Below are 72,089 nucleotides of genomic sequence, written 5' to 3' on the forward strand. Positions count from 1 at the left end.
AATAGGCTTGTTTAGCTTGCTTTTAAATGTGAAACGGGAGGAGTGGAAAGAACTGTAGAGGGACAGACCAGAGTGGTCAGATGATGGTGAGGCCGGCGAGACAGAAGCTAGCGGGGAAATGCGTCGTGGAACAGGACCTCCCCTTCCTCTAACACCCCCACGAGTGCCTGAACTACTACCCCTCCGGGAAATTCCTCGACGTCGGGCCATAGCATCAATGATTGATAAACTGAGAGAACAAAAGGGTTGAAGGAGGAAGAAGAACGACCCACCCCAATTTGAAATAAACAGAGGATAACAGTACTCAGAGTAGAGAGCGCCCAGGGAAAGCACCGCACAGATAGAAATCAGAACCCCTAAATAAATTCCAGAATTGTCTGAATGAGTCCCACACCCTGCCCAAGCAGCTTCAACAGACACCGTAACACGACCTATTACAGTTATATACCAAAAGAAAAAACATTGACCATACCAGATGCGAGCCAGAAGAACCGTAATTAAATGCTTGAGGCTGGCCAGATGCGGGCTTCTATGGAGCCATGATGGCTTCCAAATGCTCAGCTCTGCACCTAACTCCTGTGAACCAATTCGACCGGGAATGTCTCTGCTAGAATGAGCCAGAGAGAATGTCGAGCTCTGGGCAATTGAAATGAATTGTATGCTCATCATCCTGAAGAACTTACTCCGCATGCTGTACATCCAATTCCTCATTAATGGGATTTAATGCGCTGCCATAAATCGCCTACTTGCTCCACGATGATGCCCGATGCCGGCGTCGCTCGTATGGGCATTAACGGCTCATTAAATCACCCGCATCCGGGTGTGAGTTCTCCTGCAGCTGCATATCACTAGTAACTATAGTCTTGAAGATGGAGAGTTGATTCTCTGAAACCATGCTGGAGATTGAGCCTTCAAAGAATTCCTTTCCACTTTCCACTCCTATGTTTGCAAGAAAGTCAGCCAATTTATTCCCTTCCCTTCTAATGTGTTTAAAGGAAATTGCTTGGTGATTGGTAAGCCATTGTTTGAGAAGCTCTAGTCTAGTGGCCAATCTCCAACTGCTACTAACCTTATATACCTGAGATCCCTGCATAAGCTTTGAGGCCATGTTGATAATAATTTGAGAGTCCCCTTCCACTATAAGAGGAAAGAGTCTCCGTTCCTGTGCCAAATTTAATCCTCTCCATAGACCCTCCAATTCTGCCGCATTGTTGGTATTCCAACCAATTGAGCCAACATAGGTTATTAGGGGGGTTCCCTGGTAGTTTCTGATGCTTCCTCCGAATCCTGTTTTTCCTGGATTCCCTTTCGAGGCTCCATCGAAGTTAAGCTGGTATACATTATTTGGTGGTGGTGTCCAACTTGATGGAGATTCTAGATGCTTTGAAGAGTTATCCTTTGTTGTTAACGGATGTTGTAATTGAATCTGCCAGTTGTCCCATATGGCTTGTTCCTGCGGGAGAGATGGGAAGTCCTCTTTAGACCATCCTTTAATAGACAGAGTTTCTTTAATGTTCTGGTGCAATCCATGCCAAATTTGTTCAATTGGTTGTGCTTGATCTTTAAATATTCTTCTATTTCTTTCCTTCCAAATATTCCACATAAGTAATCCCGGTATGAGCTGCCAGAGTGTGTTTAAGAGTTTGCTTTTATACGGCTCTTGGGGCCAGGTGCGGAGAGTCCCTTTGATGTCTCCAGTCACTCTTCCATCCTTCTGACAGCGGAAGGTAATTTTTTCCCAGAGTTTCCTTCCCATTGGACAGGATTGCATAAGATGTAATGTTGATTCCTCTTCCTGTTTGCAGTTTGGGCAAATGGAAGGTCCAGCAAAATTCCTTTTCCTGAGATTGTCCCATGTGAGAATTCTGTTGTGAGAGATAAGCCATAGAAAAGTTGAGACCTTCGGCCATATGGATGGGTTCCATATCCTATCCCATAATTGATCTTTAATTATCTTTTCTTTGATAATTATTTTATAAGCTTCCCTGGTTGTGAAAGTGCCTTTTTCCTCATATCCCCATCTGAGGGTGTCCAAGCCTGCCGAAGTGAGTATTTTCCTTTTTTGAAGCTCAGTGGAGAGGGAGAGTTGAGCTTGCTCCGGGCTATGTGGTATTATGTGCCTGGCCTCTTTCCATTTTCTATGTTCTTGAGCGTTGTGTGAGTCCCAAAAACGACTCACCTTCTCATGATGTTGTATGTCTTGATCAGCAATACCCGGAATTGTGTCTCTGAGGTTAGGGAGCTGCTGCCATGAGTCTTCCCAAAATCTAGCCGTGTGGCCATCCTTCACCTCCCAAAAGCTGTGTTTCTGAATTATATCCCTGTGTTGAATGGCTGAGTTCCATATCACGGATCCTTTGCTAGTTTCTGACATTCTAAGTCTCTCCTCCATGGATTTGTTGCTTGCATATTTCGCTGTCCAAAGGTAGGCCCAAGGTGTTGTGGGATTGGATAGCCATTTCCACCAGATTTTGGCCCCCATAACCATATTACTATGTTCTGGGTCTCTTAATCCAATTCCCCCTGCCTTTTTGGGAAGACATGCTTTCTCCCATTTTACTAATGCCCATTTTCGATTTGGCCCCGATTTACCCCAAAGGAAGTTTCGCTGAAGCTGTTTGATAGCTTTAAGGACCCATTTGGGCACTGCCAATATGGAGAAAAGGTAAAGAGGCATGGTTTGAAGAACTGCTTTGATTAGTACTAGCCTACTTGCCATATTGAGCGCTCTATGCATCCACAGGGATAATCTAGCTTCCAGCTTCTCTAAAAGATTGTTCCATGAGGCATGCTTGAGAGCCGTGGCAAATAAAGGAGCCCCCAAATACTTAGACGGAAGGGAAGCAATGGAGAAGCCAAGGATATGGGCAATAGGTCTTTGGATGGATGGCGAAGTGTTGAAGAAGAAGATCTGGGATTTGACTTTGTTAATGAGGGCTCCAGAGGCCTCCGAGAAGTCTGCAAGAATAGATTTAAGGGCTCGAGCTTCTTGAACAGACGGATGACCAAAAAGCAGGTTGTCATCGACGAATTGCTGGTGCGAAAAAGCAGGGGCTTGGTGGAAGGCTAGACCTTTGAGGTGATGAGAACGGAGGGCTTCTTTAATGCTACGTCCTAAACCTTCAGCCAAAATGACAAACAGGAAGGGCGAGATAGGGTCCCCTTGGCGAATGCCTCTAGAAGGACGAAAAGTGGGTGAGGGGATTCCATTGATGAGAATAGAGAAGAACGAAGAGGAAATGAGACTACTGATCCATCTAATCCAAGAGGGGGCAAAACCAAAGGCTTGAAGGATTTTTTGCAGATATTCCCAACTGATACTATCAAAAGCCTTAGATAAATCGAGTTTGAGCAACATACCTGGTTTTTTTGTGTGCTTGAGAGAGTGGATTATCTCATGGGTTAGAATTATCCCATCCGTAATCTGCCTTCCTTCAACATAACCAGTTTGTTCTGGAGAGATGATAAGTGGAAGCAGGGGCTTCAATCTGGAAGCTATCACTTTGGAAACAATCTTGTATATGATGTTGCATAAAGCAATCGGTCTGAATTTATCCGGAGTGGAGGATTCCTCTTCTTTAGGGATTAAAGCTATGAATGTTGCGTTCAGTCCTGGATACATCCATCTGAGGGTACGCGATTCTTCCACCACCTGCCACACCTCCCATTTGACCAGATCCCAAAAGTGATGGAAAAAATTTGAAGTAAAGCCATCGGGTCCCGGAGCTTTTCCTGCTTTGAGTTGATGGACAGCATCATCAACTTCCTGGAGGCTTATGGGTTTGAGAAGGAGAGTGTTATGATCTTCCGTGATTAATTTGGGAATATTGCTGATGATTTTCCCGATAGCTTCTGTTCTGTTTATATCCGGCTCTTGATTCATCTTCTTGAAGTAGTTGAGGAACACCTGTTCTATTCCTTCATGTGTTTCGATTTTTCCTCCTTGTTCATTGGTGACCCGGGAAATTTGATTAATCATTCTTCTTTGCACTGTAGATTTGTGAAAGAATTTTGTATTCTTCTCACCCTCCTTCAACCATCTAACTCTCGATTTTTGTCTCCAGAGAGTTTCCTCCTGTGACTCTCGCTCGAGGAGTAGATTCTCTAAGGACTGCTCTTTCTTGCTTAGTTCTTCCGAGCGTCCTTCAGTTATCATTCTTTGCTGAACCACTTTCATTTCTTGATTGAGGATTTCCTTAGCCTTAAAAATGTTGCCAAAGACAGAGTGATTCCATTTTTTAATTTCCCCTTTGAGATATTTCAGCTTCCTTTGGAATGAAGCCATTTTTGTACCATCCGTCAAATTGCATTTTACCCAGGTTGCTCTAACAAATTCGTTGAAGTCCGGGTGAGACATCCAAAAAGCCTCAAATCTAAAGGGACGTCTAATATGGCAGCCAGGACGATTCCACTGGAGGGCTATCGGCCAATGATCGGAACCGGAGTAAGGGAGAATAGAAGCTGTGAATTCTCCACCTACATGAACTGCATTGTCAGAGATTAAAAAACGATCCAGACGCGATGCTATTTGCATTGGACCTGTCCTTTTGTTGTTCCAGGTGTAGAGGCCATTATTAGTAGGAATATCTATAAGCCAGTTATTCTGTATGAAATCCTTTAATAGAGATCCGTCCCTGTTTGTTCTGCATCTGCCTCCCTTTTTTTCCTCCACCGAAGCGATCATATTATAGTCTCCTCCAGCGATCCATAACGGGTATTGCCTATCGGTGCTGAGATTTGTTAAAGCCTCCAATATTTCATTCTTGTGCTGGGTTTCTTGAGGAAAGTACACATTAGTGATGTGCCCATAGATGTTGGTTCCTATTATATGGAATATTGCTTGGATGAAATTTTTATTTGCATGTATGTTGGTCATTTGAATCTTTCTTGCATCCCAAAGCACTGCAAGTCCTCCAGAAGCGCCCTGAGCATCAACAGCTGCTACTATCCCCCCTGGCCAGGCCTTGGCTGCTATTTTTTCCAAAACTGTCGAATTGCATTTTGTTTCCTGTAGAAAAAGAACTGCTGGTTTTTCTTCCATTAACATGTTTTTTAAGAGTTTTCCTTTCCTTGGGCAATTAAGCCCTCTGATATTCCATGAGATCAACTTCATTGGGAAGGCTTGGGATTGATGTTGAAATACTTGGTTAGCTTGGCATATCTGCCTGATTCTACCAGCACTTCTCCAATCTTGATGGTTCTTTCTAAGGTAGTTTTCCTTCCCCTTTTTTTGCTGTCTTTGGTAATGAATTTTCCGTCCCATTGGCTGCCAATTTGAACCCCTAGAGAATATTTTTTCTGGGCTTTATTGAGGACTGCCACTAGGTTGTCCACTTGTCTGTCAGGTATTTTGTCGAAGTTCCCTGTTTTACATGCCTGTTCTAATCCCAAGATATCTAGCTCACCAATGTCTATTGATTCCGTATCCTCCTCCATGATTTGTGGTTCCTGAGAGTGACCATCGCCTTCCTTCTCATTTTCTATGCTGGGATTTGTGCCATCTATATCCATTTCAGGAAGGCTCCAGTCTTTGGAGGCTGTCTTGGGCTGATTACCTTCTAGATCTATCTCCTTTTCTTTTTCTTTCGATTGGGATCTATCCATTTTTTCCTTTTCCTGAGTAGGTCCTCTTTTATTATAGGTTGAGTTGTCTGGATCTTGCAAATCCTCATTATCTAATACTGCAAAGCTATTACTAGTAGATGGCTTTGATTGATTCCCTGGAGGTGTCTTTATAGTAACTGCTGGTTTTTTATTCCCTCTTCTGCGATTTGTCACTTTGGTGAAACCATCTACCGATGGGTTTTCCTGTTCAGTTTGAATCGTAGGTTTGCTATTTAATGGGCAGTCTCTGAAGAGGTGACCTAGGTCATGACATTTCCTACATCTGAAGGGAACATGTTCATAATCGATTAACTGGATACATTCCACATCTTCATGAAAGAGACTTACCGTATCGGGCAGAGGTTGTTTCAGGTCCATGTAGACGCAGATCCGTGCATACGAGGTATATCTCTGTGTCTTTGTATCTTCAGCTATTCTGACGAAGTCGCCCAGAACCTTACCAATGGCTTTGAGGGACTCCTCTTCCCAGTATTCCAATGGTAGAGAGTACAGCCTAATCCACACCGGCGCCCAACTTAGGTCCTCTTTATCCGGGTTGAACCGTTCAATCCATTCTCTGAGAAATAACCCAGCAGAGTTAAAGAAATAAGGCCCTCCTTCAAAAACTCTATTCCTATCCTCCAAACAGTTAAAAACTGCAGTGAAGAAACCCTTCGGCCCTAGATGCAAGGGTATGTGCCCCTTTGGATGCGATTTGACATTTATCCATGCTCTCAACGCTTTCTCGTTTGGCCATATTCCGATAAATTTGCCTATGAGAGCATGATCTCTCATGTATTGAATTCTGGCATTGATACGGTGACTGGGTAGCTCCACTTTTGGTCTGTGTGCGGCTACTGGCTTGCATGTGGACGAGCTGACTTTCGGTTTATCTTGCTATGCCTGTTTAGTCTGTTGCTGCTGACTTTTTCCTATGCTTCCATCATTATGTTCTTGTTCTTTGTCTGAACCCTCAGGATTCCCTTGCTGGTTGCCGTTTGAGGGAGGCGTCCCTCCTTCCCCCGGATGGGGGTTCATTGTAACCGCCGGTCAAAACCCCCAGTCGTTTGTTATCTGCGCTGTCGCGATCTGATTCTGGAGTCCTCTGTTCTGCAGACCTGCCATTGCAAGTGAGTACAGGAACCCTAATCCGCTTCTCAGAGCTCACTCCTCTCGCCCATGGATTATGAAATATCTATGTTATAGGTAAATAGAATTTTATATTTTTATTTTGGTAATAATTAGTAAATTGAGATGTGAAGTGGATAGATTATTTCTGAACATAAATTTTGAGGAATAGTTACCATGAGTAAACTTACACATTTACAATTTTATTTATACATAAACGTTAAAGAGAACGTAAACAACGGTAGGAAGTAACTGCCATTAATTATACTTATTTACATCTTACTTCGAGTATACTACAATTATTATAAGGCGTTAAATTTGTGGTTCAATTAAATGTTTGAATAACAGTGTTTTAAATAAAATTGAAAAATAAATATTTATTTTTCAAAATTAAATATTATAAATTGCATTAATCAATACTAAACCAATAGTGATTAACAGATAAATCAATTATTGAAAATATAATTTCTCAATACATTCTATCATAAGTATGTTAAAATATAACTCAAAAAAATAAAATAAATAAATAAATAAAATAAAATAAAAATCTTAAACTAATTTTTTAATTTAATTTTTATTCATATAAATCATTGTAATTTTGAATTAATTGACCATAAAAAAACATTTTTCCTTATAATATTAAAATTGTTAAAATTAATACGGTTAGAATAATAACATCCTCCACCGTAAATCTTTTACTTTTCTTAATATAAATTCCATTTTTCCATATTGAATATGTGATTAGCTTTGAAACAAGTCAAATATTTTGATAAGATTATATTATATTAATAGCTCACCATTTATATTGCTTCCTAAATTTTGTTTAGAAAAGTTTGACATTTTTCTCGTAAAAATCTATTAAACTTAAATTTGGTACTTGAATTCATTTGTAATTACATGATAACTTTTCCCATTTTATATCTTATTTTTAAATAAATAATTAAACTAATTTGTTTAAACATAATTTATGTGCCATTCAAATATCAATAAACTAATTTTTTCTTCATTCAAAAGATTATTTAAAAATTTGCCTTTATATTCCTTTAAGATTTTTATATTTCTACCAAAATAAAAAATCGTTAGCTAAACACACCATGTAACGTAATACAAACCATTACAAAGATAACATGTGAATTATAAATTAAAGCTGATACGTAAATAAAAACACCGACTAACATAGAGGCACAAGAAGACGCAAGTACAACATGGTCCAATCTCAGAGGCTCCTTTATTGCCTTAAGGTAGGCAATATTTATGTGGACATTTAATGCATCTTATTAATATAAATATAAATATTCACCATTTCTTAGGGGCAACTTCTTAATAAAAATAAAAATTTCAACATTTACCATTAATAATAAAAATAAAAATATTAACCGTTTTTTAAGTAAATTTGGTTAAAAATAAAAACCAAAAATTGCAAAATAATCTATTGACCAGTGTAAATTCCGTTTCATAAAAATAAAAAATTGCAAAAGAATCCCTGAAATTATTTAATATGTGAAGTCTTTTATTGACTAGTGTAAAGTCGGTTTCATAACACACTGCATTTCTAGACTAGGGTTTAAAGCTAGCTTTGAATTATTTACACGAAACGTTTACAAATTGTATTAAGCCAATCCTTTGGAGGAAAACATAGAAGAACGTTAAATTTTATTACGTCGCTAGCTTTGTTTACTTTAGAAGATAGCTTTTAGAATTAAAAATGTAGGGATAGTTTTAATTTTCTAAGTAAAAACGAATGGATAACTTAGATTTACTAATATGGGACTGACAATTAAAAATGTATGTATAATTTAGGTTCACTAATTTGATAGTACTTTTTTAGTATGGTAATAATGAATCAAATAATGGTTTTCAAATAATTTTGTAAAGTTTACTTTGTGATTTATATAAATTCAGAATTTGATATAAATTAAATGATTTTTAATAATAAATTAACTCAGATATAAATATTTTAATGATTATTAAGCTTTATCAGTCATGTAACATAATTTATAGGTCTTCCCTCACAAGAAAACAAAAATATTTACATATTATTTTTCAATATAATCGCATTAACATTATCATGTTATTCACATCTTTTTAATATTTTTAATATGCATAATATAAATAATATTAGTGATTTCCCCGAAAGTTTCTTTTATATTTCTTTTTATATATGGTTATTTGTTTTTATATATATGGTTATTTTATTTTTATATTTATTGATAATTAAAAATTGAATATCTTAATTAGTAATATTTTCTAAATTTACAAAATTAATTTAAAATTTACAAAATGATCCAAACCAAAAATTATAATTGTAAAGATTTTAGCAATTAATTTCTTTGACCACAAATAGTTTAGTGTTGACGATGGCAATTTCTAATGTTTAGCTTTATAAGTCATTAAAATATTTTATTTTAATTAAAAAACAATATATTACTTGCGTTAAAAGTTTGTGTATAAATTATTAAAGCATTTTTATTTTAATTAAAAAACAATATGTTACTCACTTAAAAGGTGTTTCTCATTTTTTTTAATTTTCATGGGATGGTTGGCATTTATAATCAAAATAAAACTAAGCCTAAAATTAAACATATATTTAAATAAATTATAATCAATTTTTTTCCATTTATTAAAACAAAATTTATAATATTTTACTTTATAATTTTTTTTTGTTGATGATGATGATGATGATAGTTAACGTCCGCTGAAACCAAACAATGATCTATCGGACCTAAATAAACAAATTATTTATTTTGATTTAAGATTTTATTCCTATGCTCAAAAAGCTTGGAGAGAAGTCTCCCGAGCTCACTATAATTTTGACATTGTAAAAGACTAGGAAGGTCAGTATTGTAACAAAGATTGTGAAATTGAGATCTAATGTGGTTGTATGCAGGGCACTCTAAGAGGAAGTGGTTTTCATCCTCGATGCCCCTATTCTCACAATATGGCAGATCCTTTCCGTCCATGGCGTTTTAGGAACTGCCCAACGACCTGTTTCACTATGGAGCTCATGAGAATTCGTTATAATCTTTGCTATATTAATTTTCTTCTTTGAGCTAGTTAAAATAGAGAGATACTTTTGATCTTCAAGGGTGGGGTTGATGACCTTCTTATAATAACTTAATTTTCTTTTAGACGCTAAATCTTTCTCACACCACCCTTGTTATACACTAATTTATTTCAATTGAAGTAGTCTTTAAATTTATTAATATAATATCGTTGGACTAGATGTTCTTGAATAATTAAATATTATTAATTTTTATATTGATATTACATGAAGAATATTGTTCTAATTCCTTAATTACTAGAATATTAGAAGAATTAATTCTTAATTCTTATATTGAAAATAATTATAATTTTTTACCTAAATAGATTGTATTTCCATGTTGGTATATTTTTTAGTTTTAGAACTAATGAGTCATAGTTTTAGAAAATATATGGATAATTGATATTTTGTCCATAAGGAAAAAACAAATCTACCTTAAAAAACATGAGAGATTCATGGATGATTTATTGATTTATTTTAGATTTTAGAAAAATATTCTTTATGGGGTGATTTATGGAATGCTTTTAGGATTTAGAAAAACTATTGTTTTTTCTTAATATTTTGTCTATAAGGCAGAAAGAAATCTACCTTGAAAAAACATGAAATATTTATGGATGATATATTGGGTGATTTTAGAATTTAGAAAAATATGATTTATGGAGTGATTTATGGAACGCTTTTAGGATTTAAAAGAACTATTTCTTTTTCTTAATTCTACTTATGATAATCTGTAGGAAAATATGAGAACTAATGATAAAATACATGAGGAATCAAACCAAGAGAGAGGAAGGATAGATTCCAAGCATGCATTAAAAGATAAATAATTGTGCTCTTTGAAATTTATTAGTGTGTTTGTATATGATGCATGATGAAATAATAATCGAATTTATTTGCTTGAAAAATTCCATATGATAAATTGTCAAGATTATTTTCTTGGTAAAACCTCCATGGAATTTCATGCATAAAGGAATAAGTGTTTTTTTCATTCAATTATTAAAAGATTTTCATAGCTAAATAATTATGTGAATTGCATGAGATAATGGAAGATAGGGTTCAAATATGCCTTCACCTCTCTGAATCTGTGATATATGTGTAAAAAATGAAAAAAATATTTTTAATTGGGTTAGTTCTCTCAAAACGCCTCTTCCATAGTTGAAAAATTTGTTTTCAATTTCTAAAAAACATGTCCAAAGTTGATGACTAAAAATGAAAATTATTTAATATTTAAATCTAGAACAATTGACTGTAAATATTCATTTGAATTTTTAAAACCATGATGCCTATGTAAAAATAGAAAGAGGCTTTTGTAAATGAACTCGTTCTTACCAAACTCTTCTTCCAAAGAGGAAGAAAACATTTTAAACTTCTGGTTCTTACCAAACTCTTCTTCCAAAGATTAAAAATTCATTTGAAACTTCTCAAAAACCGTGTCCAAAGGTGATGGCTAAAAGAGAAAATTATTTAATATTTAAATCTAGAAAAATGTGTTGCAAAGATAAATTTGAATCTTCCAAACCATGACATGTGTATAAAAAAATAAGTTTTTTTTTTAATGAGCTAGTTCCCAACAAAAAAAACTCTTTTATTTCTCAAATAATAATTTACAATGTTTGGCGGCTGCCTCCAAAGTTTATGACTAAAACAAGAAAAATAGAGTGAAACAAAGTGTTTCTATTTGATATTTCAGTTGAATTAGAAAATTTGTTTATTTACATATAGAGATAATTATTGTGTTAATATACTTGAAAAGAAATAAATTAATTTCATGCATAAACAAATAACTATTATGTTTGATATTTCTTGAAAAGAAATAAGTTATTCACATACACAAAAATAGAACAATCATATTGATATTTCTCGAAAAGAAATAATTTATTGGCATGCATAAAAAATAGAACAATTATGTTGATAATTCTTGAAAAGGAATTAAGTTATTTAATTTAAAAATTACCAAGGATGTTTTCATGATGTATATACATTAAAGTTTTAAAGAGAAATATTGAACTCTTAAAGAAAATACATGTGTTTATGTGCATAGGAATAATATCTAGTATATTGGATCGACTAGAAATGAATATGTGACTTTACATGCATGGCAAGCTTGAGTTGTGCAAAAATTCATAAGTAACTTTTTAAGAAAGACTTCACATAAAACCGTTGCATGAAAGTCGATTAGTTGTGTTATTTGGGAAGGATTTCTTATTCATGATATTTCTTGAGGAAATATTACAAATTTGTCTAATGTGTTAAATGATAATGCATAATACCCATTAAGCTAACTAACGTTTGGAAAAATAATAATTAGTGTATTAGATTCCTTGGTATCTCTCTCTCTCTCTCTCTCTCTCTCTCTCTCTCTCTATATATATATATATATATATATATATATAGATATAGTGCTAGAACTCTTCAAAAATAAGAGAAGAGAAAAACATGTCCTTGAAATGCATTATTGAGTTAGATAACTGGTAATCACATGTTTTACTGTGTTAAGATTCCTTTGGAAGATTCTTTAGAGAAACATATGCACTTGGATGCATGGAAAAGTATAGTTTTGGTATTAAATTTTTCGAGAAAAGAAAGGTGTAATAAAATAATATTGATTGTGTTAGCCTTCTTTTGGGAAAAATAATATGCACTTGCACACCTAAAGAGATTAGCTATGGTATTAAATTTCTTTTGGAAGAATATTATGTAGAGTTATTGGACTAGATATTTTGGTAAGAATAAAATGTCTCGTTGCATGCATGAAATAATAAATGTTGTTCATTTTATCCCTTGGAAAAGAAATGTTTTTTTTTTTTTTTTTCCATTCAAGATTTAGTTAGTTTCCTTTGGAAATAAATATATGTTTCACATGCAAGAAGAAAATGATATCTTGTCATTTTTTGTTGGAGAGAACAAGTAGTTACATGCAAGAAATTATAACTATTATGTTAACTTCGTTTGAAATAGAGCTTGAATTTTTATTAATAGCCATTTTGAATAGGTCTCCCATGGAAAATATGTTTTTGGAAAAGAGTGTGCATTCACATGCATAAGTATATAATTCTATTGTGTCAATCCCTTTGGAATAGAAAACATAATAGGATAAATAAAGACAATTTCTTGTTGAGATAGTTTTATTCAATACTTGTTATTAATTTGTATCCATTGGAATAATATCTAGTATCTTAGCTTTCCTTTGGAATGAATATGAAAGTGCATGCAATATTGTGATGGCGTGTTGTTGGAAATATGATGCTTGATAGTGATTTCCTTGTAACTAATGCATGTGCAATGATGTTAAAGAATTCATTTCCTAAATTTTTATTTATGTTTTATACATGCACACAAATAGATGATGAAGCATCACTAATAAGGATTGATTATTAGTTTATTAATAATTTATCTAATCATGATATCAAGTCTGTTGAAAAAAACAATAGCAGGAAAGACGGTTACTTGTGAAAATGATAGTTTATGTTTAACATTGTGGCAAATAAAGATTTGTTAGTCCATGTAGATTGAGGAATTCCAATTGCAGGATGACCCACTGATGGAAACAATGACCAAAAAACCATAGAGATTGAGGATTCATAGGTAAATGACAACATGATGATTGCAATATCTCATAGCAAGTTATGTTGCATCTAAGATAATTTTTCTATGTAATATTTTATGTCAATGGTCAAGGGATGAACTATATTATAACTTGTTAGTGAGAAGTGAACACTCTCATGAACATTTAATAATAAAATTAAATGTTTGTTGGTTTTCAACCTATGTGGTTTCCAAAGTATATCAGTGTATAATGATGTGATAGTTCGTTGCACCATTTTTATCATGTTAATTTGTTTGGTGATGTGTTATTTATATTATCAGTTATTTGATTTACTAATTGATTTAAAAGAATCATGGAATTTGTGCATAGTTATAGCAGGAAATTTAAGTTAATACGCTACAAAAAAGATAGTTAATGGTTCTGTAACTCACTATGAATTTACTAAATATTTATCTATGTATTGGTGATGGTTATTCTAATAATCATTGAAGGAATATAGAAAGTAATTTAGAAAGTTAAACATTGGTAAATTCCAAAAAAAATTCTAACTCCATGCATTTTCTTGAAAGGTTACCAGGGATGTTACAGTTAATATAGTTATTTTTACATACTAAAAAAAATTAATAACCCACCAAAAACATAACAATATATATATATATATATATATATATGATAACATAACATAACTTGGAGGAATACAAATAATGTTATATATATAACATAACATAACATAACTTGGAGGAAGTGTATTCTTACAAGTACCTAGGAATTGATATTCATCATAAGCTCAACTGGAACCATAGCATTGAGAAAAGGATTAATGGGGGGTGGAAAGCTTATTTTGGTCTTGAAAATAATTGTAAAATAGCAAACCTAGTAAAGTGGGATAAAAATAAGTTCCTCTTCAAAACTTTAGTCACTCTTGTTATCTTATATGGCTGTGAGGTTTGGGGTTGCAACATCTCTAGAGAATCATGGAGAAATATTGAGCAAATCCAGAAGCGTTTTATAACGTATAACCTGAAAATTAAAAGTAATACACCCTATCCTATTCTCCTTATAGAAGCAGGTCTTTCCCCTATTAAGAGCCTAGCTATGAATAGGTTTCTGTTGTACAAGCACAAACTCAATAACATAGGTGATCATAGACTTCCTAAGCTAGCATTAAATTCCAGCCAAAACCACCTAAGGCTCAAACGGGGGCGGCATAAAGACACAAGGGCCTGGTTAAATTATTGGGAGATCAACGAGAATGATGCATTGCAAAACATTAATAACACTAAAGATATTGTTACTTCTAAGTTCAAAGAAAAAATGTGGTGTGAGAAAGATTTAGCAGCTAAAAGAAAATTAAGTTATTATAAGAAGGTCATCAACCCAGCCCTAAAAGATAAAAATTATCTCTCTATTTTAACTAGCTCAAAGAAGAAAATTAATAGAGCAAAGATTAGAATGAATTATCATGAGCTCCATAGTGAAACAGGTTGTTGGGCAGTTCCTAAAACACCATGGATGGAAAGGACCTGCCATATATGTGTAATGCCCCAGGAAAAAATGTAAATATTTAATTTACTGTGGTAAATATAAATTGAACCTAATATTATTATCTTTTTGAAATTTAATAATATTTGTTTATTATGGGAAATAAGAAATGTTTCTTTTTAAAAGTTGGTAACTTCTGAAGGAGGAAGTTTTCCTCTTGGGGAAAAGACAGTTTCTGTGAGTGCAACCCTAACTACCTCCCCTAACTACCTCCCCTAACTAGACGATTTTCCAGAAAAAAGGAGGGGAGGTGAGGAAAAATTTGTGCTATAGGGATAGGCAGAAAAAAAGGAGAAAGGAGGCTAAGTCTAGTGATGATCAAATAGCCCTACACATTGTGCAAGTAACTTGAGGAAGACTATTGTCTAGAAATTAAGCAAGGGGGGAGATTCTGGTCTTGAAAGACGAATCTCATGGTCGGGCAGTTGAGAGGCAGCAGAAGTCCCAGGCTCGGGTGAACATTCAAGGAGATCTTTACTAGCCAAAGAACCAGGTAAGTAAAGAAACCTCTGAGGGAAACTGTTGTGTGAACTTTATCATGTATCATACTTCTGTTAAAAGAGGTGCGGAAGGCTTTCTCTACAATGAATAGTAGAGGAATTCGAGAGGAGAGATGGGTGTCCTCTTCTATATATCTTTACAAATATATGAGTTAGTAGTCTGTGTAAGAGTTTTCTTTTTATTTATGAACTGGAAATAACTGCAAGAGAAGTCTGTAGATAACTAACCATAAACTATTTGTAGAGAGTTCAAAGAATATAGCAGACTCAGGTTTAGCAAGAGACTGTCCTCGTAGAAGACAAGAATCCATATAGTTAATTAACAGAATGACCGTATAAGAGCTCTTTCTTTAATTATGCCAAAACACAAAGAAATGCAGGAAAAATCTAGAGGGTAGATTCAAACCCTCGGAGCACAATCAGCGGAGAGACAACTATGAAAGATTTTAAAGAATATGCAGGAGGCAAAATAGATTCCACATGCATAACGAATCCAAAACCAAAACCGTTTCTTTCCCTATATGCATGCAGCTATTTTAATATATGACATCAACGAAAAACATGTAGCTATAGTTAACATTTGATAGCTGGGAAAAACATGTAGCTATATGAACATTGACAGCAGAATGAATCTTGTAGCTATATAAACATGCGAAAGCGAAGCATTCATGATAAAGTTAGAAAACAACATAACCAGAGCTCTAAGGAGCAGATTAAAGAATAAGGGAAAACGTGAATGTTGTATGCTCAAAAAGATTAGCAGTACCATAGGGTTAGACTTGAAAGCAAATACCAAAATTCATTAAGACCTGCCAAACTTAAACCATCATTAACCATGCTGGAGATTGCGTACCCAAAATCTCATAAAACACGCAGAACATATAGCGTTCCATGGAATCAAAAAAAAACTGAGCATTTAAACACTCAGTAAAAACCATAGGAATTTTTATAACTCAAGGAATCTTTAAGGGGTTAAAACATTAAAGCATAAAGAGAAACCGCAACGCTCAGGCAAATTTGGCATGCATTTTAAAACTTAACATATACTTAGGTCTCAAGGACCCTAATAGAAAACTAGAAAATAATATACGAAATTGTGCTCAGTGAAAAGATAAACTGGAGTAAGGTACAGCGGGATTCAACCCAGGATTTATATCTAGAACTGTTCTTTTTTTTTAAATGCATGAAATATACAGTGTATCAATAAATTAAAGAGCAAGCCCGAGGCCATATCAAATCCGACAATGCGGCTACGGTTCTGAGAAATAATTCCGGGAAACAAATTCCATTATCCCTGAAAAGAGCAGAGTAAACCCTCACTGGCCTATAGAATTTGCCACCAATCTGATACAGTAAAAGAAGTAGGAGTCATAAAGACTTGGGCCAGAGGGCCTTTAAAACAAACAAATTGGAAGAACCCCTTCCTTTCAACAACCTAGAATGGGCAACTTTCAGTAGATCTAAAAATTGAAAACCTTCAGGAGAAGAATTCCATGAAACTGACCCGTTAGCCAGCACGGAAGAGGTAGAACCTGGGAAACCTAGCGAGCATCGTTCAGAACGTCCGGTGATTTCTGGAGGCTGGAAACATGACCCCTCAACCATAGAACAAAGGCAAGCAAAGAAACTATTAGAGATTTGGACAGAAAATATAAGGAATAACCTGGAAAGAGAAAAAAATTGAAGAATTTAAGAACTTGCATGGATAAACTCTTACCAGAAGATGACTGCTGCAAAAACCAGGTCGATTACCGTCTGGAGCTCAATGGTGTCCATAGACCATCTGGATTCATTCGGTGCGAAGGAGTTCTGGACAATTCAGCACCAAGGAGAAGAGACGGAGCGGAAACAAACCTTATGCAAATGGTTTTGGAAACTCCACGTTATTGAATAAACAAGGGTGGAGTACATCGAACCACCAGAGCCCTCGGATGGGCTTACATGCATTCACACCATCGATGAGGGGAGAAGCCCGAGGGGCGCGAAGTCAGAGTGTACTCTGGCCATACCCCATCACACGACAGAACCGGTGGCAAATAAATTCCCAAGCCAGATGTTAAGAGTAGACAGCGCCATCATTAAAGTCGTCATCAACAAAACTTCTACCAGAAAGTTTTTTCGACAACTCAAAAAAAAACTCTTGATATTTTCAAAATGGCGTATGTGATATTTGAAAGTTTTGTAAGGTCAATATGTAAATAAAAAATTATTAGGGTAAGTTTATATCATGAAGGTGGGTACATTACAAGTGGTATAAGAGCCAAGTGTCAAAAACTGTGGCCTCTAGGAAATAAAATAGATAAAACAAATAAAGTGCATACAATTTATTTTCATCTCTATTGAGTAGTTAAAGAAAAACAGTTAATGCGTTGACCCTTCTTCCCTTACTTATCTTACGTTAAGTACAGGAAAACAGAAGATCATCAATAGGAGAAGAGCAGATAGTGTGTCACATAGGTTTGTGGTGGGTCAGGAACTTGCAACCGGTCCTGAAAATAACCCAAAATTTATGGGTACAACTTGGAGAGGAGGCTTGCAATATGAATCTTGCAATATTAGAGACAGTACAGGAGTTGAAAAATGAAATGGCCTAATTGCAGGAGGATAACGCGAGGTTAACCATGGAATAGGAAAGGATCATAAAGAGCTTTTCTGACAAGCAGAACCAGCAACCGCTGAATCCCAGCGCTAAGCAGCAAAGGGTGTCAAAGGAGCAGAATCACCACACAGAACTAGAAGAGTCAGAAGGAAGGGAGGAGGAACGATTTGATAATGCTTCCGAGCAACAGACATCAAAAAGGCAATGGATAGAGTTGCAAGGGGAGTTCCGTAAGATCAAACTGCCACACTTTGATGGAGAACAGGAGGAAGCAGCTGAGGCATGGTTGATTAATATGAACAAATACTTCCAACTATATGAATATGATCACAACCTCAAGGCACGGTTGGTAATTTTCTAATTAGAGGGAAAAGCCACCCTATGGTGGGAAGTAGTTAAGATGGTAAGAGGAGTAAGTCAACAAAATATAACTTGGGAAAAATTTCAAAAATACTTTAAGGAAAGATACCTGACCGAATGTTTCTATGACGAAAAAGCAAGAGAATTCCATGACCTGCGATTGGAACAATAAACTATGGATGAATTTATCACTCGTTTTACTTCATTGCTTCGTTATGTGCCTTATATCCGAGAGGAAAAGGCTAAAGTACAATGGTTCGTCAGTAGTTTACCTTTGAACATGAGTGATGAGCCCCAAATTTGGTAACATTTTGGGCTCATTTGGCCTAACTACCCTTGCTCAACCCTTCATTTTTCATAACTTATGCATCATTTTTTATTATATTTATGTCATTTGTACAAATAAGGGCAGTCACTATTCCTAGGTGGCTAACACGTGCTTATTTCAGGTTTTTTGACGTTTAATGGAGCAAAACCACGCAGATGAGGGTTAGGAGACAGCCAAGATGGGGTTGAGGATTCATAGGAGGGTTGTCCACAACATTAAATGGCCTTCCTCGGGATTTTCACCCCCAACTCCGAGCTCTGACAGCCACCACAACTGGATCTAGAAGGCAGCCAAACGGATTTTGAGGAAGCAGTTGTTCACTCTTAGTCTGGTTAGCCAAGCCCCACTGATTTAGGAGGCTAGCTTGGGGCCTCATGATGTATAAATGATAGGGCTTTAGCCTTTGAAAAGGACTTTTGAAACCTTGTTGCACATTCTGGACTACGAGCTGCTAGCTCTGTTTTATTCTTTTGTAGCCATTATTGGCATGTTATTTGACTTATGATTATTCTCTTTTAATGGAAAGCAGGCAGATTTGAGTTCAGTTCTGAGTTCTTAAAGGAGCCATAGCTCTCGGGGTTGGGCCCAACCCAAGAGCCTAAGGTCTCCTTCTTCTGTATTGTTATATTTTCTTTCAGCATTATGTTTTTTTTCCTTTACATGCATTCAGAACGCAGTTTGCTGAGTTAGATTTCTTGGTGTGGTTAAGTAGGTCATTTTCATAAGACAAAATTGCTTCAGCTGTTTAGAGTAGAGTGAAGAGATTGGAGTTGATAAAAGTTCTAAAAAAAGGGGTTGCCTGCACACTCATTTTCACCTCTTTCTAGGGGTTGGAATTGCAGACTGTGCTGCCCACCAAAAACATTGGTTTACGTGTTCATGCAATCTTTGATGCAATATTGTTGTTTGTAGAAGTGTCCATGCGTTCAGATCTCTTGGAATATTTCCTTGTTTCAGTACTATACATGGTTTTCCTTAAGAATAACGTTGATGTTCATTGGTTTTATTAAACAGTTAGAATAGGTTAATAATATTTCAGTTATGTGCAGGACATGGATGATTTATTTCGTTTGCACTGTGCAGCGCTACTCCCTCACTCTCTTGTCCTTCTAAGCCTTGCTCAGGCCAACTACTCATCTCCCAACTAGACCTCTTGTCTTTCAGCTACTCTACTACCCACATTATCCTACCTTCCCGGCCTTCCATTCCCTCTACCCTCCTTTAGACAAACCAGCTTAGCACACCCCCTCATCATCTCATCTCTCTGTCGCTGAGTCATTACAAACTCCCCTCCTACCTCCCTATCCATCCATGCAGCCTCTTCCACTCACCCATCACCCAAAAATCCGATTGTAGAACATCCTGTAGGAATTACTGAACTTCCTGTAGAAATTCTGAACATCCTGTAGAACCCCTGCAGACTTCCTGTAGAAGCTCATAAACACGGTTGCTTGGCATCCAAACTTTGTGAAACTCTCTGAAAGGATGTTAGGGACTCCTTAGACCCTCTCTGAGCCTTCCTGACCTCTTCCAAGCATTTCCCTCCTTGATCCACCTCTGCACAGTAAAAAGCTAGTTAAAAGCACATGCATGATAATTCTAATAATTGGAACAAAAATATAAAAAGTGCTCTCTTCAGATAAAAGTAGTCTAGACACATGCATCTCACCTTCCTAGAAGTAATGGCATCTCTTTCAGTAGTTTGCATTCCCACCTTTGCATCAGTAGGACTAGCTGGTAGAATTAGGGTTTGCTAGGGTTTGCGTTTCTTGTTGGCTTTCAGTTCCCTTTTGTAGATAGATTAGATTCCTTTGAGTTAGCTTTCGTCCATCAGTTAAACAGCTTCTTCTGAGATCTCATAGAAGTTGGCTTGAGCCCCTAGCGGACTTGTGCCAGCTGACCAAGTGACAGCTGCGACAAGAGCTAGTACTTGTGCATACAGCACCATCGCTTCCAAGTTTGTTACGAACTATCGGGTTGATAAAATTAAAGAAGGAAGCTCCAGGAGTTGTAGCATTATTGCTACAGTACTGGAGCCCACCATATTTTTGGCGCCGTTGCCAGGGAAGCGTCAGAGTATTGGTGATTGTTGCTTTTCTTCTACTTTCCTACTCTCGCCTTTTGCTAAGTAGTATTTCATTTCCATTCTGCAATTTCCTTTCTGCAAAAGTAGCATAGACATTTCATGTTTTCATAGATTAACATTTCAATTCCACAATTTCATTCCTGCAAGCGTAGATTAGCCTTTCAATTCTGCAAAGCATAGCTTAGCATTTCATTCCTGCAATTTCATTTGAGCAAAATAGAGTAGTTCTTTCATGCTTCTATTTAAATTCCGCATTTCCATTTCAGCAAGATAGTTAGTTGCAGTTCAATCTATTTTAGTTTTGCAGGTACCAGAAAAACAAAAGCAATCAGAAGTCTTTTCATTTCATGCCTCGTAGAAATCGAGATAAAACAGGCAAATTCTTACCTAACACCCCCACCACATCACTAAGTCACCCTTCTCTCTTCTTTGGTGACAGTGATCCAGAAGAACCTATAGGTGAACCTCCTGAGATATACGAAGATCCTATAGCAGAAGAAGAGTTAGAGACCACTCCATCTGAAGCTATGGCTGACAATAGGGGAGAAGATGAGAGAATTGAAGGTGCCTTCCCCATCCGAGAGACCAATGGGGACATGAAAATGAAGAACATCAGCCCCTCCGCTTTACCTCACTTCCATGGACTGACTACTGAAGACCCTGATACCTTCCTATTTGAGTTTTCCGTCCTGTGCCGAACCTATGACTATACCGAAGATGAGCAAAAATTGAAACTCTTCCCCTCTACCCTTAAGGATGCAGCCCTACGCTGGTTCATGGGCTTACCTGGGAACAATATCACCACTTCGGCCCAGATGCAGCAAGCTTTCAATACCAAGTACCAGGACTACTGTAGGTCCAAGGAAACCAAGGGAGAAATCTTTCGGATGACCATGGGGAATGATGAGTCTTTAGAAGATTACGAGGAAAGGTTCCAACTTAGCTATAAAGGGCCAGGTGCACACTTGACCCTGAATCCCTCAAGTTGGTCCTGCTCCGAGGAGTCCCTGAAGACCTCTTAGATACCCTTCACATGCTAGCTAGAGGAGATATTTACCAACTGCCTTATGAGGACATAAAGACTGTGTTTAGAAACCACTCTAGGGCAGCCCGGAAAAGAGGTAGAGGAAACCCCCTCTCAGATGGTATTCCTTTCTCCAAACATGAGTTTGAAAATCAATTAGAGGATCTCAAGAGTGAGGTGAGACAGACCATCGCCATGCAACTTGATACATTCCGAATCCAGTAGAAGAAAGAGGAAGCTGAGAGGGCTTTGGCTATCTTCTGCCCTAGGTGTACAAGGAAACACCCTAAGAATGAGTGCCCATTACATTCGGTTGAGGTATGCTTTGTCTGTGAGGAGGACCACCCCACAAATCAATGCCCAACCTTACCTGGGCTTAAAGCCATGTATCAAGGGACAGAAGCGCCCACTGAACCTCTCTATTTCCTCAACCAAAGGAGGCCACATGGACCTAGACCTTACCAACAGGGGATGCAAGGGACATCCCAAACCTATTACAGCCCCAACCAATATACTCCTATGCCTTCCTGGGGACCCCCTGTTCATCCTTCCTGTTCTATACCTCCTCCATGGTCTTACCCACCTCAGTACCATACTCAGCCCACTACTCCTTCATTTCACTTACATGCCCAGCCACAGCCTCAGTGGAATGCACCTCAACCGGGGTGGAGGCCCCAGTACAATACTCCTCCCGCCATTTTGCCTCCACCACCGGCTCAACCACAACCATTACCTCCTGCTCCTCCAAGGCAACCCCAAATGCCTGCTCAACCGAACCCGAACCCCAACAACAGACAGGCCCAACAGGTATATACTGGGGAAACATCATGCCCTACCTATGCTGTGGAGATCCAGGAGATCAATCTGCGATCTGGAAAGACTCTTCCGGATCTCCAACCTCCTCCCCCAAAGGACGAGGAAGATAAACAGGAAAGTGAACCAAACACCATTCCACCCTTTCCTGAGAGACTAACAGCCACCACACAACCCAACCTAGAGGAGGATGAGCTTCTCGGAGAGCTCAAACAGTTGTGTGTGAAAATACCACTTCTCCAAGCCATCAAAGATGTACCGATATACAACAAACTGGTTAAGGAAAAGTGTTTTAGACACCCAGGCAGGCGAAGGAGAGATGCTTCAACCATCAATGTCATAGGACAACTGTCTGATCTTATGTTGGGGCAGGCTATCTGCCCAAAGTGTCTGGATCCTGGGAGTCCTGTAGTGGATGTACACATCAATGGCACCATCATACCTCACACATTGATTGATCTGGGGGCTTCCATTAATGTGATGACCAGAGATACCATGCTCAAACTCAACCTTCAGGGTTCCTTGATAAAGACCTCAACAGTCCTACAACTAGCAGATCGCTCCACCGTGACTCCCGAAGGGATTGTAGAGGATGTCTTGGTCTCTGTTGACTCTTGGGAGTACCCTGCAGACTTCTTGGTTCTGCAACCAAAGGCAAAGCTTACCGGATACCCTCTTATTTTGGAAGGACTTGGTTAGCCACTGCAGATGCTTACATATGCTGCCGTGCAGGAAACATGACCATAAAAAATGGTCCTATGTCCAAGCCAGTCCTGTACCCTCCTGCCCAACCCTCATTAGAGCATGACTTACCACTTTGGTTGGAGGAAGGAGAAGAGGATGAGGTGTACTCAACACCTTTGTGCACCCTAGACACCACTAGGGGAGGCCTCCCAACCGAGGATGATTTGATTGAGACCTTGATCTAGACTCCACCTCCCAGTGCATTGCCCTTAGAAGAATTAGTGGAGGACACCCAAGCCAGCACCTTAGTGGACCTTTGTGTGACCGACCCTGTCACTCCCAGAGTAAAAAATGTGGAGTTCGGTCCTGAGAGAACATTAAAGATCAGCTCCTCCCTATCTCCTTCCCAGGAAAAGGAGTTGTGTAGTCTGTTGGCCAGTCATCTAGATGCTTTTGCTTGGAACTATAAGGAGATGAAAGGATTTCATCCTTCGGTCTATACCCATCACATCTACATCAAAGAAGACTGTAAACCTGTTAGGCAACCCCAAAGGAGAATGAATCCAGCTCTTAAGGACATCGTTAAGGAGGAATTACAAAAACTGTTAGATGTAGGATTCATTTACCCTATCTCGGATAGCGAATGGGTGTCCCCTTTGGTGTTGGTTCCCAAGAAAAATGGGAAGTGGAGAATCTGTGTGGACTATCGAGAACTGAACAAAGCTACCAAGAAAGACCATTTTCCTCTACCTTTCATAGATCAAGTGTTGGATGGACTGGCAGGAAAGAAGTTTTTCTCTTTCCTGGATGGGTTTAGCGGGTATAACCAGATCCAAATCAGCCCGGAAGACCAAGATAAGACCACCTTCACTTGTCCTTGGGGTACCTTCGCTTACCGAGTTCTTCCCTTTGGACTATGCAATGCTCCTGCCACCTTCCAGAGAGCCGTCTTGAGCATCTTTTCTGAGCTGGTCCATGATTCGGTGGAAATCTATATGGATGACTTCACTCCTTATGGGTCCAACTTCCAGGAAGCGTTGTCCAATCTGGGAAAAGTCCTAACCAAGTGCATTGAGATGAACCTGTCCCTTAGTCCTGAAAAGTGTGAATTCATGATGATTGAAGGGACCGTGCTAGGCCATACCATTTCTTGCCAAGGGTTACAAGTGGATCCTAACAAAATTGCTCTCATAAAAAAGGTTCCACCCCCTCAGAAGGTCAGAGATGTTCGAAGTTTCTTAGGATTAGCAGGGTATTATAGGAGATTCATTAAAGACTTCAGCAAGCTAGCCTCGCCATTGTTTAGCCTCTTGGCAAAGGATGTTGAGTTTAAATGGACTGACGATTGTCAGAAGGCTCTGAATGAATTAAAGGACAAGTTGGTGTCTGCCCCAATCTTGAGAGGTCCAAACTGGGCCCTACCTTTCCACATCCACACTGATGCCTCAAACAAAGCCATAGGGGCAGTCTTAGGACAAGTTGAACAGAAACTTCCATATGCCATCTACTTTGTCAGCAAAAACTTATCCCAGGCAGAACTGAATTACACTGTAACTGAGAAAGAATTCTTGGCCGTGGTCCATGCACTGAACAAGTTCCGACATTATATCACTGGCTATCAAAAATTTGTACATACTGATCATGCTACAATTAGATATTTAATGAATAAACCAGATGTGAATGCTCGTATTATTAGATGGTTACTTTTGTTGCAGCAGTTTGATTTGACTATCGTTGACAAACCAGGTAAAGAAAATGTTGTTGCTGACTTTTTGTCTAGATTGGATTTACCTGCAGATGAGGATGGAACAGTGGATGACATGATGCCCGATGAACATCTGTTTGCTATTTCAGTACTCTCTCCATGGTTTGCTGATATAGCAAACTACCTTGTTTCAGCACAGTTCCCTCTGCACTTATCCTCAAGAGAGAAGAGCAGGATCATACGGAAGAGTGCCTCATTTACTTGGATCGGGGGCAACCTGTTCAAGCTTGGCCTTGATCAGATCTTAAGGCGTTGTGTAAGGGAGGAGGAAGTCTTTGATATCCTCCTCACCTGTCATGACGGGCCTTGTGGAGGACATTTTGCAGCAAAGAGGACTGCCTTCAAAATCCTGCAGGCAGGCTACTATTGGCCCACGCTTCATCAAGATGTTAGAAGATATCTCAGCTAGTGTGACCAATGCCAAAGGATGGGGAAACCGACTCCAAGGGATGAAATGCCTCTCCAACCTCAAGTGACTCTTGAGCCATTTGAGAAGTGGGGTATGGATTTTGTGGGTCCAATCAATCCTCCTTCGAGGCAGAGGTCTTACATCATTGTGTGCACAGACTACCTGACAAAGTGGGAAGAAACCAAGGCAATCAAAGCAGCGACAGAACAAAAGGTGGCCGAGTTCTTAAGAGAGAACATCTTCTACAAATTTGGTTACCCAAGAGAGCTAGTCACTGATCAAGGAAGCCAGTTCACCACCAACTTAATTGAAGACCTGCTAGCTCATCACAAAATCAAGCATAGGACTTCCACCCCCTATCATCCTCAGGCAAATGGGCAGGTGGAAGTCACCAATAGAGCATTGGAAGGGATCTTGACCAAGGTGGTGAGCAGCAGTAGAAAAGATTGGGCAGATCGCCTAGTTGAGGCCACGTGGGCTTACAACACCACTTGGAAGACCACAACCGGCTTCACACCTTATGAGCTGGTCTATGGGAAGAGAGCTCTGCTGTCAATTTAATTCGAGTACAACACTTTGAGGATGGCAGCTCAGCTGGACCTAGATCTCAGCCATGCCCAACAAGAAAGGTTATTGCAGCTGAATGGATTGGACGAGCACCGAATGCAGGCCCTTCTTCACTCAGAAGTGGTTCAACTTCAGAGGAAGGTGTGGCATGACCAACACCTCAATGACAAGCAATTTCAGCCGGGATATTGGGCACTATTGTATGATTCCTGGCATAAAGATTTCACGGGGAAACTGAGAACCAGATGGTTGGGACCATATGCAGTGAAAAAATGTAATGACAATGGATCTGTTCTTATTCGAACCATTGATGAGGAGGCCATCCCTATGCTTGTCCATGGGCATGGGTTCAAGATCTACAGAAAGCCTCTGTCAAGGAAAGAATTCATCAAAACTGTGGAAAAATCAGTGCTGGTCATCGATCAGGGTTCTACCTCTGTTTTGGGCATACCCTGAAGATCTTAAAAAAAAAAAAAAAGAATCAAAATAAAAATAAAGATCCTTGGGTGAAAACCTTTCTGACGCTCCCAAGGCAGATGGTAGGGATGAAAACATCATTGAGGCATCCTTACTGTCTTTCAAAAAAATAAAAAAAAATACCCTTGAGTGAAAACCTCTTTGAGGCGCTCAAGGCAGATGGTAAGGGTGAAAACCTCATGGAGGCGCCCCTGCTGTCTTTCGAAAAAAAAAAAAAAAACAAAAAAATAGGGACAGCAATTTCACAATGTGGCAATTCATGCAGGTTGCAGGTATTCTATGAAGGAAAAGAGGTCCCTCAACTCAAAGACAAGGGTCCTTATTATGCTACCAGTGTTATAGACATTTTTGTGCCTTACAACTATAAGCATGAAATGTCCATAAATCAAGGGATCCTAAGTCCCTAAAGATGTTGTTCCAGCTCCTAAAGAAACAAGGTCAACCAATGATAGCTTCTCCTAGAAGTTCTCCACCAAAAACTACTCAGAACTAGTCAAATCAGGATCAATTCAGATGCTCCACTAGATGCCTGCATTGCAAAGCACCCAAATACATTGTCTAGGTGCGTTGCAACGCACTTGAATGCACTACCCAGGTGCGTTGAGCGGGAAATGACAAGTGGCAGAGTCATTCAACGAGGTGGAGAGGCAATGGAAGCTTCCAGAATCTTCTTCAATGACACTTGCCTCACTGAATTCGACCAGTGATGTGTAAGAGGCTCTCAGTCTCCAAGTGGAAGCAAGAACTGACAGAGAGAAGCCACAAGTCAAAACATAAGCTGACTCATCCTCTCTGCTTACATCTATATATGGATCCCTCATCCCAGAGATCCAGAGGCTGGAATTTTGTACTTTGCAGAGAATTGCTGTTGGTTTGAGATTGAGATTAGTACATTGGGTGATTTATGCTTTGTTGGAGATGAGGAAGGGATTCCTTTGTTGGGAGGTAGATGCTGGATCGGGACTCACTTGGTTGTATCTCCTCTTGGACTTTCTTATCATATCAATAAAACTATTTGAGTTTCTCCTACATGCTGTGTATCAATGATGTTTTGTTATATTTGCATGTTTAGCTTAATTTGATCCTAAGCTTTTTATGAATGTAAATCTATATCTTCGTGTAGTTTCTCTCTTCTGTGATCTTGCAGGAATTTGGTGAAGCTGGGCCGGTAAGGGAGCAGGGATCTGGGAGCTATTGAAGAGAGGAGCGGTTGGATCAACAAACTAGCGCAAGACACAGGTTAGTTTATCCTTCCTCTTCGTTTACATTTCATAAAGAAGAATACTCAAGTAGTTTTCCTTGTTTGTTGCTAAGGCACTGTCACACCTTAGAGTGGGATAGGGGCGTTATGAATAGATACTTTTCCCAACAACAACCAGGTGACCTCACCAGCACCCCCTCCGGAAGCACTCATCTTCTCCAAGGTCTGGGCACGATTTGATCACAGTTTAGTCTTCTACAGGAAGCTGCAGGACTTTCTACAGGAAGTTCTGTATTTCTACAGGAAACTTCCTGTAAAAGTTTTGGATGGACCAAAACTAATTGTGTGGGGAGATCTAATGCCCGAGGTTCGGCACGGAGGCATGCAAGCTAATATTTTCTCCATCACGCACTGCTGTCACCTCCTTCTACCACCCCAGTTGCCATGCAATGGAAATACCTGCACAGTCAAATCAGAACACTGAATTATCAGAGGAAGCGATTCTCAAATGGTAAAAAAGATGCAGAGATACCATGCAATAATTATCAAAGCCATCCGAGGGCCCTGTGACCTTGACCGTGATGCCACCGTCTCCACCGTTCAGCATGCACCCGAGGAGGAAAAACTGCTACAGGACATCCTACAGGAATCTCGTAGCAGTTCAGCCAGCTAGAGTGTACACCATCACGACGCCTGCAACACATAGAGCGGGCACATTCACCACCTGCAGCCAGGTAATAAGCATCGTAACCATCAGCAGTCTGCGAAAAGGAAGGACCCCCGGGCCTGTGCCTGAAAATCATGTCGCGACCACACAGGTAAGTGCCTCACCCTTTTTTCGTCAAATTACATGAATAATACTCTGAAATGTTTGCAAGTATGGAAATGAATGGGCTGAGCAGTCGAATGGCCATTCAACTGGCCACGATGACCAGTCAGATGGTCTAGTCGGATTTGGAAAGTGGTGGTCGTGGCAAGCAAAACGGGTAATAGAAACGTGAGGAATGTCCAGTCGGGGAGAAGCGGCGATTTAACGGAAATTGCGGCGGCAGATCTGCAGGGAATGATGCGGCAGTCAGGGAGATTTGCAGTGAAATGAGTAGGTGACGTCGTCCAACGGTCCGGCAGGGACAACTCACCCCCGCACCATGAGTTCGGCCGGGATTCAAATCCACCGGCTAGATCGCCACTCCACTCATTTATCATCAGCCGTTTTGAAGTCAAGTGAGCGTCCGAATTTCTTTGAAGCTCGTTACTCCAAGTCTTCGGCTTGTTCGAACGTCTGGTAGTGGCACAGAAGGCGCAGAACCACTGCTGTGCTCTCCAGAACCCGTGCGCTACTTCTATAGGAAAGATACGCTACAGGAAGCTCACTGCCACGAGGAAAATTGGTCCCTTCACGTCAAAGGTGGCGAATTGGAAAAGGTAAGCCTGAACCTGTTCCTCCCATGCAATTGGTTTAAAGGGTGGCGAAGTCGACGTCTTCAAAAATGTAAAACTACAGTCTGAGCATAAAATTGCAAGCGTCGTCTTCCGTTTGTATGAATTGTCGTTGAAGTATATGTGGGGTTTTCTATAGGATGTGATTTATAATTGAGCCCCTGTCAAGGCTCATCTGTAGATAATCTTCACGAATTGTGTTCGTGATAGAGGTGTAGTTCTACGCTCTGTCCCAAAGAAATCTGAAAGGCCATCTTTTGATACGCACCCGCCACCTCCGGTTAACATAGCAGGCTTTCACCATGCCGGGTGGATTCATCAGAAAGGAACCGACGGACTCAAAGAAACTAAGGGAGAACCCTAAGGTGGTGGAACTGTTCACTCGTGCGCGATGGATGTCATTTTGCGACAAACTTCAAGGTTATGATGATGAGGTGGTAGAGGAGTTCTTGCGAGCTCTGGAACCTTTAGGTGGACCCCTGAATGTCAAAAAAGTTTCGAACAACTTAAACATCTGCTCACCACCGCACCCATTCTAAGCATAGCCGATCCTAGTAAAGATTATGTGGTGTGCACGGATGCAAGTAAGGAAGGGGTAGGAGGTGTGTTAATGCAAGAAGGGAAGGTAATAGCTTATGAGTCAAGAAAATTAAAAGAGCATGAGCAGAAATATTCCGCTTATGATCTAGAGTTGGCAGCCGTCATTCACGCTTTAAAAATGTGGCAACATTATCTTATGGGAAGAAAATTTCTATTATTGACGGATCACCACAGTCTGACCAATTATTTTAGCCAGCCCACCTTAAATGCTAGGCAAGCACGGTGGGTGGATTTCTTAAGTGGTTTTGATTTTGAGATCAAGCATTTGAAAGGGAAAGAGAACTGGGTGGCGGACGCTTTAAGTCGGAAATTGCAATGTCTATATGAGATTTCTTGCAGTGAAGGGAAAAGCCCCTTTGAAGAAATGATTAAAAAGGCAGCAGAACAAGATACCACATATCAACAAATAAAACAGCAAGTTCAGCACCCAACCAGCAAAGAAAAACAGCCAGGTTATGCTTTGGATGCTGCTGGAATGTTGTATTACAAGAAAAGGCTGTATGTGCCCAATCAAAACAGCATTAAAAACTTGATTTTGGATGAATATCATAAGAGTCATTACGGTAGACACCTAGGATATCAGAAAATGATGACTGCACTCTCGAAAGAATATTATTGGCTAGGTATGAAGAAAGATGTGGTTGGATACTTGGCACGTTGTCTGGAGTGCCAACAAATTAAAGCAGAACACCAACACCCTGCGGGGTTATTACAACCATTACCCATTCCGGAATGGAAGTGGGAAACCATCTCTGTGGACTTCATAACGGGGTTGCCTAAGTCAAAGAAAAATAACGACTCCATCATGGTGGTGGTGGACAAGTTAAGTAAGTCAACACATTTTATACCTATGCAATCTACTTACAAAGCTGTGCAGATCGCCCATGTTTTCATGCAGAATATATTTAAGCTACATGGGTTACCAAAAAAAATAATCTCAGACCGTGATGTAAAATTCACATCAGTCTTTTGGAAAACATTGTTTGATGAGTTGGGGACTCAGCTGAATTTCAGTACAGCTTATCACCCTCAAACTGACAGACAAACTGAATGGGTGAACCAGGTGGTGGAAGAAATGTTAATAGCATATGTAATGCAACAACCAACCAAGTGGGAAGAATATCTGCACTTGGTCAAGTTCACGTATAATAACGGCTATCATACATCATTGCAAATGAGCCCATTTGAAGTATTATACGGGCAGAAGTGTCGCACACCCTCAAGTTGGGGTGGACCAGAAAACAAATTGATGTTAGGTCCCGAAATGCTTAAGGAAATGGAGGAAATGGTTAAGAAGGTACGGTCCAATCTAAAGGTAGCTCAGGATAGGCAAAAGAACTTTGCTGACCGGAAAAGGAAGTTTAAGGAGTATCAAGTCGGTGATCATGTGTATGTGAGAATTCGAGCAAAAAAGAGCACGTTACAATGGAGTGGGTGTGTTAAGTTGGCACCCCGATTTTGTGGACCTTTTCAGGTCTTGGCAAGAATCGGGTCGGCAACCTACCAGCCCGCTCTACCGAGTCATATATGGGTCCACAACATTTTTCATGTTTCCGTGTTAAAAAAATATGTTTATGATCTTAAAAATGTAATCAGCTGGTAGGATATACAGGTAAGGAATAGCTCTGGTAGATCAATCTAAATGAGTTTTTTTTTAAAGAAAAACTGATTTAAGATGTTGCATGTTTCATGTTGAGCCGGAAGGAGAAATATTGGTCAAACCGCTGAACATCCTCGACTAGAGAGAAGTAATGCTGCGGAAACGAGCTATTACCCAAGTTAAAGTGTAGTGGCAGCACTTTGGGCCTGATGAGGCCACTTGGGAAGATGAAGAACTCATGAAAAGAGCTTATCCAGGGTTGTTCATGGCCAAAAGACATCGGGACGATGTCCAATTTCAGGAGGGGGAGATGTAATGCCCCAAGAAAAAATGTAAATATTTGGTTTACTGTGGTAAATATAAACTGAACCTGATATTATTATCTGTTTGAAATTTAATAATATTTGTTTTTATTATGAGAGATAAGAAATGTTTCTTTTAAAAAGTTGGTAACTTCTCAAGGAGGAAGTTTTCCTCTTTGGGAAAAGACAGTTGTTGTGATTGAAACCCTAAGTACCTCCCCTAACTGGAAGAGTTTCCAGAGAATAGGAGGGGAGGGGAGGAGAAATTTGTGCTGTAGGGATAGGCAGAAAAAAAAGCAGAAAGGAGGCTAAGTCTGGTGATGATCAAATAGCCCTACACATTGTGCAAGTAACTTGCGGAACACTGTTGTCTAGCAAGTAAGCAAGGGGGGAGATTCTGGTCCTGAAAGATGAATCTCATGGTCAGGTAGTTGAGAGGCAGAAAAAGTCCCAAGCTCGGGTGAACCTTCAAGAAGATCTTTACTAGCCGAATAACCAGGTATGTAAAGAAACCTCTGAGGGAAAATTGTTGTGTGAATTTTATCATGTATCATATTTCTATTAAAAGAGGTGCGGAAGGCTTTCTCTAGAGTGAATAGTGGAGGAATTTGAGAGGAGAAATGGGAGTCCTCTTCTGTATATCTTTAAAAACGTGTGAGTTAGTAGTCTGTGTAAGATTTTTCTTCTTATTTATGAACTGGAAATAACTGCAAGAGAAGTATTTAGGAAAACTATCCATAAACTAATTGCAGAAACTTCAAAAAATATATCAAACTCAGATTTAGCAAAAGATTGACCTTGTAGAAGACAAGAATCCATATAGTAGTTAACGGAATGACTTTATAAGAGCTCTTTCCTTAATTATGCCAAAACAAAAAGAAATGCAGGGAAAACCTAGAGGGCATATTCAAACCCTCAGAGCACAACTAGCGGAGAGATAATTATGAAAGATTTTAAAGAATATGCAAAGAGGAAAAACATATTCTGCATGCATAACGAATCCAAAACCAAAACCATTTCTTTCCCTATATGCATGCAGCTATATTAATATATAACAATAGCGCAAAACATGTAGCTATAGGTAACATTTGATAGTTGGGAAAAACATGTAGCTATATGAACATTGACAACAGAACGAATCTTGTAGCTATATAAACATGCGAAAGCGAAGCATTCATGATAAAGTTAGAAACAACATAACCGAAGCTCTGAGGAGTGGATTAAAGCATAAGGGAAAACATGAATGTTGTACGCTCAAAAAGATTAGCAGTACCATAGGGTTAGACTTGAAAGAAAATACCAAAATTCATCAAGACCTGCTAAACTTAAACCATCATTAACCGTGCTGGAGATTGCATACGCAGAATCTCATAAAACACGCAGAACATACATAATAGCGTTCCATGGAATAAAAAAAAACTGATCATTTAAACACACAGTAAAAACCATAGGAATTTTTATAAGTCAAGGAACCCTGAAAGGGTTAGAACATTAAAGCATAAAAAGAAGCCGCAACGCTCGGGAAAATTTGGCATGCATTTTAAAACTTAACATATACTCAGGTCTCAAGGACCCTAACAGAAAACTGGAAAAAAATATACGAAATTGTGCTCAGCGAAAAGGTAAACTGGAGTAAGCTACAATGGGATTCAACATAGGATTTATATCCATAACTGTTCTTTTTCTAAATGAATGAAATATACAACGTATCAGTAAATTAAAGAGCAAGCCTGAGGCCATATCAAATCTGACAATGCGGCTATAGTTCTGAGAAATAATTCTGAAAACAAATTCATTTATCCCTTAAAAGAGTAGAGTAAACCCTGACTAGCGTATAGAATTCGCCACCAATCTGATACAATGAAAGAAGTAGGAGTCATAAATACTTGGGCGAGAGGGCCTTTAAAACAAATAAATTGGAAGAGCCCCTTCCTTTCAACAACCCAAAATGGGCAACTTTCAGTAGAACTAGGAATCGAAAACCTTCAGGAGAAGAATTCCATGAAACTTACCCGTTAGCCAACGCAGAAGAGGTAGAACCTGGGAAACCTGAGGAGCATCGTTTAGAACCTCCAGTGATTTCTGGAGGCCGGCAACATGACCCCTCAATCATAGAACAAAGGCAAGCAAAGAAAACTATTAGAGATTTGGACAGAAAATATAAGGAATAACCTAGAAAGAGAAATAAATCGAAGAATTTTAGAACTTGCATGGATAACTGCAAAAACGAGGTCGATTACCGTCCAGAGCTCGACGGTGTCCATACACCATCTGGATTCATTCGGCACGAAGGAGTTCTGGACGATTCGACGCCAAGGAGAAGAGACAGATCTGAAACAAACCTTGTGCAAATGGTTTGGGAAACTCCACGCTACCGGATAAACAAGGGTGGAGTACATCGAACTAGCACAGCCCTCGGATGGGCTTACATGCATCCACACCGTCGGTGAGGGGAGAAGCTTAAGGGGCGCGAAGTCAGAGTGTACTCTAGCCATACCCCATCACATGACAGAATCGATGGCAAATAAATTCCCAAGCCAGATGTTAAGAGTAGACAACGCCAGCATTAAAGCCGTCATCAGCAAAACTTCTACCGGAAAGTTTTTCCGACAACTCAAAACAAAACTCTTGATATTTCCAGAATGGCGTATGTGATATTTGAAAGTTTTGTAAGGTCAATATGTAAAAAAAAAATATTAGGGTAAGTTTATATCATGAAGGTGGGTACATTACACTATGCGAGAATAGGAACATCGAGGATGAAAACCACTTCCTCTTAGAGTCTCTCGCGTACAACCACATTATATTTCAGTTTCACAATCTTTGTTACAATACTGACCTTCCTAGCCTTTTACAATGTCAAAATTATAGTGAGCTCCGCAGGTTTCTCTCCAAGCTTTTTGAGCATAAGAAAAAAATCTTAAATCAAAATAAATAATTTGTTTCTTTAGTTCCAATAGACCAATGTTTGATCTAGCGAACGTTAACCACCATCATCATCATTCATAATAATAATAATAATAATAATAATAATAATAATATCCATTTTTAAGGTCACAGCCAAGCCAGACACCAAATTGGTGTATGAGACCTCCTTGTTTGTGGGACAAGGGACCCACCTCCGCGCAGCGATTTGACTGCTAAGTCTACGAAGGCATACATACTCTACCCCCCTCTGGTTTTGAACCTGTGACCTTTTACAAGGAAACACATGCTCTTAACCATTAGGCCCACTCAAGCTGTATAAAATGATTATATATATAAAATAAAATGATTATATATATATATATATATATATATATATATATATATATATTATAATTTAAACTTAAAATAAATTTTTAAAGTTTTTTGATATAATGTTTTTTTTTCAATAATTTAATGTAAAACTATTTAATATAAATTATTTAATTACTGGCGCGGGTTTGGTCTGGGAATGGGTTTGTTTTATTTTTAACATAACAAAAATTAAATATATATAATAAGAATAATAAAATGATTATTTATATATATATATATTTATTTAAATTTGAAATAAATTTAAATTAGTTTGATTTTTTTTTTAATTTATATATTGATTTTTTATTTTTCTTAATGTAAAACTATTTAATATAAATCATTTAATTACGCCCGCGGGTTTGGTTTACATTAGAATGTGTTTGTTTTATTTTTAACTAAATGAGTGGAAAATATTTTATTTCAAGATAATTTTCTCTCTCATACAAGATACAACACATGACATGAAAAGTATTTGCACAACTTTTCAGTTTCGAATAAAAAAATAATAGATTTAACTTTAAAATTATTTATTTCACCACTCGTTAACCACATTCAAATCAAATAGTTTCGTGAAATTTGAATTCGTTGACAACCCTCTACAGACCGACCATGTGAATCTACCTGTCATCATTGAATATGGAAATTTAGAAGAATATAGTCAGGGAGATATCGCTAGAGCTCATATCAACCATTCACATCTCCGATGCTCGCCGATGGCAACTGCAGTTTTATTGATCAATTGGGCGTCCAACATGGAGAATTCCAATCGACATAGTCATGAGCACCGCAAATATGTTGGGACACTTCCTCAGGGCTATAGAAACACATCGAGGTTTTAATGTATGTTCTTGTATTCACTACTACCCATCTCCTCCACAAGTTTAACAACATGAATGTAAGGATTTTTATGATTGGAACCGATGAAGAATATGGTAAATATGAGCCCCTATGATCTCCTCCATGTCCAGTGTACTAAACTCAGCTACATTTAAAAAAACCTCCAACGAAAATCCATCCGTATTTTAAAATAGTGCTGTTGTATTTGGCCATTTTTAAGCCAATTGCAGATTTCCAGAGTATTTTAGGATCAGACCGCGATCAATTTTTCAATTTTTTGACTGTGCTTATTTCTATCAAATCCTAGAATATTTCGGGAATTTATAATGGACTTTTTTAACAGCGCTCATTTCTATCAGATCCCAGAATATTTCAGGAATCTACAATCAACTTAAGCTCACAGGTTGTATTCATCGGGCTCCTATTTCTATCAAATCCCTGAATATTTCGGGAATCTACAATGAATTTTTTTAACCGCATTCATTTCTATCAGATCCAGAAATATTTCGAGAATCTACAATCGACTTAAGCTCACCAATTATATTCGGTTACCACCGACCGCAACAAATGGGTTGTATCCACACAAATAAAACTTATTGCCATGACCTCCATCTTGTGCACCATTATGTGACCATGCAAGGTGTATTTGTGTCTCATTATGTTGCTTCGTATATATGGCTTCAATACTTTTGTCTACGGGCTTATGGCTATAGGGGCAACCGTTGTCAATTTTCCCAAAATTTAAAATGGAGGAAATGCTGATGGCCATTTTGAGATACTGAGAAATGGACATTCCTACGCACTTCTGGCCGACTTTTCGAATTCTATATCTTGTTAAATGTGGGAAAGATTTTGATATAGAATGTTTGGATAGGTGGATCAATTATCAGAGGCACACTTGTCCTCTTTACAAATATACAATTTTTTAAACTCAGTGTGAGGGAGATCATGGAAATCATTAATTTTAGGTCTTATTCGTGATGGTAATGGTTACTATTTTTTTTTTGTTAATATTTAAAAAAAAATTAGAAATAGATAAATTAAATTTGAATTTAAAATAGACTATGTCATTATGTATTCAAATAAATTTATTTCTACAACTTATATCAACTACAAAACGTAGTTATGTTAATTATTTTAAATTTAAATTTAAATTAATTTAAATATATATATATATATGTATATATTTTTTGTCACAATATTTTTTATAATAAATTCCAAATAACACTTGAAATGAGATGATTTAATTAAACTTAAATACTAACACTTTAATATTATAACAACACTATTTAATAAAAGTACAAATTTAGTATTATAACAGTTTTCTGGCAAAATTCTTCAAAATAGATCTTAAAACAAATTGGCTTGACAACTAGAACATCGTTGGGTTGGGTTGGGTTGGGTTGGGTTGGCTGAATGGTGCACCCATGATAAATTAAGCCTCTTGGTGTTTTAGTTAAGGAATAATAAAATGTTCTTAAACCATATACATCCATTAAAAAGAATGCATTTAAAAAATTTTACGCTGAACATGTTTCGTAATTTTTTATCAAGCTCCAAAAGGCGGTTATTTAAGTTTTCAAAAATATTTTTGTATTCTTTTTATCTTCCTCTAATTCTTTCTATTTCATATCTTCTTCTAATACTCCTTGGAAAATCTTGAGTTTAGGATAGTGCAGACAAATGTCGTCCATCACATTTGATTTTTTTCGTCTTCGTTGTTGATTGCAATGGACAAGTATTTTCACCATTGACATTTTGAATTGAAAATTTTGATGTTCATCAAAAATAAATATCTGAGTGTTTGATTTTCTTTAGATATTTAAGAGATTACACAATATATAATCTTATATTGCTAGGCTCTCCCGAACAGACCATTGACATGTCCTTAGTTGTGTTTAAGACTTAATAGTTTGATAAATGGCTATTTTTATTTCAATTGCAAATTATAAAATATTTTGAAAATTGCTTTTGCTTTATTTATTATAATAAGTATTTTTGATGGGAGTTTTCATAATATAGTTATAATAGACCTTCTTTTCATTAGAATGTAGATGCTTAAATATTTTGTAATTTAAATTTGTTTCCAAATTTTATGATAGATTTTGAAATATTCTAGAGATATAATGAGAAATTATAGATTTCCAAATAAGTTAAGGGTACAATGGGATTTGTTCATGCTAGCTTATTTATGTTAAATATTTAAATAATTTTAAATCTAGATATAAATTGATTTTTTTTGTAAGCTAAAAAAGGACCTTTGTTTTTCTATTCATCCAGGTTGAAATAAGTACAAGCGTTGCATGGCCTCAACCCGCCCGGAATGGAAACCGGGTCTGTTGGCCACCTTAAGTCTTTATAAGCCGACCAATAACAAAAAAGATAAAGTCTGCAAATCCATGCCAAGTAAACTTCACTGTCAAAATTACTAGTCTCGTTTCCTATCGACATTAACAACTAAAATAGAACAAAAAAGGAGAGCTTGCTATTAGAGAAATAACAAAGATAACCATTGTAACAATCTAGAAGGATTAATCTACCATAATTTCAGGTTGAGTATCTTCATCTCGGGTCGTTGTAGCTAGCTTCTTTAACTGTTGTTGAATTTCCTCCAGCTTACTGTCCTGCATGAGCAAAGTAATTTGGAGGTTTTTCATTTCTCTCCTTACATTTGGTATGCCCTGAGCCATCTCTGCCATTTCCACTGCAACCTGATCCATTGCCTTTGCTAGTAATTGCTTTACCACCCAATATACATGTAAGTCCTGCTTGTATAAGGACATGTGTCCCTTGATATTTCCTGGATCAGGGATCCGGTTGCCCCAGTATTCCATCTCCGGTTCCGAGTCTTCCTGCATTGCATTTGTTTCTAATTCCTGAATAAGCCTTCAAATATCGATGTTTGTTCCTTCATTGTAGGCTTTTCCTGCCTCCTGCACCATATGTTTCACCATATGTTTCATAGTTTTACGACCTTGTCTCTGACGTACTGGCGAAGGGGTTCTAAAATCTTGTCTGCCGGATTTTCGAGCTCTCCCTCTGCCCCTGCGTCCTCTTCCGCGACCTGGGCGAATTGGTTTGTTCCTGGTAGTTGCCTGACTCCCCTGCCCAACATCGAAGTACTCGTTCCCTGTGAATTCCTCTCTTCCGGGCTCCTTGACTTTCCTATTCAAATTCATTCCCTCCCCTTGCTACTCTTTCTCAGACATTTTGGCCGTCCCCACCCCTCCTTTACTAGAAGGAAATTGGTCTTTATGCTCAGGGGTTTTCTCTTCCTCCCAGGCCATCCATTTTTCTGTCTCTGGCTGACCCTACTTCGTATCAAACAGTGCTTCTTGCATGCTTTTGTCCTGTCCTGTCTGTCTTCCTACCTTGTTAACTTCGACTCCAGCCTTTTTCATTCTTCCTGTCTTTTTCTTCTGCCCCTTTCTCAGACGAATCGCAAAGAATACTGGCCAGCTTCTCGGTCCCTTCGTCCACCTCATTAGTATCATACTATCTTCGGCTCTGCCCTTGCCTGCTCTTATTAATCTACTGCTATCTATCGGACGTCCCATCGTCCGTTCGCCACTGTTCCTTCCTCCTTCTTCCTCCACTACTCTGTCATCTCCACGCCTCGGGTTTCTACCTTGCCTGCAGGCTGTCTCAGCATCCTGTGGGATAATTATATTGAGAGGTGGTCTGCATTGCCACCTTCCCACCATAATCATAATCCCACACGTCGTCATCTTGTCCACCCTGATCGGGGGCCATCTGTAACCTTTATCTTGAAGCTGTAATCTCATTATTATCCCCGATAATGATTAAATTGAGGGTCTCCCATCATGTCTTTTCCAAGTGAGTTGGCCATATGATGTCTACCTTCCCATCTTACTCATTACAGCCTGAGTTAGCTAGGAAATTCACTGCTTTATTACCATTCCTTCTAACATGGTTGATGATCCTATAGTTAATGCATTTCATTATTCCTGCTAGGTCCTGAATTAGTCTGGTCTTCCTCCAACTCTTTGCTACCTGCTCCCAATCCTTCCCATTATTCAATTTTCTGAGCATCTCTATTACTAGGTTCGAGTCTCCCTCAATTTCCAACTTTGTATACCCGTTTCGGATTGTTATTCTAATGCCTTGGTAGACTACCATTAATTTAGTTTCGTTATTGCTCATTATACCTCCCCGATCAGCATAAACCCATTTGGTTCGTCCTTGACTATCTCTAAAAATACCTCTCAATCCTACTGGCCTTGGGTTTCCTTTAGATGCCACATCAAAATTTAATTTGATGAAGTCTTCATGAGGGCATTTAAACTTGGTTGGGCTTTGGTTGTGAATGCTCTGATTTTTTTGCTTTTGAGGATAAATCATGCCTTGTTCCAGTTTTAGACTGGTTAAGATTCGACCTTCTTCTCGAGTTGTTTTCCAGTCTTCTTCTTCCCAGGCTTCTGCTAGTATAGTCTCCCTTATAAGTTTTTGAGTTCGTTTCCATATCATCTCTGGAGGATTGTATTTTTCTTGAAATATTCTTTGGTTTCTCTCTTTCCATATTAGCCATATATTAAATCCCATTGCCAGGCTCTCCTGAACACAAGGCTTGAGAATTGACCTTTCCCCATTGAAAAATTGTTTGTTTAGTGTCACGAGGATCCCGGTTTGTCTTTCCAAAAAGGTTCCTGATTTCTTCACATTGCTGTTGGGCAATAGGGCATGAGTTTAAAAGATGTTCCTGCGTTTCTTTGTCCTATTTGCAGAGACTACATCTGGGCGTTCCATGGAATCCTCGCTTCTGTATCTGATCCCAAGTTAAGATACGCCATTTTCCTACTAACCAAGTGAACAAGGTTACCTTTGGCCACCAATTGTTCTGTCATATTTGTTTCCACACAAGTGTATCTTCTTCTTGCTCCTGTCGGGTTGTTAGAGAATAGGCTTCCCTTATAGTTAAGGTTCTCTTTGTGGATTTACCCCATCGAAGTATATCCGGGCCTGTTCTAATTTTAATTCTTCTTGATTCCATTTCTTTTACAAGAAGAGCTTTCTGTTCAGGATTAATATTTCTGTCCTATTCTTTCGATTTCTTCCAGGTTTGCCAGGTTTCATCTTGCCTTTCTTCTTTCCAGTATTCACTAACATAGTTTAGCCCCTCCGCTCTAGTCTTCTGGTATGTGTTTTGCAGGTCATGTATCTCTATCATTCTTTCTCTTTGCTGCCAGGATTCCTCCCAAAATTTAGCTATATTTCCATTCCTTACTTTCCAGAATGCATGTTTGTCTATGATATCTCTGTTTTGACTAGCCAGGTCCTAGATTGTGGATCCTCTTGGAACTTCCTCTAGTTCAAGAATGCCTTCAGTAGTTGTGGGCATATTATATTTTTGGGTCCATATCTTTTTCCATAAATCTTCTCCACCTTTCATCTATCTCCACTACGGCTTCGCTCCTAGAACTTGGTTTAGAATATAAGGGTCTCTGAGACCTAGTCCCCCTTCTTCTTTATTTTTTTTAGGCCCTTCCATGATATTAGTGCCCATTTCTTCTGTTGCTTTGGTCCTCCCCATATGAATTTTTTGAATATCTCTGTCATTTTTGTGCATACACCTTTAGGGACCACCATTGTCGAGAGAGGGTAGATGGGAATTGCTTGAAGAATTGATTTAAGAAGCACTAGTTTTCTCGCTATGTTCAAAGATTGGAAGGACCAGTTAGCCAGTCTGTTCTTGAGTTTCTCAATGGTTTGTTGCCAATTTTCTATCCTAAGAGGATTCAAAGCTAATAGATTTCCCAAGTATTTTGTGGGTAATTCTCCAGAGTGAAAACCTAGAATTCTAGTCAAATGGGCTTTGACCGCTTCTGGAGTATTGAAGAGGAATGTGCATGATTTATCCTTGTTAATTTCCGTACCTGATTCTTCCATAAAGAGGTCCACAATCCGTTTAACCCTTTTAACTTCTCTTAGAGAGACAACACAAAAAAGCATAATGTCGTCAACGAACTACTGATGAGTAATTGGTAAGTTGTTTCCCCATGGTCTCAATCCTTTGACTTTTCTCTTTCTTAGTTCTTTTTTGAAGTATCGTCCCAATCCTTCCGCTGCTATAATGAACAAGAATAGGGATAAAGGATCCCCTTGGCGCAATCCTCTTGAGGCATTGAAAGTCGAGGTTGGTGATCCATTTAAGAGAATGGAAAAATTAGGGGTGGATATCATATCATATATCTAGTTTACCCATCTATTGCAAAAGCCAAATGCCATTAAAATTGTTTTGAGGTAATTCCAATTTAGACGGTCATACGCCTTTGAGAGATCCAACTTTATCATCATGCCCATTTCCTTTTTTTGTTTCAGAGAATGAATCACTTCCTGAGATACCACCAATTCGTCTAGAATTTGTCTCCCTTCCACAAACCCAATTTGTTCCAGGGAGATTATACTAGATAGAATTGGTTTCAATCTCTTAGCCATTAGAGTTGCAATAATCTTATATATTACATTACAAAGAGCAATAGGGCGGAAACCTTGGGCTGTTTCCGAATGAGCAGATTTTGGAATAAGAGATAAAAGAGTTGAGTTTAGGCCAGGCCATACCTTCTGGTGTCTACGTGATTCCTCTACCACCTCCAGGATGTCTTGCCCTAGGAGATGCCAGCCTGCTTGGTAAAATTCTAGTGTAAATCCATTTGGTCCTGGAGCATTGTTTCTTTTCATCCCTTTCACGATTTCCTCCATTTCCTCCAGGGTTGTTGCCCTCATCAGAGCTAAATTCTGGTCCCTAGTGATCATTCTTGGGATTTCGTTGCATATCCTTCCTATAGCTTCTTCTCTATTCACTTGAGGTTCGGTAAGGATATCTTTAAAGTGTCCTACAAGAGCTTGTTCCATTTCTTCATGCTGGGTTATACAATGTCCTTCCTCATTTTTGATGGAAAATATTCTATTCCTTTGTCAATGTTGGATCATGGCTTGGTGGAAGAACTTCATATTCCTTTCTCCTTCACGAAGCCAGTTTATGCAAGACTTTTGCTTCCATAATATCTCTTCCTGTTTTTTGCGTTCCTCAATTTGGCTTATCACTATGCCCTCCTTTTTACTTATTTCCTCACTTCTGCCTTCTGTTATAATTTCTTGTTGCAGCTCTCTCATTTTTTGTTCTAAATGTTGCTGTTCTATGAATATATTCCCAAATTCATCTTTGTTCCATTTTTTTATTTTTTCCATGAGTTCTTTTAGTTTTAGCTGGAAATATGCATCTTGCTTTGTCCTCTTTGTTGGATTTGGGTACACCACTCCTCCTCCTTTGGCATGAACTGTTGATTCCTAAGCCAGAATGCTTAAAACCTAAAAGGGTGCCTTTTTGGGCTCGCTTTAAGGTCAATTTCTAGCCTGATTGGCCAATGGTCTGAGCCTATTGCTGGAAGGATCATTGTTTCAATGTATATATCCCTATTTATAATTTGTTCCGATATTAAAATTCTATCCAATCTGGATGCAATCTGATTTATGCCCCCTCTTCTATTGTTCCATGTATGGATCCCGTTTATTATAGGGATATCAACCAATCTTTGCTCCGATATCATTTCGCCAAAAGCTTCCATGTCTTGGTATGTTCTTCTCGATCCTCCATTTTTTTCTGCTGTGGTTGTAATCATGTTAAAATGCCCACCTGCAATCCATGGCATCTCCGGGTATAGCCTTCGAATTGTTTTCATATTTTGAAGAAATCTTCTGCGCTCATTTGATAAATGCGGACCATATACCCCTGTAAGGACCATCCATTCCGATGAACCTATCATTCTAAAAGTTCCTAAAAGGATTCGAGGGATGCTTACCCAGTTTTCGAATTGAACTTCCTCAAGATTCCATAAGATTGCTAGTGCTCCTACACTGCCTGCTACATCCTGTCCCATTATCTCATAGCGAGTATTAAATCTTCTCGTTATTTCTTCCATTTTCTGAGTACTAATCTTGGTTTCTTGAATTATCATTATACTTGGTTTGTCTTTTTTCAGCCTATCCCTCAGATATCTCAGTTTTCCCCTGCTATTGAGACCTCTGATATTCCGGCTTGTGATTATTACTTTAGTATTTTTGATGGTTGTTGAAATACCTCTGAGAGAGGTATAACTCTTCCTGAATTAACCAACATCTCTCCCACCACTTAGATGGTCTCGCTCATTGGCCTTCCTCTTTTCCTTCCTCCTTTTCCAGTACTGCCCAATCCAATATTCTGAGTTCCTTGCACTCGTAGTTGTTCTAGTTGACTTGTTGAAAGTACTCCTGCTTTCTCCTTGTATTTTTGGAACATCTCTTTATATAACTGCTTTTGCTCTTCTGGTATAAATCTTTCATCTAAAAGCCTCCATTCCTGTAACAGTCTCCTCATTATTCGCTCCTCTTCGCCTCCTCTGTCTTTTTGAGGATCTACCTCCATTTGGGTTTGGTCGTTTATCAGGTCCGTGTTCTCCTCTACCCCTCCTTGTTCCATGTTTCTCTGGATTGTGTCCTATTCTTTTGTTTCTTTTGATAGTTCCATAGGTTCTTCATCACTATCTTCCTTTTCCGTCCCCATTTCCTCTTCCTGAAGGGCTCTAAACTTTTTTTGTTTTTCCAATGACGTTGTTTTGATGGGTGGTTGCAACAGGGTCGATCCTTTTATAGATTTTCTTCTGGTGGGCACTTCTTTAAATCCCTCTTCTTTCCCTTCGATTACCTCTGTTGCCTTCTTCTCTTCTTATTTATTTTCAGTTGATTCCTCTACAGTATTTAAAGGGCATTGTCTGAAGAGGTGGCCGTATTCATGACATCTTCTACAACAAAATGGGATGTGTTCATAATCCACTGGTTGCTGCCAGACCTCATCATGGTATTCCAATTCGATAAATTCCGTAAGCGACTCTGTTATATTCATGTATACACATATCCTTGCATAATATGTGTATCTCCCTCTTTTGGTAGTCTCAGCTACTTTAACAAATGTCTCGATTGCATTACCTATTCTTTTTAGGATCTCTGGGTCCCAAAACTCCATTGGTAGTCCAAAAAGTCTGATCCAAATAGGTGCTACTAACATTTTCTCCTTATTTGGGTTATAGCAGTCTTCCCACTGCCGCATGAATAAACCAACATTGCTCATGAAATAGGGTCCTCCCTCAAAAATCCTTTGCTTATCCTCCAGATTAGAGAATATAACTGTGAAAAAACCCTTTGCCCCAAAGTTTAGATCTATATGCCCCTTAGGTTTCCATCTCTGCTATATCCATTTGGAAAAATCCTTCTCAGGTGGCCAAAACCATATGAACTTACAAATTAAAGCATGATCTCTCATATAGCTTCTATACTCTTCGAGTTTATTGTTCGGAATTATGAACTTGGGTTTTTTTTATTCCCTTTGGAGACATTTGCTGCTTAATCTCGCTTGCCATTGGGCTCCCATTACCGGGGTATCTCTATTGTTTTTCCTTAAACCATTCTGTACTCTGATTCTGCTTGACTCCCCTGCTGTTATGTTCTTGTAGGAGGGGATCTCTCCCCTCCCTGCTTCAGCTACCATTTCTCCTTCAGATCCCTTTGTTTTCTACCTCCTACCCTTCGCCTATATCTGCAATTCTTTGATTTGGTCAAGCGCAAAAGGGGTAGGCCTCCCTTGCACCTAGTCTTCTCTTCCGATCTGCTCGTGGCAGTTCAGCCTCAAACCCTAGCTATCATCGAAACCCTCCATCCGCTCTTCCCTCCCTATTTTTCACGATATAAATTCAATTTTGAATAAATAAAATCAAAATAAATTTCTAAAATATTTGAAAATTTACTAACTAAATTTTCAAAATTTATATTTACAAATTATGAGTAATTCATTCAATATTCAAAGTATAGAGTCTATATAAAATTTACCATGTTTTTCATTCTGAATGAGATGCCTAAAATTATCCTGATTATGTGACAAATATTTTGCAGCTCCACAACTCGTGAAGGGAGGGTGATGCCCACCATCTAGGAGGAATTGGGGAGAAAATCTCTTTTGTATAGTCTTTTCATGCTTGTCATGAATCAATGAGTCTTTTTTCTTTAAATATATTGCTTATCATATTCAATTATGTTGCATTATTTTTCAATTGTTGAATTTAATTTGATTGATTAAAGATTTTAGAATTTTTTGAAATTCAATGAACAAGAACCAAGTTCAAATTGTTTAATATAACAAATTTCCATAATTTCTAAAATATTCTTACCATGTTTCACATAGTTATAATATTCCCTAGTCACATTGATAGCCCCATTGATTGTTAGACTGAATATGTTTAATGGTTGAAGATGCAGACACAAGAAAGGTCTCCACAAGGGACTATGTAAATGTGCAAACTTACTACTAATTACTACACACTGAAAATTTATACAAGTCCTTTTAATTTTTCAATTTACAACACTTGTTTATAATTTATAATTTATAATTTAGTTTTAAGAATAATACTTTTCAAATTAAATATACATTATCTACATGGGTTATGGATGTGCTTATGACAAGTTGCATTTACTAGAATTTCTTAAGCCTAACGTAAAAAATTAAGGAAAAAAATTGTTTATTAATCATAATATCTATAACTCAAAATAAAAGAAAAAAAAACATGGTTTACACATTATAAAACTACATTTTCAATTAAATATTATCTTTCATATTTTTTAATTAAATATAATATTTAAAATCCAAACTGTTGGGCACAACCAAACTTGGCCTAGATTTTGGAAAATATGCCACATTTTAGGGGGCAAAGCATGCAACACAATGCAAAGTGGACTGCCAATGGAGCATTTTGAATATACCACGCAGTAAAAGGGTGTCAGGGTTGGTCGAAGCCCCTCCTTTTTATAAAAGTGCACGACATTGTAAAGGATCAATGGTGTTGGGTACCATAGTCGCTTGTTTTAGGGGCTCCATGGTATTTTCATGATGTAGCCCTTCGATGTCATAGTATATATAGGGTAAAGTAATAATAAGGGAAACATAAATCATATTTGATTCAGATCAATGTGATGGGTGAATTATGTTCTTTGTAATTTGGTAGAGAAGGTGAGGCTTTGCCGCTGAGTGCGTGTTAGGAAATTATATAATTCAGAGAAATGGAACACATAAAATATTGTAGAAACAAAAACACAGAAAATGCATAAAACAAGAGAGGGACATAGATATATGCAGTTCACCCAATTTAAGCTACATCCACGAAGAAATAACTAGTCTTTCCATTTATATTATCCAGCAAAATGAAGAGATACCACCTATAGCTGATCCATTGTAATTTCCTCTTGGCTCTCACATAGTCTCCTCTCTATTTTTCACTCAGGATATACATATATTTAGTGGAAATACAATTACTTCATATATACTGAGGGGTTGAATTCTAGGGAAAAAACCCTAAATTAAACATAACTTCTACCATTAGATCATTTACCTAATGAACGACCTAGATTTTGACTACGAAAATACAATATTTTACAAGGAATTTTTAGATCTATTTTTAGCTTCGGAGGAACTTCCCCCAAACCCCTAGCAGGGGGGGGGCTCATAAAAATTTACGTCAGGCCCCCCCAGACCCCCATGGCATCGAAAAAATGGGCAGTGTTTCCACCCCATTACAAACTGGGGTTCAGTGCAACAATACCTCTGAATAAAGAAGATAATCAGGCCCCACACCCAACAATGCACAAAGGCCTCAGCCTGCAAATGAGTGCACAGACAGCCTGCAACTTAGTGCACAAGTCAAGACTAGTTGTTGTATAAATATTTATTCTATTAATCAAAATTTTTGTGGATGTAGTTCTTGTTTCTTGAGGTGTATCTTTGCTTATTATCTGTTGTAGAGTTGTAGTTATTACAGTTACATTTTACTTCAGCATAGTGATGATTTATGGTTTTATATGGTATGTTTAAGTGACTAATTTAATGCATTGAAGTGATTCATAAATTCTAATAATAATTAATCATAATAATACCACATCCCTTAGCCCTCCAAGGCTACATAAACCTAATTCTGCATCCTCCCATAATCACTTCGAGTGAGATTGTGATGTTCCTGTAGGTTGTTTCCAAAAAGGGCCAGTGATTAGGGGTTTTGCTGGTGCACAATATAGATCGAACATGGGTCCACCAAAATCAGCCCAACAAATGGTTTTTTTCCCAGATCGAGATCTTTCTAAGGGATATGTGGATGTGGCACTCGTCGAAGAAAGAACTTCAAGACTAGATAGAATTGAAAGAGCGATAATTTGCGGATCAAGAAAACAAAAATCCTAGTATGACATCTGACACATCATTAGAGAAGTATATATTTACATATCAATACAATATTTTCTTTACTTATTTTCCTATTGAGATGTACAAGTGGATATCGAGGTTAACTGAAAAGAAGAATTTTTTTAAGGGTGAAGAACCTATGATGTGGACTCCTGAACTGATACAAGAAGTTAAGAGCACTCACATTACGATTTCAAGGGTTGTCGATTTCTGGATTGATAGAATTTTGGGAGGATTCATTACTAAGTTCAAGGTATAATCGACCATGTCCTACAACGAAGCGGAATGAAAATTCTTCAAAGGGCCATGAGGTGAGTATTTAAAATATCTTAAGCTTTGGATTAATATGCTTCTATGTGAAAAGGGAGTTTTACAGATGTAATCAAATTACAAGTTACTTATGTTGGAAAGAAGAGAGAATAAATTTGAGCAAGAGATTGGAGTAACGTGAAGTGGAAAGAGATATAGAGTAGATAGCAGAAAGAGATATCGTGGAAAAGACCTGAAGACCTGTATAGAGACTAATTATAGTCCTCTTTTGAGTCAATCTAAAATTGAAGAAAGCCTCCATGATAACCCCTAGGTAACTTTGTAGTATTAACCCTTCAAGTATGAGAGTTCACAGAAGCCAAAATCCAGTAATAGCCAGGATGTTTTTGGTTTTCCCCCTCCTTGTCTCCCTCCTCCTAACCCTGCTCCTCTGCCTCCCCCTCCAAGAAGGAATATAGTTGATGATATTAAGCTACATATTTTCGAGGGGACTGGATTGGAGCATCTAGAACAATTTTGGTTTTTATGTGAAGCTATATGGACAACAAAGTAGATCAATGTTGAGAATGTAAAGAAAGCGTAGCTCATTACGACTCTCTGAGATGGAGCATTAACATGGTATGAAGTATTCAAACAATCAGATTTTTTTTGTTGTTGTAAATATTAAGACAACACTAGTAAGAGAGTTTAAGAAGTCAAAGTCTGAGTTGCAGTGCATCACCAAATTGAAAGAGATCAAACATAAAATTACTAAGTCTGTTTGGGAGTCTCATAAGAGATTTAAAGTGTTATTGGATCATGTAAGCTTCAACAAAGATCTACAACAACATCAAGAATGGTTTATAACTTCACTTCTACCACATATCAAATTGTCATTAATGCAACAAAAGATTGAAATCCAAGCCAAAGCTCTAGAGATTATGATCACAATTGGAAGATTTGCCTATAGGCGATACTAATGCAGGCATGCAATAGATTTAGAATCAGTTGGCGAACCTAACCTTACAGATACTGGACATCGCGAACGGAAAAGAAGTTATAGAAGAAGTATAGTGTATGAAGTGCAGATCAGAGGGCCATTCTAAAGAACAGTGCCCTATCTTCAGGGATTACCTGGCTAGTGCAGTACCGAATCCCTTGAATGAAGGGTGCAGTCTGTGGTGAAAAATATGTAAACCTAGAGGCCAACGTCATTCAAAAGACTATTAGTTGTTAGAGAAATATGTACAGACTCTAAGGAATGCATATTGCAAATTATGTAAATCAATAGGACATGATGAGAATAATTGTCGGGCTTATGAACTAATGATCGACTATGATGTTGATTCTTATATAATGCAAGAATAAGAGAACAGACATGAGGATAACGGATAGCGCGGTGGTCGACGAGGTTACCAAGAAGAGGTTGAGGTGGTGGGTCTAGTCGAGGACATGGAGAGATAATTTCTATAACTGCGCCGCCTAGGTCATTTTGCGAGAGACTACTAGAACCCCACAACAAGATGTAAGTACCGTAAATCATTTGACCATCTAATTGAAGAATATCTTGTACGTATGGTGAATATGCAAGAAAAAATGAATAAGAATCCAACATAGAATATTCAAATGATGATTTTTGAATTTAGGACTAGTGAACCTTGAATTAGTATTGTCACTAGAAGTGGAGCTGCAACCAATAGTGATAAAGCAGATGAAAAGAAAGAATCTAAAAGTTGATGGGTCAAAAAGACTGCTGAGAAAGATTATGTCTTTTATATTCAGAAAGAAAAATAATTATTTATGGAAGAAAAGTGAATTCTTATGGATTTTGGAGCTTCGACCTCTAGTGCACATCAAAGTAACTGCGACGTGTCATCAACTTTGATACAGAATCGAGCTCCGAACAAGATTAGGATCCAAGAAATCAAGTAGGTATTTTAAATTATTTTGTGCATACTTGTATGAAATTGTTAAGAGATCAGTTGTAGAAGGGCTTTAGGAGTTGGAAGGTTCCTATAAATTTAAAGAAACATCGTGAAGTGAGAACCACACAGTCAATAATTTTCATCAGAAGAAGAGAAATGGAAGAGAGATGAGGCTTAGTGTGTAGATAGGAGTATATGAGATGGACCAAATTATTCTAGATCTAGGATCTCATTATAATGTTTTGATGAAGCAGACGTGGAAATTAAGGGGTAAGGAAAATCAACAAAAGATCTTCCCTTTAGGAAGACTATCAAGTGTCATAGTGGATATTGAAGGAGTTCGCACTACTGTTGATTTTGAAGTAATAGAGAACGCCAATGACAGTAACGTTTATCCTGCATTTCTTGGAATTGAATGGCCACTTGAAAATATGACCATAATTAATTTAAAGAAGAGACAAATGATATTTGAAGGAAACAATATGAGAGTAATTGTTCCCTTGGATCCATTAGAAGGAGTCAGATATACAGAATGAGTCAAAGAAGAATATTGTGCAGATAACATAGACAATATCTATCAAATGACAATGAAGGAATAGGATTGTGTTAACCCTACTATAGAGGGAAAGTTGAGTAGAGAGTGTGATAGTTTTTGTACCTTGGACTCACAATAAGAATTGGAGAACTGGAAAAATAGGTTGCATAAATTATCTATAAGATGTTGTGAAATAATTACCAAATCTGTTCGTTATATGATATCTGAGATATGTAGCCTACCTTCAAATGATGTCTTAGGTGATGTAAATAATTTTCTTAATGATTATGAATAACAACTTCCATAAAATCAAAGGTTTTCAACCTTGGATATAGCCTTAAAAGCTACCCATGGTAAATGGTGGAATGCACACAAGACGAATATAGGAGGTTGGTGAGAATGTTGAAGACTAATGGGGATAAGGTTTTGATAGATAGATACAGAGATGGAGATAAAATATGATGGCGAAACTAATGCTAGGAAGCATATACAAGTATGCACTGCAACATGGGTTCTCATGCAAGGTGTTCTATCAAAGGCGTTTATCATTGAGTCTGTTCCTAGTAAGTACTGCCCTCGTAGGTTGGACGAAGTACGTACGTTTAATAGGCGAGATGCATAAATGCATAATTACATATATAATAGCAGTATTGTGTAAGGGAAGGTCCCGGAGGGGCTTGCGCTTCCTAGTGCAAGGACCCGACAGGAAGGAAATTCCACAGTAAGAATGGATACATTGATTCATTCATACATTAGAGACAAACCCTAATAACTGGTACCTAGAAACATAGCTTTGACATGGTACCATGAATTCGGAAAACATGGTTGATGGCTTCATATTAACATTCAACTTTGAGGACGATTTCCCATACATACATTTGGCCCTTCAGACAGTCAAGAAGAGGATCTTTGAGAATGTAAACACACTGACATGGTAGCAACCTAATTGGGTTGTGTAGATAGAAGATGCATTGGAGTATTATAACCTTACTAAAAAGAAGAAGAATATCCTCGCAACATCGATATAGTAGATTAAGAAGGTTGCCTCAAAGTAACTAGACCTTAGCTAGAGATACTAGACATATCGAAGCCATTAAAGACCAAGAAGGTGAACATAGGATCATGGAAAAGTTTATGGGCTAATATTCGCCCAGTGGGCTAATTTTCCGTGAATTTTTCCACAAAAGAGATTCGCCAATTTCCAATTTTTATAAAAGATGATTCGCCCAAATTTTAGAATATAAAATTATTTTACCTTAAAAATCGCCAACATTATATAGAGACTATATATAAAATCATTATAAATTTGAATAATTTTACAAATATATCAATAAACATTTTATAGTTTGCATATTAGGGATTAGTGAGATTCACCAATGTTTTTAAACTTCAAGAAAATTTTCTATCCTTAAAGTTTCCTTACATAGGATCATAAAAGGAACCCAAGTTTGCAACAATAGGAGACGATTGGGATGAGGATACAGTTAATAAAGTTACATAATTACCTCATGAATATCAAGAACTATTTCCCACCAATTTTTCAAAGATGAAGGGTATAATAGGAGATCTAGGAGTTGTGAAGATTCCCCTTAACCTTGATGTGAAGCTAGTCAAACAAAAGCCTTACATGTTGAATCTGAAGTATAAGGTGAAAGTGAAAGTAGAGCTTGATAAGATGATAAATGCAGGGATTATTGAACCTGTAGAAGAATCAAAATGGGTGAGCCTTATGGTGGTGCAAGAAAATAATACTCAAGGAGAAATTAGGATCTACGTTGATCTGAGAAGGTTGAATGATGCATGTTTACATGATCCCTTCCCTACCCCTTTCACATATGAAGTGCTAGACAATATAGGAGGTCAAGAATCTTACTCATTTATAGATAGGTTCTCAGGTTATTATCAAATCAAAATTGCACCTGAATATCAGCATAAGACCACATTTGCTACAGAATGGGGCTCTTATCAATACACAATGATTTCTTTTGGATTAAAAAATGTCCCTGCTATATTTTCTAGGGTGGTAGTCACAACTTTGAAGGAATACATCCATATGTTTCTAGATCAATATTTGGATGATTGGACAATATTTGGATTGTTGAGAAAATCTGTTGAAAGTTTGAGACTTATGCTCAACACATGTAGGGAATATTAAATCTCTTTGAACCTAAATAAGTGCATATTTTATGTACCTTTCAGCATATTGTTCGAACATATTGTCTATATGAAAGGACGAATAGTGGACTCTATTAATATTGTTATCATTGTGAACTTGCCTACATGTAAGACAATAAGGCAACTTCACACTATGTTGGGACATAATGGGTATTACAGTACGTTCATAAAGGGGTATGCTCAAATCATTGTGCATATGGAGAAATTGTTGAAGAAAGATGTAACTTTTCAGTGGAATGAAGAATGTCATAAGAGCATCGACATATTGAAAGAAAAAATGGTAATTTCACCTATACTAGTGTACCTTGATTGGAATAAGGAATTTCATGTCCATGTCAATGCCTCTTGTATAGATTTGGGATTGGCCTTGACACAGCTTGGTGTGGGAGAGATTGATCATCCTATAGCATTTGCAAGTAGAAATTTATCTAAAGAGGAAACAAATTACACCACTACTAAAAAGGAAGGATTGGCCATGATGTATGCTTTGCAGAAGTTTAGACACTATTTTCTAGGGTCACACTTTAAAATGTTTTCAAATCATTCTACATTGAAGTATTTGGTTAATAAGCCTCTCCTAGGAGGAAAGAGTTGCAGATGGTTACTATTATTCCAAGAATATGACTTTCAGATCTTTGTTAAACCAGGGAGACTGAACGTAGGACCTGAACATTTGTCAATATTGGAAATAGGGGAAGAACCAACCAACATAGAATATAATCTTCCTTATGTGAATTTATTTGAAATTGGAGTGGAAGATGACCATTTCGTAGATATCACTCAGCTTTTTACCACATGAATGACTCCTTTAGAGTATACTACGTAGCAAAAGAAAGAATTAGTGGTTAAGGCAACTGAATTTTCATTGATAATAGGACAGTTATATAAGTTAGGACTAGATGCGATACTGCGCAAATATGTTCCTGAACATGAAAGGAAAATGATTCTAGAAGAGGCTTATGGGGGCAGAACTGGTGGACATTATGCAGGAAAAACTATTGTGCTGAAGATTTTGAGAGCAATATTGTGGGGGCCTACACTACATAAATATGTGAAGGAGTACTATCGAACATGTGATGTGTGTCAAAGGATAGGGTATCCTGCCATAAAGGATGAGATGCCATTGGTACCACAAGTTACATTGCAGGCCTTTGATAAGTGGGCCATTGATTTTTTTGGACCCATCAACCAACCTCGAAAGAGGATTTGTACAAGGTACATAATTATAACAACTGATTACATGAAAGGATGGGCCAAGGCACAACCAGTAAAGGACTGCAGCACTGAGACTACTCCAAAGTTTATTTTTTGAGTACATACTGTTTAGATTTGGATGTCTGAAGATTTTGATGAGTGACCAAGGGTAACCTGCAAAGTTTATTTTTAAGTACATATTGTCTAGATTTGGATGTCCAAATATTTTGATGAGTGACCAAGGGTCACACTTCATAAATATGACTATTGAAGCATTGAATGAGGAATTCCAAGTTTATCATCAGAAGAGTACCCCTTATCACCCTCAGGACAATGGAATAGTAGAATAATTTAATAAGATTTTGGGGAATGCACTTAGTAAGGTATGCAATGTGAATATAGATGATTGTGACCTTAGAATTCCAACAATTTTATGGGCTTATAGGACCACATGTAAACATTTGACAGATCAGACACCCTTCTGGTTAGTTTATGGGAAAGAAACTGTGATGCCCATGGAGTACATCATGCCTAGATTGAGGATTGCATCTTTTACAAATATGGTAGACCCTGATATAATGGAGGAAAGAATATCACAGTTGATTGCTTTAGAGGAAGATAGATTTATAGTAGGATTCCATAAGCAGGTAAAAAAAGCAAGAGAAAAGGCCTGGAATGACAAATATATTAAGAAAAAGTAGTTTCAAGTAAGAGACATTTTTCTCCTTTATGATAGTAAGTATGAAAAATTTCTAGGAAACTTCAAAATGCATTGGTTGGGCCCATACAATATCAAGCATATACCTTATGGAGGCACGGTTCAATTAGAAAATTTAAATGGAGAATTGGTTCAAGGAAGAGTAAATGGAAGAAGGTTGAAACTATACAAGGACCACCCTATCCCTCTAACTTCACTCTGAAGAAAGAAAAATGTCTTAGTGCCACATGTAGTTGAAAGTGGGCACTAGACTATAAACTACAATGTAGAGAGAGCTTTGGCGTAGGAAGTTACTTCACTATAGCCTTCATTACGTCAAAGAGGGGTTTCTTCAGTACAAAATGGGATGCATTAAAGGCTGCCAGAACAATATGATTGTTAAAAGGGTAAGTTAATGTTGAAACATGCGAAAAGGTGCATTTATGAGGACATATTGACTCAATATAATGATAGATATGCAATTAATGAACACAATCTGAGCTAATGATGGGGTTAGAAACTCAGATTTGTTATAAAAAGCTGCATCCCACCCAGATTTGGCACTTTTTTGAATTGAGAGTTCAAGCATTCCTATTACGAAGAAGTTACATAAATTCTTGCTTTCATTTGAATCCTACTGATTTCATTCACATATTTAAGGAGAAGGGATTAGACGGAATCATGGAAGAAACATCTGATATGCCTGCAACATCATCTGGGATGCTCGCAGTTGTATCACCACCCGCAACATCATCATCATGCATGCAGTGGAGATCCCCGCGAAAGAAAACGACCGAAGAGGAGAGAACGAACAAGAAATAGGAAACAAGACTCGTCAAGCCTCAGAAAGAGCCCGAACAAGTGAAAGTTAGTGAGGAGGAAGTAGAGAAAGTACAAATGGAGACAAATGGCATGACATTTCCATCGCCTCTCCCACCATATATTCCACCAAGAAAACCAGATGCAAAATCAGCGAAAGCGACGAAGGACACGAAGTATGGTACCATCACACCTCTATTACCAGAGTCAGTGTGATTCATGGGAGAAACCATTAGGAGGATTTTGTAGCTGAAGTTCACGGACTATGATTTCAATGATAGAAAGAAATATGTGTATTTCGAATAAGATAGAGACTTAAAACAAGTGCAATACGCTAAGAGTGATGTGAAAAGGTTAGAGCCACAACAGTGGGTGGCTGGATTGGCACAGTCATGTTTGATTAATATGTTGAATGTGTCGCACTTCGACAGAAGTTTCGGGAACACGGCTTGTGTGAGACAACTGCTCATGCTAGTGCATGATGGATGGCTGTGGATGGGGAAGAGGATCACTATCAACCCAATATTGATATGGAGAATGACAAGACTTTTTTATCAAGGGAGGAACCCCGTAGAGGATTTTGTTGAGAAATATGAAGACATAGGCATAACAAAAAACATGAAGAAGAAGTTTGGATGGACGAAAGGAAAGTGAGGTTATGATATCAACTCAATCAATGACCAGGGACATTAGGAGAGATTTGACATCTAAAATGGGCCTCCTAAGGAAATTATAAAATAATATTGGAAATAATAAAATAAGATTGGATTACAATATCAAATTTTAGAAGGAAAAAAGAAAAAACTATTTTTTCAACTCGTCTTTTCAACTTATCTCCCTATGGATTTACTCAAATTTCGAGTGGCAACACTCGTTCGATGTAAAATTTGATTCTGCATCCAAGGAGTTCCCATGCTGCATACTTTGGATGCACCTTGTTACACGAAAAATGAGAAATACATGAAAATTGTAATTGCAATCACATTTTTTCATGTGTTTCTCATTTTTCATGTAATGGGGTCCATCGTAAGTATGCAACATGGGTACTCCTTGGATGAGGAATTAAATTTTGCATGCAACAAGTACTCCCTCTCTAAATTTTAGTAAAACCTTAGGGAGATAAGTTGAAAATACGAGTTGAAAAAGTAGATTTATTATTTTATTATTTTTTAATCTTTTTACTTTTTTACTCCAAGAAGGGTGAATCATCCCCATGGTTGACATCATCATCCTAAATCCTATTTGTTCTTGTAAAGTTTATTTTGATTGTACATTTTTCTTAGGGGGGCCATTTTAGGCCTCAAAATTCCACTAATGAGTTAGCTTACTAGCACACATATTGGTTGGAAAGATCTTGAGAAAGTACCAGACTAATGAAGTCCCTGAAGCGGTGGTTTCATTAGCTGCATAATTCACTAACGAGGTTCAGTACAATTGGGCCGCATATCTATGCCAAGATTTTTTGGATGACTGTTGCAAGGCTCAGGAGAAAGGTACTCGGTTTCATTACGCATGGTTAATTTTGATAATTGCGATGCTTACATGGAGATAGCTAAAATATTCACAATTCCATCTGATAGCCTCAAATGTTTGTGAAGTTGTGTGGTTTGTCTTGTTGTGGTCTACCATTAAACTAGATCAAGCACATCATAACAAGATGTTCTTTTTCTTATACCATATGGACTTACACATGTTGGTGAACCAGCATCCTTGCCTTTCACCAAGACCATACGAGCAATATAGCTTCGTTCAGAAGTTTAAAGCTGATTTTCACAAATTTTACATACAGGCTCACAGGGAAAAAAATAAAACATGGCAACCCCTGCCATATTTAGTGATTGAAGACGATCTCCGAACATAGGTATAGAAGTGGCCTACAGAATGGATGACTGTGCTAGAGACACAAACAGAGGATAGTGTGATGGAGGAGGAAACATTGTAGCATGAAGAAGTGAGTGGGAAGGGTAAAGATGAATAAGAGACAGAACACGAGGAGCAACATGATGAGAGTCACAAGGATCCTCTTGAAGATGATGAGCAGAACAGAGAGTTATAAAAGACAAAGACATACCAAGCTATTGCAAAAAAGAGAAAGGCAGGTGTCAAAGCTGCCACAAGAAGAAAAATGAAGTAGAAGGTAGATAAGACAAAGGACATAACACTAGTGGTCCCCACTAATGGGGACTTGGATCAAATTGGGGATATAATCTAGGAAGAAAAAAAATCATGGAACAAGTTAAAGGATTCCTATGACGCACTTCTAACAAGTGTCGAGGAGCACATTGCAGAACTGAAGATAATGGCATAGGAAGTCGGATAGCTAGTGCAGGTAGAGGAGAAGCTTGGGGAGGAAAGAATAATAGAGCTTACACTTGCATCGCAAATAACACCGATACTTGTTGGAGCCCTACATTTTGACTCCACTGAGCTACAAAAATAGGCTAAAGAGTGGAGGTATGTGAACGTGAACATTGCAGAAGTGCCACTTCAGAGATTACATAAGATGCATCTAGAGATCATAGATGAGATGGAGCCATGTGAAAAACACATTTCATAGTTGAACATTTAGGTAGAGAAAGAGCAAGCCTCACTGAAATAGAAGCTTGATTAGCTGATTGATGAGAGGGATCAGGCAACACAACAATATATGAAGCTGAAGGAGGTGGTTGAAGCAACATGTCGTGAGATTCCAGACATTGATGTACGAGAAGAGGAACCAATGGAGGACAAGGTTATGAAGCTCGAATTTGGAGTGAAAGAATATAAGGAGAATATCGTGAAAGTAAAATTTATATATGAGATGAATATTAGCGAGCTACATATGAAGTTACATCCAACCACACCAACAAAAGTGTGAGAGAAGAGGGAGGTTGACCTAAAGGGTGTAGTGGTCGACATCTCCTCAGTAGTGGTAGAGTGTGGGAAGTTGTTGAATGAGAGTTTGTAGATTTAGACTTCATTGGAGGAAGATTTAGATGTGATGAAACTACAATAGGATATTCAATAGAACTAGGAGCAGCTGGAATATATGTGGGCAACTGTGAGAACCTTACCAATCTCACAGAAGCTCGCAAAAATCACTAAGGGAAATTCCCTCCAGAAGAATATAGAGGAGCTGAGGAAGGAAGAGAAGACTCTCATAGAGACAACTCAACTATGGAAGGATGAGGCTCTCCAACTATCCCAAGAAATGGATGAGAATCTTCAAGAGCTTCGACAGAGAGAAACAACAATGATGTAGAAGTCTACACAACCTATGACATAATAATTGTTGGAGGAAGTGTGTAGTGAAGAGAAGGGTCACAAATCTTTTGGAGTAGTTCAATAGTGCCCACAATAGCATTACAGTGAATATCAGAGGAAAAATAGTTGAGTGAATCAGGATGAGTCACATGTGAGTGTTGGGGAGTTGTTGGGAGTTTCTCAACTTGGCCTAGATTTTGGCAAAGACTCTATAGTTTTTGGGGTGGAGCTCGCAGTGGAGCAAGAAGTATAGTAAATGGTAATGCACAATTTTTTTTATGTGACAACACATTGTTAATATACGCCTGAATATAAACTTATGCGTAAATAAGTAATTTTATTTTCATATATCATACAGGTTTCCATCATATATTCCACCTTATCGCTTAGATTATTATGTTATACCTAACCCTTTTAGAATTTTTTAGAGTCTATCATCACGCATCGCATTGGTTTAGTGGTTAATTATGCCTCTTACATCTGTCACTATCTCCACCGATAGAATCTTAGGGTTGGGATCAGATGATCCTAGTGGGAAGTAGATTTACAGTGGTAACTACCTCTCTCACCCTTCGACACTGCCTCCCACTAGTTTCATCTTTGCCTTTGGAGGAACTTTTCTTTGCAACTAGTTCTTCTTCCATGGTTTTCAACTATGTGTCCCACTCTGGTAAGTTTATCAATCTAAGCATAGACACGGGTAGTTTAATATTAAGTATTTTCCCCACCAATCTTAATTACTCCTTTATTTTCAATCTAACCCTCTTCAAATTTTGCATGTAGGAAGTTCTTCTCCTGGAGAATTCCACGGTTGGAGGTATTAGCATTGGAATGTAGTGTCAAGGTGAAATTACCTCTATGTAGTTGAGTTCTTTTTTTGTTTTTTGGGCTTCTCTCTTTCAAACTAAATAAGAACTAATGGAATGTCATATTGGATTTTTTGGTTCACCCGTTAAGTCTCCTTTGGGAAAATTCTTGCTAGAGTATTACATGTAGCTAGTCTAAGGAGTCAATTCCATGTCAGGGATTAGTTTTCAATAGTTTCCACATTTGTCAATCATCTTATTTGAATATTAGTTAGCCTTGTGGTGCAATAATAGGATTTTAAGGTGATACACTTAAATTCGCTTCTTTTCAACTTTCCTTCTCCAAATTAGATATATCTGATTTCCTAAAACATATTTGTAGGTTATTTTTCTTTGCAGGTAAGACTCCATAAAACTATAGGAGAAATGCAGATAGGAAAATCACATATATTTCCATACTTGCTTCCATACCCATTTTACTGATTGAGACTGCTCTCCATTATTTACTTAACAAGATTCCCCAATCTACTCAGTTGACCTTGGTTCTAGGGTGCAGATATCAGTTGGTTCTACAACCACAGTACCACAAGTATTGATTTCTAGATCTTGGAGAATTCCCTATTTTTGTGAATTCTTCAAACCCATTTCTCAAACATCGAACCCAATTCGCAATTCTTATTTAACTATTTATTACTTACATGTTTGCAAGGTACGAGAGACAACTACTTCCTTTCATAAGGTCTTCTTAAGGTAAATCCATAACCCTACCTTAAATTTTATTAATATATTACCATCACATCAATTGCAGAGAAATCACAGGCTAAAATGTTTCTTTACAGGTAAGGAATTTTCTCACTATTTTATAGTTTAGAGATTATGGTTGCTTGTGACTTCCAGGTTCTAATCCTTTACAGTCTCCCTTTTTTTCATAGTGTTTGTCTCATTTCTAGCCCCAATATTATGCAAAGAGGGTTATAAAGTGACTAATTATTGTCAACTTGGATGGTCCATTTATATCGTTAGCATTGCAACTTAGACACAGTTAGATACTACTATATTTGAGGGTTCCTCCCTCTACTAGGCATGACTCAAAATAAAATAATAAATCTCACTTGTATAGATATATTTTTCTTTTAATGTCTTTACGACTTGTAGTAATTCAAGACTTATTTTGTTAAGAAATAATTGAAAAACATTATTCTAGTAACCATCGTACTTTATTATGGCTTTTGTCCATCTTCATTATTTCTCACTGATTTTGGTTGTAACAATAGATTTGTCATTAGCTCTCAAATCTATTGTTACAACCAAAATCAGTGAGAGTCCCATTTAGAAATATTTTTTAGTTCCATTTAGAAATATTTTTTGCTCAATTGTATTTGAAATCTAACAATATATATAATCCAAGAGATCAAAATTATTTTCAAGACATTGAATACATTTATGCATTCTAAACTTTGTTAAAATATTAGCATTTCCCATGAAAATTTGTCATAAAACATACCTTCATACATGATGTTTTAATTAAATATATTTTCATATTATAATTAAACACTTATAATTCATATTTTTTCTGAGAAAAAAGGTTATGCAAACTATTCAAGATGTTCCATTCATTTTCTATTTATTGGCACTGATTCTCTTTTCCTCACAGCTAACTTTTCATGAATTGCAACATTACCTTGAAAAAGGACAATAACAATGATACATGCTAGTTATGAATTAGAATTGATATAAGTTTAAACAATACATTACATAAAGAAATAGGAATATATCATTACAATATGGTTCAAAATCTAAGATTTTTTTAATACCTTAAAGTAGGCATAACTATTCTGACATCTATTATATTTTATTAATCGCTAGTATAGATCTATTTTATTCATTGATTTAGCAAAGGCTCAGAGGTATCAAATCACTTGGGGTGTAAACAACATTTTAGAGTGTAAAACTTTAAAGGAAGATCACTTTAACAGGTTTGATCTCTCCCAATACTTCAAATATTTGTGATTAAGCTATATCTATGTTGTTTACACACACCTTTTTTAGTTGTAGCTTTTAATGCATAAATGGATTGAATGCCCTAAATATCCCCTTGAGCACTTGTATTGTGTAGGGTAAACATTTTAAACTTTAAATTCCTACAAATATTTGCTAGATTTTAGAAAAAAATTATAAGTAAAATATTTTTGTTCAAGGATCAAAATGTTGAATAGTGAAACAATTTAAAAAATTATAATCGCATAATTTTTTTTTCAATTACTTTATACAGTATCTACATAGTCATTTTTCACACCATGTATAATATATACATAATTGACAATGAAATATTCAACTTGAATAAGATATTTTAGTTATGAAACATATTGAACTTTTGAACTAGTATTAATATTTTTTAAACTGCTCTAACCAATATTATGTTGCAAATTGAATAAATTACATGTACATTTTTTATTACACTTTTTAATAAGTAATTAAATTTCTTTTTTCTTTTAACGCGTTGAAATATTTTATTGTATTTTTGTTTGTGAAGTGGTTTGAGTTCATCAGAGATTACATTAGGCTTGAACTGTGGCTTGAGAAACCATTATCGAGGGGAATCTAATCCATCAAAATCATCCAGTGATCGCACCCAGCCTGGGCCACACCAACACTTAACATGTCTAGATTTTTTTCCTACAGAGTTTCGAACCGATGACCTTCATATCGAAATTGTATTTGATGTGCTCAAGAAACCAGATTACTTTACCAACCTCAGACTATACATGTTTGAATTCTATCTATGTAGGTGCATGAGGCATGACAACATTAATCAAACACAATTGTTGAAAACCCAGGCCCACTTTAGAAGGACTGTAACCAGTCAAGTTATGGAGAGATTTGTTATAACTATGATGCACATAAGGAAGGATCTAATATCATGTTTATGGATGCTTGGATTTGTAAAAACGTAGCATGTGCACTATCATCTTGTTAACCACCTCTGTATGACCATTAGTTTGGGGATGGAATGCATCCAACTTGGTGAGCTTAGTGTCCAATAATTTCCTCAGGCTTGATCAGAATGTGCTTAGGAACCACTTACCCCAACCTAATATAATGGTTTACGGGATTCCAAAATGTATCCATAGTGGTTCAAGGAAGAGTTTGGTAGTGTCCTCTTCTATTATACTCTTCTTACAAGCCGGAAATATATCCATATTAGAAACTTTGTCCATGACCACAAATACATAGTCATTACCATGGTTGGTAGAATGGAGGCCTCACAGATAGTCCATGGAAATGGATTCCTAGGGTTGGATGGGAGTAGGTAAAGTAGTGTACATGCCTTGATTCTTGATGGTTGGCTTGGAAATTACATAAGAAGTGAAATATATGATATATTTTCCAACGTTTAGTTAGATTTTTGGGCAATAAAAATATTTTTGTAGCATGACCACATTTTTCCTTGCAGAGAAGTGTCATGCAACTCTATTTTATTGCACTTCCCAAATCAATTTGGCATGCTTGATTTAAGGAACAAAAAGATGGCCCAATCATCATAATAATTTATCTTCGAGGTGGAAATATTGAACTTTCTTTGTATCCACTAGCATCTAGTGAGTGTTGGTGAACTCTCGACCATTCTTGTACAGTTATGGCCATCTAGATATCTTATGGATACAAGGGTTGAGAATAATATTTAGGGATATAACTGGGAGCCAGCTGGGGAAATATGCAACATCATTGGTGTTTCCCTTCTTGCACTTAATGTTCAAGTGGAATTGTTGTAGATGTGTAAACCACTTCTGATGGCTATCATTCTGCAACTTCCCTTATATCTGTATAAACTAAAGAGGTTGGTAATATGTGTGGATGATCATCTCCTTCCCCAGAATGCAATGATTCCATTGTCGAAAATATTGCACAAAAATACACATCTTTATCATATGTGGGGTACTTATGAATCGTATCATAAATTGCCTCACTGTGATAGGCCACCATATGCCCTTGTTGGGTGAGAACCATACCAACGGAGATGACTGTCTCAATTTCAAATGGTTGTTGCAGGTCTGGAAATGTGAGTCCAAATGCAGAGCAGATGCAGTTCTTAAAATTAATGAATTCCTTTTGTTGTGACTCATATTAGGAAAAAATTTCTTTCTTTCCACCCTTGGTAACTTGAGTGAAAGGCCAAGTGATATGGGAGAATCCCAACACGAACCTCCAATAAAAAATAGCAAGGCCTAAAATTTGTGAAGCTTTGTTAGAGTGGTCGAGGATTACTAATACTAAATTACTTGGATATTAGTTGAATCCACATGCACACCTTTCTTATCTAAGATGTAATCCAAATATTGGACCTAACTGATGCTAAGGTGCATTTCTCTAGGTTGGGACATAGTTTGTGTTGTCACAGGGTTTGAAGGACTTGTCAAACGTGTTGCAAGTGCTCTTCCCACATATTGATGAATATAAAAATCCCATCCATATATACAACCACGAAGGAGTTAGTGAAGGGAAGACAAATGCCATCCATCATCCTCATAAACGTTGTAGGGGCATTTGTCAACTTGAAAGGAATGACCAATCATTCAAAAATTTCCTCCTTAGATTTCAATGTGGTCTTCCATACATCTATGGGATCTATCAAAACCTCGGGGTAGCCATACTTCAGATTAATATTGCTAAAATGCTTGGCCCCCTTGAGATAGTAATGGAAGTAATTAATCCATGGGATTGGATACTTGTTCCAAACATTTATTTTATTTAATGCTCGATAATCAATGCAAAGCCTCCAGTTCCCATCCTTCTTCTATGAAAGCACAATTGGGCTCCCACAAGATGAGAAACTTGGCCAAATGTGCCCTTTTAGTAGAAACGCCTAGATCTACCACTTGATCTCTTCATTTTCCATAATTGGTAATTTTGGCAGAGGTGCTGCATAGGTGAGATCAATCGAATGCTTGACCTGATAGTGTAAGGGAAACCCTGTGGGTGAGGAGAATATTACAATGTATTCTTCCACAACTTTGTCCACCTTCTTCGATTGCATGGAGGAAACTTTACCAGGGGCCATGGATGTGGCCACGGTATTCCCTTACTCTGAGAGTGAATAAAAAAGGGAAAAAGAACCCTATCTCAGAGATTATCTTACTGCATTACTTAGCAGAGATTAAATAGATGATAGTACATGGGATACATCTGGTATCCTATATAAATTATAAACCAATGTAATAATAATAGTGCGAGGCCTAGAATAATATACAACATGATGCTTCCACAAGTATGGTTCGGATAATAATACATCAAAAACTTCAAGAGGAGCAACAGTAAATAGCACCTCATATGTGAAGGGCTTGATGTCATAGGGAAGGTGACATTGTTGGTTGATACAAAGATATCGTCCTTGGTCAAGACACCCGATCATTTACAACTGTGGGTGTGGTGTGTTTAGTAGGCCCAAATTCTTCATGACCTCCGCAGAAGTTAGGTTGTTTTAGATCCTCCTACTGACAATCAAATTAATGGGCGAACCCTTCAACCATATACATGAGTGGAAGATAGCTCAACCACCTTTGGATCTTTTTTCTCAATATTCTAGATCTTAGTGGTGGCAACAGTGGCACTAATATCTGAATCAATAATCTTCTTCCGCTTTCCATAACAATTATCAAGTTTTGACTCAGAGTTAGAACATGCATTTGGCTCTGAAGTTGAATTCAGCTCAACCACCAATAACTGCTTGATGCAACAATCATTTGTGTTATGAGTGGGACACTTATCGAGCTCACATCACTTTCCTGTATCTTTCTTTGTCTTCTTGGTCTTTTCTTTGCTTGCGGATTCTAAGGATTGACTTGGGTCACCTCACCTTGGCATTGTACTTTGTTCTATAGTTTCGGGGCACTCTTGCCCTACTTCTGATTCACAGATCCAAAGTTGTGCTTCCTTTGTTTAAATTTTTCTTTAATATTGGCATCATATTGGTCTATTGCACTGAGTGAGGAGATGTACAAGAACTCCATTTCTTCCTAAATTTATTTGTGCATAATTCCATAGTACTTGAGCACCAAATGTTTCTCAGGATATTTTATACCAAATCTTTTGAATCGAGTATGAAAAATATTTGTGAGTCCATGCACATCGTGGTCCCCTTTATTGTAATAGTTTGGTCCTCTATATGTACCTGTCCTCATAGCTCATTGTAGGGTAATATTCTTCCTTGACAACATCTCAAAAACAGATCTAATAGGGGGTCACTGTAAATAGAGAGGATTCCTTAGCCCTTTTCTCATAAAAATTTTCCCACCAGTCCTTGACACGGGGATAAACCTTAAGCATTGAAAATGTAATATTCTCCCTATAAATGAAACTATAGACTAGAAAGTATCCTTCTAATATATTCAATTATTTATCTACAATAAATGCATCTATTTTACCTTGAAATATTTGGATATCGAAGTTTACTGGTACCTTAAAGGGGGTGACACATATGAAGTGATTATTGGATGAATATGCATCACCGATGGGCATCTTCCGAAGGATCTCAAAACATTTATCCATCATTTTTTTCCTTTTTTGTTCAAGGGCTTCTTCAATAAATATTTTGAAAGGATCTCCTACCCCCTCATCTTTCTTTTCTTCCTCCATGGAAGGCCATCAAAGTCAGTGAGGCCAGTATTGCAAGGGTTAAACCATTTCAAGTCCTAACTCCTTATACTCAGCACCATTGGAGACATGCACATAGAAATAGAGAAATAGCAGACTACTTTGATACCTTATAATTATAGAAATTTTGAGGTATATATTCAGCTACTCATGAAGTTTTAATCAAAATCACCAGACATGAAGCTACTCTACTACTCTACGGAATTCAATTCACAATTTCGAACATCCATAACGAACATGCAATGAGAAATAACATACATGCACACAATATTTTTCCATCGGAAGGCAATATGCTGAAAACCCCTATACCCACTTGCATTAATCTTATGAATAGAGATGTATTACAATTTCTTTGCTCAACTAGCACAACCTACAAGTGAAGAATGTAACCTATACTTAGTCAATTTTTTCCTCTACTTCAGACCCTAGTTCCTTGCCCAAATATTGAGGAATTTGGCCCCTATTATTTCAGAAATTCTTCCAAAATTATTGTGAAATTGCCAAGGTCGACCATCTGACTGCATGCAACATTTGTACCATCAATACTAGTCTACAACAAATATTACATTGCCTTGGAATCTCCACCACAACTGGGGAACTCGAATTCTCTACATGAGCTACATATTTTCGATTGATTGATTAGTTAAATGTATGTTCACTAAGTTTCACTAAAGTCCCACAACACAACGGACTTTCCACTAGTTCCTCCAACAATTTGAACTAGTTTCACTGAAAACAACTTGAATTAACTCACTTTGGTTTCTACAAATTAGAAATCACACATGCTTAACTGAACGATAACTCCTCTAACTAAAATTCATTGATCTAACTAGGTGGAAAGATCCATGTCATACAAGTTAACTGCATCCAAGTTGTCTACTGATGTGGAAATTCAAATTTTCTCAATTTAATCAAGACAAAATAAAATTGGGATTTCTTTCTACATTTTTCAACATGATCCATATTTTTGAATGAAACAAATGGAATAAATATATGAACAGAAACACATATATACATTTGAAAAAGAACTTCAATTTGTTAATAACAAACTATTGAAAATCGTTTACATACAGAATGGAAATAAACTATCTCATGCGATGGTAGCTTATCTCTCACAAGAGATGTGGCAACCACATGCCTTCTGAACTATGTCAAAATGAAGATAAAAGACCTATGTATTATTTAGAAACAATCGAAAACCATCAACATCCTAAAACCTAACATTAGGAGATGAAGCGTTAAAAGTTTATGGCCATCATTGTGGTAAATTAGTACATCAACTTCTCGGGGCCATAGTTTTGGTGTATGTTCTTTGTTTGATGCATAAGATACCTGGTTAGAAATATATATCTAGGGACTAGAAATTTAGACTGAAAACCCCTTCCCTATCCAAAGGGTTTGCCTATTTTAAAAAAATAAATGTTGTTTAGGGCCTCAAAACAACACCAGAAGTCATTAAAGTATTTTTGAGGTTTAAAATGGGCCTTCTCAGAAAAAGGTACAACCAAAATAAACTTTATAAGAACTAATAAGATTCAAGATGATGATGTCAACCATGGGGGATGATTCACCATTTTTGGAGTAAAAAATTAAAAGGATTAAAAAACAATAAAATAATACAACTACTTTTTCAACTCATATTTTCAGTTTATCTCGCTAAGGTTTTACTCAAATTTTGAGTGGGATTACTCGTTGGATTGAAAATTTAATTCCTCGTCCAAGGAGTAGCCATGTTGCATATTTTCGATTGACCCTACTACACGAAAAATGAGAAATACATGAAAAAGGTGATTGCAATCATATTTTTCATGTATTTCTCATTTTGCATGTAACAGGGTCCATCAAAAGTTTGAAACATGGGCACTCCTTGGATAAGTAATCAAATTATGAATCCAATGAGTGTTTCTGCTAGAAAATTGAGTAAACCCATAGGGAGATAAGTTGAAAATATGAGTTGAAAATTAGTTTTTCTTTTTCCCTCTAAAATTTGATGATGTAACCTAATATTATTTTATTATTTCCACTATTATTTTATAATTTCCTTAGGAGTCCCATTTTAGACCTAACAACTCCGCTAATATCAAGACCCAAAAAAACTACCAAAATTAGTTTTCTGCTACAATTAAGGAAATTGAAAAAAATAATAGTAGGGGTCAAAGTAGAATGTGCAGGTGGCCACCAATATCCACCTGGATCATAGGATCACAAAGACCTAATCCATCCTTCTCCTTTAGGTTAGTCAACTTATTCGACCCAACCAATGCCCACTTGCGCATTTTAGCATATCCTTTCCTTAGGAAGTTACTAAAGATTGTTCTCAATTGATTATACAAAAAACTAGAGTTGGAATGATTGATAGATTGTACTTTGGTAATGTTTGTAATATTTCTTTTGGCATTACTAGATGACTTGGGAAGTTTAATGCCATAAATTCCTAATTTTTTGCTTATCGAGGATTCTTTTCTAGGAGTTCTTCCCATGCAGAGAGCTTGTTATAATATAGTAGAAGTGGTACTTCTAAATATTTGGAGGCTAGGTGGCCTCTGCTAAGACCCAGAATTCGACTTAACTTGAGTTGAACCATCTCTAGGAAGTTAAAGAAAACATTTATGTTTTATCATTATTCACTATCATACCTGATGCTTCCATAAAAAATTGCAAAATTCTACTTATTCTCTTCAACCCTTTAGATGCAGGAAATAAAAGTAATATAAAATCATCAACAAACTGTTGATGAGAGATTGAGAGACCAATAGCATACAAGAAAATCCCATAGATAAATCATGATTTTCTAGCTTTCTAGAAAATTTGACAAAGTCCTTCCATAACTAAAATGAACAGGAATGGTGAAAAAGGATCACCTTGTGTTAATCCCCTTGTTATATGAAAATTTTGTGAAGGAAAGCCATTAATCAGAATGGAAAAGAAAGCTGATGATATAAGAGATGATATCCATTCTATCTAATGTTCTTAAAATCTATAAGCCATTAAAATATGGTTTAAATATGTCCAACTTAGTTGATCATAAGACTTAGATAGGTCAAGTTTGATGATCATACCTGGGCGTTTTGATACCTTTAAAGAATGTAAAATCTCTTGCACCACAATAACACCATCTGAAATTTGTCACCCTTCTCCGAAACCAGATTGAGTTTGAGATACCAGGAAGGGAAGAAGATGTTTCAATTTGTAAACAATGGCATATGAGATAATTTTGTCGAGAACATTAAAAAGAAAACAATTTTGGAAACCTTAGGCTTTCCAAACGACCTACTTTTAGAGCTAAAGAAAGGAACATTACATTTAGCGTCGGATACAATGATCCCTTTCATCTTTATTCTTTCATTATTTCCTGGATTTCCTTACCTAAGTATACCCAACACGCCTTAAAAAAGACTATTGTAAACATAGTTACCAAGTTCGAATTCGGATTCGGATTCGAATTCGATTGGATACGTTAAAAATTCGAATCAAAAATATTAAATTCGAAAAAATTCGACAATACACATCTTAATTTTTTATTTATTTTTAAATAAAAACAATATTTTTGTTTATTATTTTCCGAATTTATTTTAAATTGAAAGTCAAACAAAACTTCTCTATCCTTCAAAACTTACCTTTAAAATATATTCCTAATTCGAACAGTTATTTATCTAAAATATTCATAATAATAAATACAAATACATTTAACAAATATATAATAACCTACCAAATTTATCATTGTTTTTCTTCACGGTATAACAAATTCTTTCTTTACCTATTTTCTAGACCGTCAAATGGTAAATTGGTAAACTTTCACATCTTACTATAATTTCTAAATTTTCCCCATCACTCATTGATTTTTAAACTTGTAAATTTCCCATTTCAAGATGCTTTTCAATGCTCTTTCCTTATGCATGGACGCCATACAAGTCCCCAACTTCATAAATTAAATCGGATGATGAAGCCTTCGAAAAACAAGTAATGATGCAATGTCTTGGCAGAAGTGCGCAAGTCCCCAGCTTCATAAATTAAATCGGATGCCGAAGCCTTCGAAAAACAAGTAATGATGCAGTGTCTTGGCAGAAGTGTTGGAAGATTGTTTGATGTTGAGATTGTGCTACACGGACCACAACCTGAGAGCATTGATCTAGTTCAATCTAAGCTGCAATTATGTGCAATTGACAACTTCGAAGCTGGCACTGCACTTTTGTTGAATGGAAGCTCCTGGATGGAGGAGACATTACTAATGTCTGATTTTAGCAAAGGTTTATATGAAGTTGGAGAAGATTTTAACAAAGGTTTATATGAAGTTGGAGATTTACTTCAAGATCTCACAACATTCCTCTCATTATGTGGGCTTGTGATCCAATCAGACTTGTTAGCAACATCTTCAAATTTACAAGCTGTGGCCAGTGCCATCACTCTGTCCCTGGGAGGTCTTGAGCATTACCTAACTGACCTATTCACCTCCCCAGTGCATTCCCCTATTGGGCTTGGTATACTGAGTGACAGAATGGGAGAAAGCACTACACTGGTCGACCTCTTTTTGGAATCTCTCTGAAAGCATCTCTCCAAAAGCATTTCTCCAAAGAAATCCCAGATCTGAAGTGAAAGCCATGCAGTATCTCAGACAGCTCCTCCGTGCATCCATGATGTCAACCTGCTGATAGTTCTTATTGAATGAGCATCCATGATCTCAACCCGCTGATAGTTCTTATTGAATGAACAATTGTCTGTGTGGGTAAACTAGGTAACCTTTATCGATCAAACCTGAGAAACGAATCGAATTTGGACGAATAATACGGTATTCGTACCGAATCCATGAATTATCGTATTTTTTTGCCCGATTCGGGTGAATTTGGTAACTATGGTTGTAAATCCATCGAGACCAGGAGATTTATTCTTGGCATGTTGATTACCACCCTTTCAATCTCAAACAGGGAAATTGGTATCATAGACGTGATATTTTTCTCACTCTTGATCATCCTTGGGATATGTTGGAGCATCGTTATTCTTATAACATTTGAATTCATACCATTGTGGAAAAATATGGATGGCTAGAACTACATAAAATATTGTCATTTGTTAACTTTGTCTCACGTATTTTTGCTTCATCCCCATTGTTCCATCGTTTCAATCAGGAGGATGGGGGGCAACTTCCCCTCCAATATTTTCGCCGGCCGGGAGATTGTCCCATGCATCTCTACTTTCGTCCCTTGAATTGACCTGTTTCTCTTATTCATCTTTCGTAGTATCTGCACCGAGCATGTTCACCTCTTCTTCTCCAGTCCCTCCACTGCCTACGACTGTGTCTCCTCCGGGAACGGTTTCCTGAAGCCGAAGCTGGTCGAGGTTGACTCGATCCATTTCCTGTTCACATAAATCACCTTTTGTTTTCAAATTTTGAATTACTTCATTTATTTTTATATCGAGTATGAACCGGTAAGTGTTTAAGTACTATGGATCATATGCTTTGCACCCTTTGAGGGGTGAGGTATTCCGTTGATCAATTTATAGATAATAATATGATAACTCAACAATATGGACTTAAACTTTTTATTCAATGGAACATGTTTCGAATCAAGGTCACATATCTTCTCGTCCTAGGACCTTTTGTTCTAACAATCAAATTCTGACACGTCTCTTCCTATTGCATGGATGGCATGTGATTTCTGCAACCATGCTTTGATGGCTATGATGAGACAAGAACATTCAAAGTCGTGATGTTTCAATCAAAAGCCTAACCATTATAGGGTTCAAAATTATTTCGTCATTTGTTAGTTTTCCAGTTGTTGCCCTCTTATTCTTAG

Source organism: Pinus tabuliformis, chromosome 1_1 (assembly GCF_031772625.1).
Source record: "Pinus tabuliformis cultivar Carrire ecotype Pingquan chromosome 1_1, CPIR1, whole genome shotgun sequence".
Lineage (NCBI taxonomy): Eukaryota > Viridiplantae > Streptophyta > Pinopsida > Pinales > Pinaceae > Pinus > Pinus tabuliformis.